The sequence below is a fragment of the Vidua macroura genome, chromosome 8, assembly GCF_024509145.1.
Source record: "Vidua macroura isolate BioBank_ID:100142 chromosome 8, ASM2450914v1, whole genome shotgun sequence".
NCBI lineage: Eukaryota > Metazoa > Chordata > Aves > Passeriformes > Viduidae > Vidua > Vidua macroura.
In genome coordinates, this window is record NC_071578.1 from 16,750,274 (window position 1) to 16,819,263 (window position 68,990).

At 38.1% G+C, this 68,990-nt stretch overlaps 1 protein-coding gene and 1 long non-coding RNA gene across 4 annotated transcripts; one reads left to right on the plus strand and one right to left on the minus strand.

The window, feature by feature from the left end:
• Positions 1–2,877: 2,877 nt before the first annotated feature.
• PCGF5 (polycomb group ring finger 5) lies at positions 2,878–60,666 on the minus strand. 3 transcript variants are annotated; one of them, XM_053983866.1, is made up of 12 exons: positions 60,584–60,666; positions 50,562–50,672; positions 45,464–45,535; positions 28,193–28,502; positions 18,371–18,467; positions 13,943–13,998; positions 13,764–13,823; positions 10,430–10,578; positions 9,230–9,328; positions 8,077–8,166; positions 6,149–6,208; positions 2,878–3,969 (listed from the first exon to the last, which is right to left on the minus strand). In XM_053983866.1, exons 4-12 carry the CDS (start codon positions 28,302–28,304, stop codon positions 3,922–3,924), a joined length of 771 nt encoding a protein of 256 aa, XP_053839841.1. In that variant the 5' UTR covers positions 28,305–28,502; positions 45,464–45,535; positions 50,562–50,672; positions 60,584–60,666; the 3' UTR covers positions 2,878–3,921. The 3 variants fall into 3 exon arrangements, with proteins under 3 accessions (XP_053839841.1, XP_053839843.1, XP_053839842.1); XM_053983868.1 differs by lacking the exons at positions 6,149–6,208; positions 60,584–60,666 and having other exon boundaries at positions 50,562–50,618; XM_053983867.1 differs by lacking the exons at positions 45,464–45,535; positions 50,562–50,672; positions 60,584–60,666 and adding an exon at positions 28,942–29,071.
• LOC128810754 (uncharacterized) lies at positions 29,263–51,091 on the plus strand. Its single transcript, XR_008438124.1, has 3 exons — positions 29,263–29,530; positions 50,615–50,813; positions 50,904–51,091. It is a non-coding gene; the product is annotated as an uncharacterized LOC128810754 (long non-coding RNA).
• Positions 60,667–68,990: the final 8,324 nt, after the last annotated feature.

The window sequence follows — 68,990 nt, forward strand, 5'->3', positions numbered from 1 at the left end:
AATTAAAGGGTTCCTCATGCAGAAAATGGAATATTTTCAACATAAAAGTACTTATTTTAATATAATTTCTACTGAGATAGGCTGGTTTTAATTTAAACTATCTAAAAGAACACATTTCTTTTTTTCCTTTTTTCCCATGAAAGCTTCTCATTACAGTATGCTTATGATATATTCTTTCTGAAAATATTAAGACCATAGATAAAATTCAGAAGCAAATATTACCCTGTCAAATGAAAATAATGGGCTTAAAAGGTATTCTGTATTAGTAATCAGGCACTTCACTTTGTGTAACACTTTCAGTAAAGTCAAGATAATACTTGTGTAACTTTTTTTGCGTAACAGCAAGCTAGCTGAGTATGCACAATATACTTGCACTGCAGACTCCTAGGACCCAAATCCCCAAAGCTTTCATGTGAACAATACCAACTATGGTGATGAGTCACTTCAGTTACTGTAGCAATCTTATTTGATATTTCATTTAGAAAATTCCTTCATAGGTCTAGGCCCTTAACTACCACACATCATGAAATATACATTTCTTGATTAATCATCTAATTTCATATTGTTTGAGATATTACAGGATCTTGTTCCTAAATTCTAGCTTACAGCTTGTTACTAGCTAAAAGCAGCAACCAACAAATGCCAACAAAAAGCTGTTTATGATTTTCATTAATGAGTTTTTCACTTCTTGGGAAAAAAATCCAAGCAGCACCAAATGTGCTAAATAAGGGACAGCAAGGTTAGGTAGTAGTGCGGATTTTTTTAGGTCCCTCTGCAGTTAGATACTGCTAATATGGAAAAGTCATAGAAACACAGTGGCAGCAACATTTATTTTGTATTCCTATGCTTTACAAGGATGCAGTGGTGACACCTTGTCATGGAAATGCTCAGAAAGTGTGACTTCATCCAGGCATCAGTTCTAGCATGGCATATGGTGCAGTCTGAAGGGAATGCCTAGGTACTCATTTCACTTTACCCCATCTTTGGCACACAGGAATCTGCACACGCATTTTCATATTCCTATGTGCTCAGATACTCTTAATTGGCACAAATGAATTAAATCTGCATATCTGTAGAGACATGGCACATATGTACTATATGAGTGAAAATATCCTGTAAAGAAGGCAGTGCCTGCGTTGCACAAGCTGCCCAGTTAAGAAATTTATTTCACTGGCACTTTACTTTTACAAAAACTATTAAACTATAGCAGCACTCAGGCACCATGCCATCAAATCAGAAATGCAGAAAGTGTAGGTGGTTAGTTCATATGCATTTAATGCTGCCATTGGCAGCTGGGAACGTCAGTTCAGATCTGTCAGTATTTTCCATGCTTAAAAGATTTGCCTCCTGTAATTTAGCTTTAACTACCAGGAATCAAAACCAATGTCTATCTCTGACTGAGAAAATCAATGAATTATGAATACAGGAAGTTATCAAACAGTCAAAGAAAGCTTCAATTAGTTGCCATTCCAAAGCCAAGGCAAAATAGTGCTATTCCAAGGGTCCTGTTAGATGGATGGATTAAAACTTGCGTGTTCCTATCTTTTTAAAACAAGTCTGTTCAAATTTTTTCAAAACAGCAAACACAATTGTTGAGAAAAAAATTGTGCCGTGAACCAAGCAGAAATTATGCTTAAGCATCCTAGCATTAGTTTTGTGATAAATTGAAACGGGTGTTTTATGTCAAGCAAATTTACAGTGAAAATTCTGGTATAAAAACACATGAAATATATAAAATTTGTAAGGTATAATTGGTATGTGCATGTAAATATTTACAAATAATATCCTATTTCTACTGTACAAAAAAACAACTGTATATACTAAAGAGGAGAATGATTTTCAATCAGAAAGCATGCTCTGCTCTTCCAAGCTGCTCCATGAGGTGGACTTCTATATACAAGAAGAATCTATTTTTCCCTAGAGACTCTGCAGAGAAGGGCCCTCCCCACAAGGAGCATCTTCTTTTTGTCAAGTAGCACATCACAGACTGGATGGGCAAAAGGATGCCTGCTCCCTGCAGCCAGCACGTCCCCCCTGCCTGCTTCTGGGCAAAGCAGTGCCTGTGCTGGCCAGCACACTGCAGAAGGGGCAGTGGCTTCTTCCTAGATGTTTTCCTTCCCCAGTTCCACTGGCATCTGCACAATATGTGTAACCTTGACCTGTAATGGCAGGGTTCCTTAACAGACTGCTATTGACAGCAGCTGGATTTCTGCATGTCATATGGGCTTTGGCGTGCAGTGGTAGGATTCAACCCAACTACATGTGATTCCTCGAGTCACCAATGTTAGAATGCCTAACAACATTAAAGGGGCCAGACTTAGTCCACAACATGCTTATTTCTCCTACAGAACATACTACTGTACATGAACATAAACTTACAAAGGAATTACAGCCTTACATCTATCTTTTGTATTTGATCCCAAGAAAGAATTTTCACTTTGTCTATCTAAGAATTATCAGTTCACTCTACAGTAGCTTGTGAAAAATTGATTTGGTTCCTTTTTGCTGTATGCAAAAGGCATAAAGAAAGTAAATAGCTATCTACAACAGTAGCAGGCATGTACTAAGTAGAAATTACATAACATGACTGAACTATGAAGTATCTCCAGAGAATCTGATCAGAAAAACTCAACTGACTTTTAAGCAAAGACAATGGAAGACAGAAAACACACACATTGCTATGCTCCCTGCAACATTACCAAAAACTCCAATGAACATCCCATACTAGAACCATTATGCTTGTAATACCTAAGGCAACAATCACTTTTTATCCAGCACTACCAGGTCTTAGGAAAAAAAGATGACCTGAACAATTATTTTGGTCAGACTGCTAATCTTCAGTATTGCATTACCTCTAATTTTATGGAAATAGTTTTATGATGTGACTTTAGCTAGTGAAAATTTCTGTAATGAATTCTAAACTCCAGATAGTCACAAGAGATACAGCATGTAATTAAAACTATATATATTTTTTTGTCTTACTATATTATAGACCTCTATTCAATCTTAAAAGGAAATGTTTATTATGAAAAGTAATAATTATGAAAAAAATTGCCTTGGTCATAATTTTGTAGCAGAATTAAGTTGTTCCATAGACATTAGTATTAATTTACCTTCATTTAATGGAGGTTTTATTAGAAGAAATGTAATCTGACCAGAAGCCATTTTTCCAAAAATAGCTAATATCCCAAATTCCAAACTTCAGGGAAACCATCAGAAAGTGCAATCACAAAGGCTAAAATGCTTTCAAGCTATATTAGCAATTTTAAGATTTAAAATTACTATTTTGAGTTATCATGTTCTACATCTCTTGTTCAGTGTAATTAATCTTCATTCACTGCAAAAGGACTGTTGCACACTCATGAGTGAGCTATACCTGGACCCATGAGAACCTTATCAAGGAAAAGATAGTGGCCTAATCACCACTTTTCTAAATATATTTTCTATACAAAATATTGTCAAGGTATAATCCTTAGTTATTTTTACAGTACTCTATGATTTAAACAACAATATTCAGTAAAATAGTAAGTGTGTGAAACTGCAACACCACATGAATGAGCACTCTGCCATTTTGCTAGTGTAATCAATATTAGGACCAGAAAAAATTTCTAACACGCAAGCAAAAATATTCCATAGGTTTTGAGTCTTGACTGTACACTTCATGATTTTGGCTATGATTTGCAGCACACTCTTAAGGTACACAAATATCTTATGCACATTTCAGTAGCAGAATGGCACTTGGCTTGCTCTAATAGAAACAACAGAGATGCAACTGACAATTTTAAGAGAGACAATGTCCTTATTTGCATGCTGAAATTCTGGCTGTGTCCCCCCAGTCCAGGCACATCCATTCATTGTGCAATCTGTCGATGGGTAAACAAATAGTGCAGGATTCATCTCAGTGGGATCTGGCCCTTTGGTCTAACCGAAGTCAATTCTAGGTCGATACTGAAGTACCATAGGGTAAGACTGAAAACAAGCAAGGGAAAAACAACAACAAAAACAGACAAGAAAACATGAAGACATGATTCATAAACAATACAAAGAAAATACAATTAAAGACCACCTTAAGAATAGCCAGATCTTATCTCTTAAGACAGATGTATATGACAATTTATATTAAATAATTCCATACATTTCAACATTAAATTTATCCCTGTACTTCAAATCTATTAACTATTTGTCACTGATATACAGTTTCTGGATCTGCTTTTATATATTTCAATATTTATGCTTTATTAGATTTATAGTTGTGAGTGCTCAAACAAGCCTTATTTCTGTGTTGCTGTGTTTGATAAAAAGCAATCTTGACATTTTATACTTTCTAAACCAAAGTATATTTACAGGTGATGTACTTGGAAATTTATACACAGGGGTTTCATAGTTAAACTATAAAAAAGGTCAAATTGCTGTCAGCTGGTTTTCTGAGAGATGATCTTCTTCCCAAATCCAAACTCCTTAGCCTCAAATCTAGTGATAAGTTTTTACTGCTTCCTACTGAAAAAAAAAACAAAACAAAACCAACTGACCAACAAAAAGCAAATCAGCTTCTTGGGTCCCTAAATTGGACAGAACTTGTGGAATGGAAGGCAAGAGTGGATGGGTTTCCCAAAAGGGCTGTAGAACATCTGGGCACTTGCTGCTCCAACTGTTATATTTTACTCAACCTCTTTTCAGTCTGTCAGCATTTCATTTGTCTCAAGTTTTCCTCTTAACTTCATTAGCATACTGGATATTTTCTATAAAACCCTGGCAAGTCTCATTGTCTCAGCAGCAGTATGGCCTTAAATACCTCTCTGCCATACAACAGAGAAACAAAGCTAATATAAGTTTTTTTAATTCCAAATTTGTAACTACAAAGAATTATTACAGAAGCTATCATTAAAACCAGAAACATTTTGCTTCATCCTTCAAATGCAACAGAGATGAAGAGAAAAAGGATATAGCTCCAGAGACCTACAGGGTTAATAAACTTTCATGCCATGGTAGTGAAATATCACCAGAAATAAATGTGATCACACTCGCAGGGGATTTACAAACTAGCGCTCAGAGAAACCACAAGGTAAACCCAGAGGTATTAACAGTACCAGGAGTATTTAGGAGAGAAGACAGGAAGCACCATGTGTAGTCTGCATGCGCAATTAACAAATATGTATGTGTGGTATCATAAATTACTTGGTCTCTGATTAGTTTTTTCTTTGCACGGGACATGACTACCATTTCATTTAAATGCTGTTTCACATTTTGACTTGCGCATATAAATTGTCTGTAAAAGTGTGCAGATCTAATTAGAAGTGCACACAGGCAGAAACAGAGCAATCACCACACTGAAATTGCCAAGTAAACCAGTGAGGCTCAGTGTTTTAGCAAACGAAATCACAAAACTGTACAAATCAAATGCACTTTGCTGGGACAATTCTAATTATTGAAGGAGGCATGAGTGCAGTAGTTCACTTCCATCACTAGTGGGGAGTGACCCTCTACCACTAGCTCTAATTTTTTACTCAAGACAAAAATAGTATTCCAAAGTTGCAAAGTAACTTTTAGAAATAGTTAAAATGAAAATTCTCAATGAGGAAACTGAAATACTGTTTCAAATAGTGTTGGGAACCAGATTGGTCAGTGAAACTTAAAAATCAGCTTCAGTTTGCAGGTTCTGGGTTTTGCTTCTAGAGATTATTTGATTTCTAATTTTAAAAATGTGAAAGGAACAGAGTTTAGAAAAATCTAACAATTTTTTACTCCATCAAAAAGAGATATGAGTTTCCATAAAGAGATGAAACCAGTGTAGTCTCTTAATTCACACTCTTCATTTTTGATCCCTTGCCAGTGACTGCCCAATGCTGCTTAGTCTGAGGAATGAGATAGCAAGAGGTAGATAATCCTTTGATGCTGATATGGATATCAACCTATAGAATAATACCTCTTAGAAAAATCACAAACAAAAACTGGCCTAAGGCAAAGTAAGACAAACTCCTAAATCCTTTGAATAAAGTTTGTTCTGCAGGAATGAAAATGCTCAGACCTTGCTCACAGAGTTTTAGCACTTTGTAGTGAGGAATTTTACAAACTCCACAAGCTGAATTACAATGGAGGTGCTGATGGGACCTTAATGACTGTAATATGTACAGTCGTGAGTGCCTCTTACCTGATACAAAGTGCCATCCTGTGAGCAGACTTGCGAAGATGAGCAGTTCTGACACCGAAACTGCGAAGGAGATGATTTTCTGATCAGATAAGAGGCATCCACAGCTGGACATACACATTTACCATTTATTGATTTAAAAAAAAAAACTTAAATGTAAAGGTTACAATCAATTTACTTATTTAAAAACAAGAAAGACTTGTTTAATGAATAAATGGATATTTTTCCCTTTTCTTGTCTATCTCATGTAAGGTCCACAGCTATGCAGTAAAAGCTCGTGGTCAATAGTACCAGAGACGAAGATAATGGATTCCCTTGATCTTCATTCAGAAGAAGAGACTGTTAATTAATTACCATTGCAACTTCATTGAGGAAAACAAAATCACAGAAGCCTAGATATTACTGGATTTATTATCAGAGGTTTTAATCATCTTTGACATCAGGGGAGTGATTTAAAACTACATGAAAGAGAAGATGAACACATACCTGGCTATGCTGTATGTATATGAATACACTTACAATCTTAACCAGGAGTTGTGAACTCTTGCATTCACTAAATGTTAAAAACTATAGTTCTGAGATTTTTGAAATATTTTAGTGGAAATTGTTTTTTATCAAGATCATAGTTTATTGTTGCCTCCAATTTCATGCAGCCACCAAAAGTCCATTTGTAGGCAAGGGCTGCAGGATGAAATGCCATGAAAAAATTCCATTATCACTGAAATTGTTGCCTCAGCACTTCCTAATAGGACAGCAAATGCTAAGAAAAATACAAGATGGCAAACCAAACAGACATCCGCTGGTTTCAAGGCAGCATTGGAAAAAATTCTAGTTAAAGCTCCCTTGGGAGCTTCAGCAATCACCAAATTTCAGCGCAATATTACTTTCAAATTTATCAAATACTTGCCTATATACATTGACCTCCCTATTCCTATCAAAATCTATCCTTCCCCCTCCAATTTCAGGTAAAACTTTAGGAAACTTGTGAATTTTTAACTCTACAGTATGTTCATTATGTGTTAATCTGTCTTCTCTGTCCATGCCCCAGCACTTTTTATTCTAAGCACTAGGAAGATTAAAACAAAAAAAGAATAGAAGTAGTTTGGAATTTTCTTCAGATCAGTACATTAAGGTATGTTAAATGCTTAGCCTTAGCTGCACTCCAATTTAGCCTCCACTAATAATGATAGACAAATTTGCACATACTATAAAGCAATAAATAGTGAAGACCAATCAACAGGCACACACAAACAAATGCATAAAAGAAAGAGAAGAAAAGGGGATATGACTTCTAATTAAAAAACAAATAAAATATACAAGGCAATACTAAACCAAACTGAATATCATTCCTGAAAAAAAAGTCTTAAAAAAAGTTAAATACTGCAATTCTAAAAGATATACATGCAGCAAGGAAAACCCATCTGGCTGTTATTTGGATGTTATTGTTATGCAGCATATCCAAAAAGAATAGATGTAGTATTAACAGAAACAGTAATAAAACAATTATATTTCACTAGTAATTTTTCAGTGACACTTTCAGTTTATTGACTGAATAAAGCAGGTTCTTACTGAAGAACTGTTGGATGCAGATTCCCCAGCTATATTAACTCAAATGGTCACCAAAAGCAAATTTGCTGAAAAAGAACAAGGGCTTGGGTTTTCAGTTACTTGACTTAAAACTCTGAGCAGAACTTGCATGTACACATCATACATCCACTATATTGAAGTTTCAGGATCTACACAATATATGTGCTGAAGGGTTTCGCCAATAGGGTTTTACATAAAAAATTCAGAAAACCTGCAGAAGGCATTTTTAAATAGGGGTTTTTTGAAGGGTCATAGATTCTATTCAGGCTAAGATGTGAAACTATGTATAGTCTCTATAATAAATATACCAAAACATCATTTATCAATAATGTAACAGCATTTACGTTTTCGCCTCTTAGTCTCCATCTTGTCATATAGATGAATTCCATAGTATGATCCTTCCCCATGATTTCTCCGTTGCATAGTACATCCAGCTTAAAATATAACAGAACAAAGAGTAAGACAAAGGGATGCAGAATTTTAATGTCTAAATGAACTTCTAAGCGAATCTCCAGAGTTAATCCCTCCACTCCTATCATTTATACAACAATTCCATCAGACACGTATATCAAACCTAGATGAAGACAGCATGCTCTATGTTATTTTGTACACTGGTACAATATGTTATTTTGTACACTGGTATTCAGCTGGTATTTTTTCACTTTTGTCTTTTTATTTGAAGTATGGACAGAAGGAAGTCTGCTACCAAGGTATGAAATCATCAGTAGACAAATATTCCCTATATTTAGCTACACTACACAATATCTATTTGAAGAGAAAGCCTTGTGCTGTATTTTGAAGGCCACCTTGCTATGCCTTTCAAACCCAAAGATATAAACCAGAAGTACAGTAATTTTCATTTAAAAAATAGATTGTAAAGAAACTTTTAAAATTAATTTAAAAATAATTATAAATTACAAGAAAAATGCACTTCAAAGTATACAGACATTCCTTAACTGAAAGGAAAAGACAGAGAAAAACAATTATCTCAGTGTGAAAAACGTATACTTTAAACTCTATTATAGCATCTTACTGCTGCTCGCCACTGCAAATATTTGACAGTATTTTCATTATTCGAGCTATAATGTTTTCTGGGTTTTAGACAAAAAAAAAAGTCAAAATTTTCAAGTAAGCAGATTCTTTGTAACACAAGCCATTAAGGTACCAGACAGATTAAAAACCAAATGACACCAAATAGGCTGGCCAGCACGTCATGACACCGTGACAAACTCCTGTGCAGAGTTATAACCTGTGCACCAAACCTAACTCAGCCCTACCCCTGACCAAAGCTGACAGGCTGCTGCTGCTAAAGACAGCCTGCCCTGCATGGAGCCTTTGGCTCCTGGAGGAGAACAGGCTGAAGAAATAGTCTGTGCTTCAGTCTAAATTCTTGTATCCCTGGAAAGAGGGAAAGCAGGTTCAAACATGATTAAATTCCATAGAAATGTATTATGTTGCAGGAAAATAAAAATACAAACATCTGTCATTCAAATGTACCTCATAGGAACTTGGAAGTTTTAATTTTAAGCTGAGAAACTTTTTGATAGTTCCCACGGTCACTCGAGTAGAACAGCGGATAAATTTCTTCATTAAGCCCTAAAGCAACAGCAACAAATCAGAAAAAGCATGTTAGAAATTCTGGAAAATGTGAGCAATCTTTACTGCAAGAACAGCTGTAACTGATAATTTTTCAACCAGTAATCAATTTTACTGCATTCTCTTCTAATTCATAATGACACCATAGGTTTGTTTTTGTTCACTTGATTTCAAAATTTAAAAGATGACAAACAAGTTCATTTGACCCATCTCTGGTTCTAAAGATATTTCTAAAAGATACAGAAGGGAGGAAAGAAAAAAACAAAACCCAGCTACCACCAAACCATCAAAACCTCCAGAAGAACTTAAATAATCAATGTGTTTGTGTTAGTAATGCTGGGGGTCAAATAAATGTTGCATTTCTTAGAAGTGTTAAGAACTTCCAAAGTTATACATGTAACATAACACACAGAAAATATAAGTAGTTTTATTAGAAAAGTTCTTAAATATATTTTTCCTTTTATTCTTCTATTTCTAATTTAATAAAACTTTGTTAAAATCTAAAGTGATGTCTAAAGACTTTCTTCTAGACTCAGTATTTTAGGTAATCCCCTTCAGGAACAGAAACCAAATATCCCTAATTCTTAAAACAGCAATTGGTAGGTATTACTCCACACATTTTGCAGACTGAAGTGATCTCCCCAAGGCCACAGACAATACATCAAGGTCAGAATCAGGAGATCTGAAACCCAGTCATTCAGGGCACCACATATTTGATAAGCAGGTTCATTCTGGCATGTTAAAACAGTAATTCTGAAGGTATGAGGCAGCTCACCTACAGCTAACTTTATAAATACCTCTGTGGTGTGCTGTAATCTGTTGTGTAATGCAGTTATATACCGTAAAGGCTGTAGACTACAAAACTATAATCCACACACAAACAAAAATTCCACTGCCACAGGTGGCTTTCTGTATAGAACTGTATTTTTCACAACATTCCAAAGATGCACTGAAATGCCTCAAAGCAAAGGACTAAATAAGCATGGAAGTGGGAACAGGTCACTACATTCAGGCTTATTTTTAATGGTTATAAAATGATTTTGTTCCTGTAAGATGCTACTGTGTCATCAGTAACTACAGCACAGCCTGCTTGCTACTCACTTTGACGACATTATCTCCTGACTGCCCATTGTTGCGTAAACAGTCGAGGCAGATTGCAATCTGTGGGTCACTCCTGTGATAGTCTTTATCTTCTTCATTTTCATCACACTCCTCATCTTCTTTGGGTTTATCAGCTTTTGGACTTTCATCTGTAAAATGTGAAGATCATATTATTTAAGTATAAAGTAATTAAAAACATATTAATTAAGGAAATAAGGCATCTTTATAAGCCATAATTTTTCTTCACATTAACTTTACAAAATTTTAATTCAGTGCATTCTTAAACTGACCAACTTAAAGACCTCTAGAAACAAATTTTTACTACTCAAATTTTAATGCAATATGCAAACAACAGATTTCTATGGAACAGAAAATAATTAGTTGATGGACTATATTGGGTACGGCTGTCTACTGCTGCTATGTCCAATAATTAAAACCCTGCAACTGTGCATGCATCACAATCACTCAGATATGCAAACCTACCATATAGTGTGGCAGTTCAGTGACAAAAATAATGTTTTAAAATAAACAATAGAATGACTAATCCCAACACTTATATATCAAAGTAACATGGCTAATCAATTAATATTAACTGTCACAATAATCCAGTGAAGACAAGTTCCTGAAATGTAATCACAAGGTAAGCTAAACTTAGATTTTGACCAAATCTAAATAGGTCACTGTAAGAACTCCCGGTGTTTTTCTCCAGAAGGATTTTACAACTAAATAGCCATATATTTACTTACTCCCTTTTAAAAGGAAAACGTGTAAGAGGAAAGGTCTGTGTGCATTTTTTAGCAGAGTTTATACAAACTACATAATCACATACAAAATGTAATTCCCTTGCACTCTGCTGTTAACATGTTCTATTGGTTCCTGGTTTAAAATTCTAACTCTTTGGAAAAGTATAATCTTGCATAGTTTAGAAAGGTTTAGCAAGTTGAGCACTCAAATGCTAAGACTAGCAAGACATCTAGATAAGGCTGCAATGTATGTAAATAATAACCATAAAATGGAGTAAGTTTTACAGATTTAGAGTACAGTATACAATAATCTTATTGTATACATTTGGGGTTTTTTTCTGTATCCCCAATTTACTTGTTTTAAAACAAAGGCTGCTCTCTATTGGAATAAAACATTATCACAATTAACTTGAATAAGCTGCTTTCATGTTTTTAAAAAAACTTTATGATCAAGTTCTGCTACTTTCCTACACTTACCAGATTCTAAAGGAATTTAGAAGAGTTCAGATGAGAAAATGGAATGTAAACTTTAATAAACACCAAGCCATGACTAAGTTTCTTGACACAGTAATTAGTTGCCTTTATTCAGTTTACATATTCAAGATGAGTTTTAAGCTATATTCATTACTTTTCTCTCTTACATCTTTAAAGTTTTCAATAATTATGAAAGATTTATCCCCAAGTCCCTATTAGCTATTGACACATTTAGTTGAATGTGTATCATACATACATTTTGTTCCTATTTGCTCCTATTTTCTCCTATGAGTAGAATTTACAGTATCAAACGACAACTTTTTTTTCTTTTTTTTTTTTCTGAAAGTCCAGGAGGCAAACTCTTTCAATCGAGCAGGTGCAGTCACAAGCATTTGTTCACTTCAGGCTGGAGAGTACCAATGAATATTTTTTCTCTGTACCATGGTATTTCATCATTCATCAATTCTTTCTGGTAACCACTCTCCTATAGGAGTCACCAATGCCTGAGATATGCTTTATTGTTTGGGGTTTTTTCCTTCTGATATGTAAAAATTTTAAGTCCTGGGATTTTTTTACAGCTCTTAGATGCTTAGGTTAGGAACTGTGCTGCAACCTGTGGCACAGGATATAACTGACAGACTCAAACTACAGTGAGAATCTGATTGCAGGGCATGGTAGTGACAACTGAAACAGTCTCTTCTAAATTAAATTCTCCTCAACAAATAATTTCTTCCCAGGGAAGATTCTAAACGCTTGTTTGTGGCAGAAAATAGCTCAAGTGCTCATAATTTGTATCAATGAGTTGTCATGACTTACAAATACTTTGTAGAGGCAAAGTTCCATAGCCCCAGGCTACAGTCTCTAATGGAGCTGGATACATCCGTAGCTACTCAAAAGGATAATTTGTGAGTTAGAGTCTAACTCTCATTCACAAAAACAATCCAAGCTCACACTACACTTACTAACTCATCTCCATTGGGTTTATCTTTAAATTAGGAGAGGAAGGTAAGAACCAGGAGAGTAAGTTGGTCAAAAGTAAGTCACATTCTACAAATTTGCAAATTATCTCTTGATTCTTTCTATGTATATAGCAGAAGACCATTTTGTAACAGTCAAGAAATATCTATATCTCACAAAAATATTTTCTAAGTATTTTTAAAACTGAACAGGTACACACTACATAGTGTACTGTAGTAAACTAATATAATTTCATCTAACCTGTTCTGCAGTCCATAATTTATTTATATAATGGAGAAAATAACATTGTCCCTTACAATGTATGCCAAAATGCAAATCAACAAAACTTGTGAGAAAGAAAATTAAATGATACAAAGTTGAAAAGAAGACATTATAAAGAAATGAATGCAGAAGAATATTATAAGATGTTTACTTGACAGTTACCCTTTACTGAAAATAGCTATTTTTTAACTTAGCAGAGTCTTTCAAAAGTTATTTAAAATCAAATCAAACAGGCTATGGTATTAAAAACTTGATGCCAAATTAAAGGGGCACAAAACCAGCTGGATGTAGTCCTTGCTTAGCACCTCAATACTGAGTTTCAAAGTTCATGGGTCAACTACAAAAAAAGGAAACAAAACAAAGCAAAAAAACAAACAAAAAAAAAACCCAACCAAAAAGAAATAAACAAACAAAAAAGCATTGTGGAATCTACAGAAAATAATTATTTAGCATGTGTGGAAAACTGTTTCACTGCTTGTCATAACTAATTCTTGACAACCTCCTACTTAACAGATGGTCAAATTTGGTAACAGAAAGTAATTTGTAAAAACTCTGTAAAAAAATCTGTGCCTTGCTCTATTAAGAAAATTAAGACTTCAGCTGGACAATTGTGAGAGCGTTGCGAGTGAGAGCCTAGGGTAATAAAATAATGGTAAATAATGGCAAATAAAAATAATGGTAAAAAGCTAGAGTTTGTTAACCAACTGGTTGATGGACAAGCAGTAGTACGTGAAGGTCCATACTTGCACAGATTCGCTACAAGTTTCTGTAATACCTTTGAATTCAGGAAGAACAAAATGTATTGTGTCAGTGAAGAAACTGGTCTTAATAAGCAGTGCTACTTAACACAGAGATGAGAAAGAGAAAAAAATCATCACCTTGTCCATTTTCTTGAGGTTTGTTTTTCTTCCAAAATTCGATCTCTCGCTGCAGTTCCTCTAGTTAACATCAAAGAACAGTAATGTGAATTTTTATATCAATACCAGGTATATAATTAGAAAGAGCCATATTCCCTCCACCAACCCAAGCAGTTCCCAAAACCAAATGAGAAACTTACGTTCTCGAAGTCCAGGCACCAACTTAAATATAATTTCCTCTAAGGTGTTATCCAGCCTTTCAGAGGGAAAAAATACATTTCACATTAAATGGATACTAACATTTCAAGTATTTTTAGTGTTTAAATAACAAAAGCTTTTGAATAATGAGTTGCACTTTTCTGGTAAATAATAAATCCTGTCAAAGCCAACTGATTTTAGCTTGAGAGACAATATGCATTAAAGCTTATCTCAACCACCTCCTAAATAGATTTATCATAGAAATACCTAAGGAATTAATTTTTTAACATATAAAGATAAGAATGAAACAAAATCTAAAAACATTATACTCCAAAATTTTTATTTTTTGAATCTGTACTACACACAAACAATAGTGTTACTAGAAGGAACAGACTGGAAAAGTAGTATCCAATTTTAAGGTCCAGCTCATGATTAGTAAGCATGAAAATTATAAACTCCATTATCATCCTAAGTGTTGAAGTGCTTTGGTAATAAGCCTGTTACAAGAAACTGAACAGACTATTCCCTATTTACCAAACCACAGACAAAGCAGTCTTGGCAGGATAAAGAAGACCACGGTGCATCCATGCTGCTCTGACTTGACAGTTCTCAATACCCAGCACAGTTAATTTGAACTATTTAAATCTGCCATGTGTTGTACACCAGGAGAGAGTACACAGCACAGGCATGTCCTCTGATACCCTGCTATTAGTGCCAAAACTAGTTATTACAGTCCCTTCCAGTGTACACACTGCAGTTAGCCTTGTTGCTGAAGCTAAAATATTTTTTGTTCCTTTTCTCTGAATTTAACCAACTCTTCGATCCATTTAGTTTATCATCTGCTTTCTAGTTCTACTTTCTCTCCTGGTCTCATCCTTCCGTTTCCTCTGGCTTTCATTCCATTTCCTTTTCCTTCCTCTCCATGACAAAATAAAATACTAAATAATATAGGGAAATTAAGGATCTTGACATTCAGTCAGAATCTGGCATACTTTAAATTGCCTTTTTTTTTCATCTCAATAACAATATATTTCTTCACATATATATTTGCAAATACACGTGCGTACACGGTATTAATAGTACACTATAGGCCTGTTAAAAAACCACAGCTGTTCTGTCATTTGTACACCAACAGTTGCAAAGTAGGAGTAAGACTGAATGTTTTTATTGTTGAGGAATGCCTACAATCCATATAAATTTATAAAAATTATCTTAAAATATAATATATGAGTATTCAAGGTTCTCCTTACAGAATTTCTATTGTACTTCAAAGTTTACAATTAGACCCATGACCCAACCATCAGGTTCTGAGACTAGATCCCTGTGGTATCCATCAGTAGATTCAGTCATACCACAGAAATATTCATGTTTCAGCTACAACCACAATCCATTTTTAATTGCCTCTTCTTAAGGGGACAACAACTACAAAAATTCTGCAAGTGAAACGTACCTCCCATAAAACAAAGCAGCACAGAGAGAGCACTTTCTCACAGATAAGAGGGAAATTAAAATTGTAGGATGTCTGAGTGCTTGATTTCTGATAGATGACAATGTAGGTCTACCTTCCCATGGTGTATCTTGTAGCCTCCTCTGTCAGTATCTGAGGGAACTACATGGTACTGCTTTCTGTGAGGTCCCCACAGCAGAGCACTGGGAACTTGGGAACATGGCTTAGAAACAGAATTCATTTCATACTGTAAGAAAGCTCCAACCTTCATAATTTACTCATTAAAAGAAATGAAATAAGGACTTCAAAAGAGAACATCACTACCTTAATTAAAAATCCCTCTGTTCTTGAGGATGGTATAATACATGCTGGTTTTCTTTCATTTATTTTTGAAAATTCTCATTTAGCACTTTCTAATTTACTTTCAATGGCCCAAAACAAAAGTCACTGGTAATGCTAAAATAGCAAAAAAATCCAGTATACTTTGCAAATTTACAATGCTAGAAGCAAGAAGTGGCTTCCCACTCTAGTCAATGACTTAATTTTTTTCCCAAATTCTAAACAAAAAAACCTTCTTTCTTTACAGAGGATAATTAGTAATCAATACTTGGACAAGGAGAAGGAAAAAAAAAGTCCAGTATGATCTTAAATGCAGGGAAACTAAAAGTTGAGGGAAAAATGAAATTATTACAAGATTCTCAATTTCAGATGCATCTTTCAGTGTTCCCATACTTCACACATATAAGCACTCTGACATAAAGATTTGTATTTTTGTGTCTCACATAAAACCCATTCCAAAATTAAACTACTTGAAAAAGGTGCTCTCAGTCATTTACTATGATACTTCCTGTTAATGCTGAAAAAAGAACATCGATATTTTACAGACATCTCTTTGCATTCCCACATCTAACTATCTCCTAATCTCCAAAGCAGAACATATAAAAAGAAGAACCAAGCATTTCTGTCAGCTTCGTATAGCTCCTTTTTTCACCCCCTCTACAACCCTGAATGAGTTACAAGAACAACACTCTCTGATAACTATCAGTAAATGTGAACCAAATGAAGGCTATTGCTCAGGAAAATCTGCATGCACAGGAGTATGATAGCAAGAGAAAAAGAAGTCTGCCTTCATGACATTATCAATACAGACTCTATTGAGTACTGATGATGCAGAATTCTGCTAAATCAGTAAAGAGAATTCTTAAAATGTAACAGTCTTCCTACATTTTCATTTTAGAGCTCAATGTTGAATTTCAGATTTAGTCTTGTAGTTACAAGAGACCCTAAGTGCTGCCAACTAAGAGATACGTGTCAAAAGCTCACATAGTTATGAAGTTACTCAGAACTGAGTTTAGAAGTCGTTTATAAAGCTTATCTGAGAGATCTTAGTTAAAACTCCTAAGTGGTGCTCAACACAATTTCTCAAAAAATGACTGCATTCTTTAGCAATGATGGGGCTGATCTCCATGGTCAGAGTGTAAGACTTGACCATCCAGGAAAGATAACACCCAGGGAAGATAACTCCATTGCAAGGCTCACATGCTCTTTTGATTATTAGTTTAGCAAATGTTTAAAGCTGGTTCATAAAATACAACCAGGAAACTACTAACTATATGCAGCTTCTTGGCAAAGAGACCAAAATGATTCTAAAAGGAATTTCAGGAAATAATTGCATAGAAAATAGCTCTTCCCACATTTCTGGCTTGTGCTCTCAACTTTCCACACCCATCTATAATTTCCTGCTCAAAGGACAATATTTGTTTACTAAACATCTACTACATGTTTCAGAAAATGCATTTCTCATCTCATATGAAGTGGCCCTATCAGAATAAAAGAAGTATTTCTAAATGCTTTTGTTTTCAGCTTATTAGTAGCCTATAGCATATTCTGTTATGACTCACACAGCACTTAAGAAACTGTCAGGAAATCAGAAAAATAATCTACACAAACCTGCTCAGCCCTACTCTTCCAAAAAATATTCAGATGACAAAGACTTAGGCCAATAATACCCTTTACAGTTGCTGAATTCAATCTCTCTCAGTTATGCTCTTGGTAGATAACTGGGAATGGCTGTGCACACATGGATCAGTCAAAAATCAAAGCAATGTATGACAAATTGTAACAAAACCAATGGCATTAGAATATTATACCAAGCCTAGCAAATTCCAGATGTAAATTTATATATTTACATTAATGTGAGTCCTTCTAAGTTCACAACAGTATTACAAAACAATAATACTGGGGAATGGGCTGCAGGTAGTGTTGGGAGTGAGGGCATGGAGTGCCCTCATCGCTCCAGGAAAACACGAAGTTCTTCCACTTATGATCACGTTTCCTAATTTTTCTATCTTAACAGATGCCTATCATCTTTGTTTCAACATAACATCACTAAAAGTGAATCCAGAATTCCATGAAAAATAATTGTTTTTTAAAAGGTGTGTTAATACAATATTAAAAAAATCTCAAAAAAGGGTATCTTTAATGTAAAAACTTCTTTTCATGAATATCTTTTCATTAATCTTACAGCATTTTTCAATTCAGATTGGTTGACTTATGCCCTGAAAAACATTGCTTTTAACATTATTCATTTTCTATATGTCGCTCTAAAAAGAAAAAGTTGCCATGAGGTTTGGAATTCCCTAAATAATTTGAAAAAACAACCCTCTAGAATTTAATTTCATGTAAAGAATAAAAGGTATCTGGTTCATTTATTTGTTTAATAGAGATACTAAAATTTTTTAAACTTATACAATAGAAGCACTTTTCTGTGTCTTTTTCTTCTGTTTCCTCCTTTTACTATATCTAAAAAAAATCAATTTAGAATGTAGTGGGAGCTGAGAAAATGACAACCTATATGGCTTAGAACAGTTAATATATGCATTCTACAAATAAACACAACAATTATTGCCCTTTCAGGATAAAGACAGTAAGATTTTTGTTGTTGTTCTTCCATTTCAGCAAATGCTGTGGAATAGATTCTTACCTTAACATTTCTAGTGGATTGGTCTCATGCACTTGGTTGCCACACCTGGGACAGTCATTGCTGTCTTCAAAGTGTTGAACGATACAAGTCTTACAAACTAAGATAGAGAAGGAAAAAAAAAAAACACTTAGACAAAATCTAAATAATATTGCTTGAGTATGACCTAATGATACCTAGTAGCTACTTCATACATGAGACATAAAAGAGTACTGTCTTAAAGTAAATAATAATAATGTATCTTATCCCCTCCTTGTTCCTCAAAGCCATAGTTAGTTCTGCTCCACTGAGACACCAAGGTCAGCAGCACAGGTTGGACAAGCACTTTAAATTATGAGATATTTTTGGTACTTAGAATTCTCCCAGCATCGTAACACATGAAAGCCATAGCCTGCACCTCCTTAAAGAACAGGTTCTCAGTGTGTGCTGGGGAACTTCAGCCAGCACAGCCCACCATCACCTCAGCTAATCTGAAAATGACTTACACACATCACTCCAGTTCCATGGTGTTTCTTGCAGCTGAAAATATTGGTTTAAATACTTATTGTAAGAGAAAAGGTCACAGAAATTGTACACAGGTTCAGAGTGTTTTCCTTTTGACCCAGTGCTTTCCAAAGCAATGACAGAATGTACACTCAACATTTAATATTTGAGCCTTATAATGAAAAATCAGGATCAGGACCATGGCAAGTATCAATAAACCCAAACAAACAACAATGTGAATATAAAAACCAATCAACTGAAAGTAAACTATACATGGTGCTATACTACTGTTGCTTTCAAATGATTAATTACAGACTGCAGATTTTAATGTCATTAATTATGAAAGCCAAGCTGATGAGAACAACTATGCCTGCTATTATTACGGCACAAAAATGCTCTGGATGGAGATAAACTCTATCCTCTTCTTATTATTAATTCACCTAGACTGAAATAAGAACTGCAAATTCATCAGGAAATGGACTGAAAAAATAAATGTACTGCTGTGACTGCAATATGCTTTCTGCTGAAACACTGTAATTTTTTTCATCAATTACTTAAAGAAGTATGAACATCTCTAAACAAGTTGGTAAATCCTAATTATAAGACAACTCTAGGAATCTTGAACATCCTTTAACAAACAAAGCCTTTATTTACCTTTGCCTTAGAATGCTCAGAAGGGTTATATCAAATCAGCTGATGCTGACAATGCACACACATTAAACCTCCATGTAGGTGTTTTTTCCAACTGTTTTAAATCACTAACTTAAAGACATTAACTTCACAGCCCAAAATTCTCAAGGAATTGTAAAATAACTCTTCTGCCAGTTAAACTTTTCAGCTGCAGCAACAGCTCCTAATCCTGGTACCTATACTGTGCTGAATTCACTGCTTCTGTCAGGAGAAGGTGTATGGGTTAGTGGTGGCTGATGACAATACTGATGAACCTCCAGGTTAAGAGTCACCACTGTCTCAGAAATGCCATTAGTTGGAAGCTTCAGTTTAAAGAATGTGCAGGGAAAAGGGCTGAGGAGCAAGTATGATGATGAAATTGTGAAGTCTAACACAGATGTAAAAAAATTCCAAATGTTACTATCATTTGGAAATTCAGCTAGAAGTCACTGAGGTAGATAACAGAAGAGTTTGGCTTACTCTAGACCTTTTCTAACTTGATTTCATAGAAACTGAACTTAAGGATAACTCTTTTTCAATGGAGTTTCATCTGCTAACTCCCATAACAAAGGACGGAGTTAGTCTTTATGTTTTGGTAAACCTTCTGTCTAGTATAAACAGTAGCATCTCTGTGGAGTCTTTCTAGCCTGACACCAAGTTAAAATGATAAAGAATAAACAAAGTGGAAACATTTGTAAAAATGTAATTACAACTGTTCAATATTAATTTTGGAATTGATAAGCTCAACCTCTAACCTTCTCTTGTTTGGAAAATGTCCAGGCTGGATGAGGCTCTGAGCAATTTGAACTAGTGGAAGGTGTCCCTGCTCATGGGAGGCGGGTCAGAACTAAGGGTCTGTTCCAGCCCAAACCATGGGCTGGAAATTCCATGAATTTTTTTTTTTTGCAACAGAGATTGTGAGAATTACCACAAAATTCTTCACAAGGAGAAGGGGCTTCATATCAATATCAGAGTGATTTGGTTCCTTTTCTGTAAGCAATATAACTAGCCTCCTTCTGAAAGAATTTCCTTGCATTTTAGAAAAACTTTCTGAAATTTTTAAGATAATTTAATTCCCTTCACTTGCTCTCAGGATTTCTGCTCCCGTCATGTTAGAGAAGTTCTTGAAGTTTATGATGAGATGACACTGTTCTTACTGCATTGAGTTGTTTTGTAAAGATATTGTACATTTGGGCTTCCTAGTTTTTTTGTTTGTTTTCCAAACTAAAGACAAATAGGGCCTATCTAAGCTATAGCTTTCATTTACATCTAGAAGAAATCTGAAATTATGACTATTTAAAAGAACTCCATGCCATGGGATCAATAACTAATACACTTATTTAAGTCAGATAATTGACTCCATAAAATCTCCCAAACACTAAACACTGCTAAAGATAAAGCATGCTAATATCCACAATAATGTAATTGGAAGAAATATTTATCATATAAACCAATCTGTGGAAAGGAACTGAATTCTTCAGTCCGAATATGTTTTTGTGCTCTCTTTTGTTTTCCAGAGGAGACAACACCCTTGGAAAGCATGCATGGTCCAAGAAAGGACCTAATGATTAATGAAGAGCTTCATTTCCAGTGTAGGAAAGATCTTTGAGTAGAACATATACAGAAAAGACATAATAAGGAACCAAGAACCTTATTCCAGACCTATTTGGATGTTTCTCTATGCCAATAGACACAGAGATCTGGATCATGTGTTTGTACAACCAGCTCAATACCATAAAAGCCCCCTTGAAACTGTAAATCAATACTGAAGTAATCTAAACCAACTTTTGCTTTTTCTTATGTAGATCTATGAGGATTTCCCAACCAAAACTAAATTTGACTTACCAACAGGAATATAAGGGTAAAAAATGCATATAAATTCTAGCATGCAAGAATAATGAACTGATACATGATACTCTTAGTGGGATCATCAACCAAATATTTTCCTGTATGATAGGTGTAATCATCCTCTGTTACTCTCAATGTAAAACACTGAACATTTTTCAAAGCCTCTTTGCAGTTTCAGAAAATAGGATGAAATCTAAATATTGGGTGAAAAAGGTAGGCAAAAAGGGAATCCTTAAACACAATTAAATGACAAATATCATTAATTCACCACCTCAGGGAAAAAAAAAACAAACTCTGAACCAAAACCCTTCAATGCTTCCAGTACAGATTAACACAATAATACGGTTTCATTTACTTAACTGTAGGTCATGGTAGGACAGCAAACAGGCAAAAGAAAACTGCTTAACCTAAATGTACAGTTTGCAGAATTCTGAGGTATATGCTACACATGCCAGTGAAATGAGAACTCGAATTTCATAGTCGTACAATGACATTTCAGATGAGACACAATATAAGTTAAACTCATGTAAGATGACTTTCTATGGCTGATAAAAGTACATGTGTGACATATGCTAATTGGCTGGCAACCATAACAATGCTGTTTTCCAGTACAGAGATATCTGGTTCACACATTCTTTCAGATCTTTGTAATCAGATGAAAAACACAGATACAAGTGCCAAGACTGTGCTGTATGTCACAAACAAACAAAAAAGAGTACATATCTTATGAATATCTACATACATATGTATCCATCCAGGTTACTGTTCAAATGTTGATTAATGAGCTACTGAAATAAAACTTCATATTGCATTTTTGAAATAAAGTATTCTACAAGATAACATTTAATTAGTTAATTATGGTGCAAATTCTTTGTCAGAACTCATCCTTTGAATTCTTCCAAGGATTTCCTCTCAAAGTTAATCACTCTGATTCAGTGAGCAAAGGAAGGGCACAGGATATGCACAGCTAGTGGAACATCAAACCCATCTAATGGAACATCAAACCCATCTCACTGATGGCACAGAGGTGCAACAAGTCATTTGGTAAGTTTACTGAAGTATTTAATTATCTACCTTAAGCCTGCTTTAAAAGCAGTACTTAGTTTTAGGGAAAGTGTTTGCTTAAAAACAGGACAGAAAACTTCACTTAACCACCCTTTTCAGAAACTATACAAGTGGTTATACTCCTCTCCTCACACTAGATTATCTTCTATTAAAAGGGAGAGAGAATTTCAGTATGTGATAACCAAGAATGACTTTTTGTGTTGAAAATTATTTTAAAATAACATTTAGGCCCTGCTACATGCCATTGACTAAAGTTTCTGCAGGAGAAGGAGTCTGAAGGCAGCTCAGCTTGCTTGTCTGAGGGTGAGAAATTTTGATGCAGTGAAGTTTTTTTGGGATCTTCTGTTGACAGCATAGATTTTTAGCAAAATCTGAAAACCACTCTGGTTGAAAGATTATTGGATATTGAAAATTATATCTCTGGTAAATTTCCTGCAGGGAAGGACAATTCTGAAAGTTCCTAGACTGCCTTGGCTGGCAATTTCTTAACACAAATATTAGAAAGACCAGCTAGGAGTAATGCACCTTTTGATCTCCTGTCCATAAACAGGGAAAAGCTGGTGATGAATAGAGCCAACAGCTACAGAGAGCAGCTTGCCTTGAGGTGAGTTGAGGATCTTTGAGAAAGGATACACACTTAAATAGCACAGTTAGGACTCTTGAACTTCAGGAGATGGAACTTTAGCTTGTTTAAGCAACTGCTCATCAGATTTCCCAAGGAGACTATCATTGGAAAGAGACTGAAGAGAGCTGGCTGAGCTATACAGTCCACTGTACGGGGAATTATGTCCAAAGAACTGCTTAGTGCACAAGAATTGCTTAGTGCATATGGTCTCTAATTAATATGCAAAAGTAGATCATATAGAAGTGCAAACAAGAATGGGAAACAAAAGGATATAAAATCAAGACTTTGTCACTTAGAGACAAAAGTAAAGCCAAGGAAGGCCAAGGCCCAGCCATAGCTAAAACTGATGAGAGACATAAGGGAATTGTGTAAGTATGTTAGTAGCTGAAGGAAGCTTAGACAAAATATGCCTGTTAATGAATGAGGAAAATAACTCAGGAATAGCTTATACAGAAAGTTTTGAAGTCCTTAGTATCTTTCTGCCTTGGTCTTCACAGGCAGTGCTTGATCCTCCCTGCATACTAGCTTGATTTGGGAAAGGGAGGGATGATCAACAGCCAAGGAGAAGCAGGCTAAAGCTTACTGAGAAAGACTGGATGTATTTAAATCTACAGGCCAGGTAGGACTCACTAAGACGAAAGCTCATCACCATGATCAGGGTGATTATGAGAGATTCCTGATGGCTAGAAAAGGGTGGTTTGTTATGCCCACCTGCAATAAAGAGGGGAAGGATGACCGAGGGAAGTACAGCTAAACAGCCTCCTCTAGCTCACTAGGAAGATGGCAGATTACATCATGTCCCTTGGAGTCAATTTCTAGCTATGTGAGGGACAAAAATGTAATCAGGAAGTGGCAAGAGCAATTTGCCAAAAGCAAATAATGCTATAGGCTGGCAGGTGATGTAATAATAGCTTGTACCATTTGAACAGCAGTTACAGGAGTGAGTGAGCCCATCTTCTGGGGAGTGGCAAATAGCATCACAAGCAATGGTCACATGTTGACATTTTGCAGGACATTCAGAAAAACTAGATAAAGACTGTAGCACTGGAAATGGTTATTAAGAGAGGCTGTGGAGACTCTGTGTTTAGAAATTCAAATGTCAACTACACAGAGACATGGCTTGACCTGCTAGAGTGCTGGCAACTAACCTGCCTCCTGCATGAAGTTAGCCTAGACAATCTCCAGATGTTTGTTGATGTTTTCAACCAACATTTCTATGATTGTGTAAATAGTCTGTTATTTTCTAAGATACTAAAGAATGTTCTTGAGGAAAGTTTATTTTGCAAATTTTGTAAGTGCACACTATACTAAACAATGGAGTGACTCAGGAGACAGATGATGGGACATGCCCTTTAGCTCACATCCAGCCTGCTTCCATCAGTAGTTCTTATCCTTGACAACTGTGTAAAAGACTGGAAAAAAAGGTCTCAGTCCATAAGACAAAACCATGCTGTTGAAAGTAGCAAAAAAGAAATGAAGTTCTGAATTTGCAGAATAAGTAATTTTGCACTAACATAACCGTTTCCTTTCCAACAGAGATAGGAAAGTTTGCACTTCTGGTACCCAAGCTGCACTTAGGTTTCCCAGCAAATAGTGGACTTTTCTGTCCAACATTTTCAAAAGCCCCAGCAGAAACATTTCTTATTGAAAAGGCACTAATTTCTCAGAGCAGGACTTAATATTTTCCAGCAATACAGAGTATGCAAGTCAACTGCTAATTCCCTGCTTTGGTTACTGCTGATCACATTAGTTCCCCTATGACCATTGGAGAACATCTATGTCAATACATGCTTTTCATCTTGTCCAAAGTAATATATTGTACTCCCAGTATCTAATAAATTTACCCTGCTTCTTCAACCATTAATACCTGCAGATTTTGATCATTTGTACAACACTGTTTTCAATTATGACAATTAGTAAGTACAAGACAAATACCAAAGCACAGTTAAAATCATTGTATTCTGTGGTATCTATTTGGACCATACTGAAGAATCATACCTGTATGGTACCATACCTGTATTTGGAAAAAAAACTTTAAAATATTAAATATTTTCTACAAGATAACTTTGCAGAGTACCTTCCTGAATTCTTCCATCACCTTTTCCTTTGCAGACATAAGATTTGCGTATCACCACTGTTTTCAAGTTTTAAATTTTCCTTTCCATCACTGTAATCTTTGTATTTTGGCAACTGAAACTAGACTTTGCTTTAAAGAACACCATCTTCTTTCCTGCATGTCTACTTAATGACCCAAACGTGTGGCAGTTTTTTGGTGAGAAGATCTGTGTAACTATATAGCAGTTCAGTGAAATTCATGTGCTCTAACCTGGTAACTAGGCAGTAACAGAGCTGGTTCAGTGAAAAGCTCACAAACTACAAAAGAACAAAAGGAGCAGATGCTGCTGAGAGGAGAATGCTCCTTCTGCCATTATTGTTTTGTAATAGGACCAAAAGTAAATAAAAAAATAAATTATGTAAACAAAAAGATACCACAATAAAAGCATTTTTTTCTTAAATCTGATTTCTGATGTAACTATTTTCCCCTAACCCCAACCTTTTAAAAGTTGTTAATGTTCATTAAACTTCAACCTTAAAAAATTAGCTATACTGGAATTTTTCAAGTTTCTTCAAAGGGAAAGAGAATTTAATAATATATTTACCTCTTTCTAATAAATTTACTTCTGTTAAGTACCTCAGTCTTTTCCTGATTCTTTGTCACTATTTCCCCCCTTTATCCAATGAAGGATGAAGATCTCCTTAGCATTCCTTTTCTTGATAATGTATTTATATAAACATTTTTAATTGTCTATTGCGGCAGTAGCCAGATTAAATTCTGGTTGGGCTTTGACCAATTTTCTCTCTTCATAACTTCATGGTGTCCCTGCAGTCCTTCTGGGTTTGACTGCCCCTTCTTCCAAACTCAGAAACTCTGCTTTTCTTACTAAGTTCCAGACAAGCCTTTCTGTACAGCCAGGCTGGTCACCTTCCCTGCCAGCTCATCTTTCTGCACATGGGGACAACCTGCTCCTGTGCCTTTAGGATTTTCTTCTTAAAGCACATACAGCCTTCCTGGATTCTTCAGCCCTTCAGGACTGCCTCCCAAAGGACTCCAACAACCAGGCTACAAAATCTGCCCTCCAGAAGTTCAGGGAAGTGGTTCTGCTAAATGCCCTCCTTCCTTTTCCAAGAATTGAAAACTATCTTTTTATGATTGCTGTGCCCAAAGACGTCCTCCAACTTTCACATCACCCACCAGTCCCTCTCTGTTCACAAACAGCAGGTCCAGCAGGGCCTCACTCACCAACTATAACAAGAAGTTATCCTCCACCCACTCCAGGAACCTCCTAGACTGTCTTCTCTCTGCTATTTCCAGTAGGCATCTGCTAAATTGAAGTATTCCTACAAATGCTAGTGACTTCCCTCAGCTGCTTCTCAAATGTTTAATCTACCTTTTCGTTCTGGTTAGGTCATCTGTAACAGACTCCCACCGTGGTACCTGCCTTGTTGGCCATTCCCCCAATTCTTACCCATGAACACTCAACTCTATCATCACCATCACTGAATTCTAGACACTCAAAACATTCCCTAACACACCGTGCTACCCCACCAGGTTTCCTTCCTTGCCTATCCCTTCTGGAGGGTTTCATAGCCATCCACGGCATCCCTCCAGTTGTGTGAGTTATCCTGCCATGTTCCTGTGCCATAATTTTCCTGCTGCACAGTGGCTTCCATTGTTTTAGTTCTCTGTGTGCTTCATATGGAAGGGATGTAACACCAAATTGAAAAAATTAACAGTGAAGACATTAACAACTGCAAGAACAACACTGCACAGCAACTAGAGGAAATGCCAAGACAATACTTTAACTGATATTTATTAAAGGTTAAAAAAGGGAAATCTGCCAAAAGATATATAATTCCCCTTACTCTTCTTTTAGAAGACTTCAAATGTTATTTGGAAAGATGTCAAATTCTAAAGGAGGTCCAGTGAAACTACTGCCTATTCAGAAATAAATGTAAAAAAAGCAAGCATGTAAATAAGCTTGTGAAAGTAAGTTTGACAGGACCATTCATATGTTGAACATAACTCATACATACCAATGTTTTATAGGTAGTAGGAGCAGGAGACAACTTAACTTTTCCTGAGACAGCTTCATTGAGAGAGATTTACTTCCTAAGTAAATATTTTGCCACCTTCAAGTATTTCGCTGCATTGTGCCATGGAACACATTAGAGGGATGTGGGCCACTACTGACCAAACTAGGGTATCCATCACACATACTGCCAACAGATACATTAATTTAAGTTTCAAGCATGGTTATATCATCAAAAGAGCACAGCTGACACAATGATCTCACCTGTGATCAGACAGGCCACAGAGATATAAGTTTGGTGTTAGAGCCAGCACAATCAGCACTAGCCTAGGGCAAACAAAAGGGTCTCTGTATTCTGCCCGGTGTCCAGCAGAGCTGACACACCCTCACAGAATGGGTCAGGCTGGAATGGACCCCAGCGGGTCACCTGCTCCAACCTCTCTGCTCAAGCAGGGTCATTCCAAAGCACATGGCACAGAATTGCATCCAGACTGCTCCTGAGTATCTCCAATGAGGGAGCCTCCACACCCTCTCTAGGCAATCTGTTTCAGTGCTTGGTCACCCATACAGTAAAGAAGTTTTTCCTCATGTTCAGGTGGAACTTCCTGTGTATCAGTTTCTGCCCATTGCCTCTTGTTCTATTGTTGGCACCACCAAGTAGAGCCTGGTTCCATCCTCTTAACATCCAGCCTAGATATTTACCCACCTTAATGAGGTCCCTCTCAGCCACCTCATCCTGAGCCTGAATAGGCCTAGCTACCTCAAACTTTCCTTGTAAGAGAGGTACTCCAGATCACTGATCAACTCTCTTTGGAGCTGCTCCAGGAACTCTGTATCTCTCTTGTACTGTGGAGCACAGAACTGCACAGTTCAAGATAACCAGACCAGCGTTTAGGAAACTTCAGAAGAGACTTAAATTCCAAGTATTTAATGTAAAAATTCAGTAAACAAAACCAAGCACAGTGGTCATATTAAACACATTAACACTTAAAAAAAACCCCCAAAACTTATGAGGGAGGGACTATTTTGCAAAGTATTACTTACAGGTATGGAGGCACTCCGTTACTGTAGTTGGCTTGATGAGATAGCCTTTACAGATATAGCAGGTGATATGAGGATTGAAATCTTTCACCAAGTGCTTCCTCTGAGTAGCCATTCGTGGAGCAGGAAATGCTGGCAGAGTGCTTGGGGCCAGAGAAGCAAGTCTGAGAGGCGTCGATATCCACACTTCACAAGAGCTGTGGCGCTGCTCTGTGCAACTGGACTTCTCCAGGCATTTGATCTTAATTCCTCAGGTCTCACTGAGACATGGCTCATAACTCCTGCTCCTGTGCCGGGCGAGTCATTTTCCTACCTGTAACACACGTGGAAAAGAAGAGCTGTGTGAACCTGGCCGAACAGCGGCGATGCCCCTGAGGACCAACGTCGCCATGAACTTGGCAGCGGCACGGGGCTGTAATTTACATAACAGCAGCCGCCGTGCGCCGGCAGCCGAGGTCCGAGGCCGCGCCCCCGCCCGCAGGGCTCCAGCCGCCGGCGGGACGGGCTCGGGCCCGCGGTGACAGGTGCAGGGGCCGCGGCCGCCCCAGCCCGCCCGGCACTGCCCGCCCCGCCCCGCCGGGCCCGCAGGCCGCGCCGGGCCCGCGGGGAGCAGCCCCCCCGCCGGCCCGGCCCCGCGGGACCGCGGCCGGAGAGGGCGGCGGCCGCCCGGCTCCGGCCCCGCTCGCCCGACTCCCGTCCCTCCCCTCCCGCACCTGCGGCGCCTCCCGTCCCCGCCGCGGCCCCGGCCGTACCTGGCGCAGCCCCGCGGCCTCGGGCGGGCGCCCGGCGAAAGAGAAAGGGAAACGCCGTGCGCCTCCCCCGCTCGGAGCGCTCCCTCCTCCCCGCCGGGCTGCCGCGGCCGGTCCCGGGGCGGGCGGGACGGGCGCGCAGGCGCTGCTCCCGGCCGAGCCCCGCTGCGCCACAGCCCGCAGCGCCGCTCGGGGCGGCAGCGGCCGGAGCCCTGCGCGGCCCCGCACCGCGGGCTGCCCGCGCACGGCCGGACGGCAGCGGGGCGGCGGCGCTGCCGGCACCAGGTAAGCGCAGCGGCGGCGCCCGGCCCGCGCCCTCGGCTCGGCACACACCCGCTGGGGCATCGGCGCCTTTTCTTAAAAATAACTTCAGCTTCTGCCCGTGGAAGGGTGGAAGTTAAACCTATTTCTCCAGCCCGCAAACGCAAACACTAAACACTGCACTAAGTTAGCCCGAATCCCGTGAAAATAAGTGTGCTTTCCTCGAACCGGGACCAACTAGCCAACGGCTTAGCACGAGTAAAAGCTGTCTCCGTGGCTCAGTGCATCTGCTTTTGGCCCGCCTAGTCACAGAAATCCATCATATTACCAGGTAATTACCCATAAAACTAATGCTGCCTCAATTTTCCAATTGTACTGTTTCTAGAAAATTTCTTCTAAACTGCATTTAACAATATTGACAGAAACATAAGGAGTATGTATCGGCTGCAATGCCACCACCTTACCTGCAACTGTTTTAAGTCCTTGCTCTTCTGTTCTGCGTTTTGAAATAACTGCCCATTTTGCAGTGGCCCTCCAGTGCACTCTTCCCTTTCATCCTTGTGTAAGTGCTACAACAGCTAAAGGCTTTAATAACTTTGGCCTGTTTTTGCCATCCAGTCCTACTGCTGTAATAGATCTCCATTAACATCAATTCAATGGCTAGTCTGAATCAGGTGCATCAAAAACTGTTACAGTTAAAGTTAGATTGCAATGATGAATGCATGATAAACCAGACAGAGCAATTCAACAGAATCTGAATTATTTTCCTGATAAAATGTTCTTCTTGTATGAGACTATTTCTCCACAACATGAACAAAAGTTTATATAGCTAAAAATCTTTTGAAGCAGCATAGAATCATAGAGTATCCTGAGTTGGAAGGAACCCACAAGAATTATGGAAGTCCAACTCTTGTTCCTGCACAGGAACATCCTTGAGTCACACCATGTGCCAGAAAGCATTGTCTAACTGCTTCTTCAACTCTGTCAGGCTTGGTGCTGTGACCATTTCCCTGGGGACCCTGTTCTATTGCCCAGCCACGCTCTTGGTGAAGAATCTTTTCCTAATATCCATCCTAAACCTCCCCTGACTCAGCTTCAGGCCATTTCCTCAGGTCCTGTCACTGGTCACGACACAGAAGAGATCAGTGTCTGCCCCCCTGCTTCCCCTCATGATGAAGCTGCAGACTCTATGAAGTCTCCCCTCATTCTCCTCCAGGCAGCACAAGCCAAGTGACCTAAGGCACCTGCTCCTCACAAGGCTTACCCTCTAGGTCCCCCACCATCTTTGTAGCCATCCTTTGGACATTCACTAACAGCTTTAGATCTTTCTTACACTGAGGTGGCCCCAAGTGCCCTGGCACTCAAGGTGAGGCTGCACCAGTGCAGAGGAGAAGGGATCAGCCACTTGCCCTGACTGGCAGGTGATGCTGTGCCTGATGCACCTAGGATTCAGTATACCTTTACAGAGTTGTGTTTTGATGGTTTAAACCCTCTACTGTTAACCATTGTTTGCAGTTTTATACCACAAAACACACGCTGACAAGTCACAGGCTAAAGAAAACTAAACAGAGAAAGAGACAACAAAAACTATATACATATCATGGGAATATTTTCATTAGTCACATTCAATCAGTTTAGTAGAATTTGACTTATTTCAGAATGTGCATAAGAGTGGCCCTGCTCAAATGTAGTTTGATCCAGCATTATTAAACTTATATACATGCATTTAAAACATGCAACTGCTGATGCTCTCCTGGCTGTTTCCAAACCACTGCATCTGGTAAGACTTTTTTTTAAAACTATACTGTATTCTAAGTGAGATTTTGTAGCTTAGTTTCTCAAGCATCCCATTTGAAAAAATAAATAACCCAACATTTTCTAAACGAATTAATCAGCTAGGCTCATGTTTACATGGTAATGGATGCACAGAATTCTATTCAAGCACATTAAAAACTCAGTTATGTCATTCATAATACTGTGTAGGCCATGCAGTGATGCTCACACAGCAGTTGGGATACTTGCAAACATACACAACTGGTATTGATCCCCATAAGTCATACTGAAGTCCCTCTTTTAAAGACAAGCAGTCCCATGCCAGGTAAGTGATAGTGTACATGACAAATTCTTGCCTCATCTCTCCACAGTGCAGGAACTCAGTCCTGCTGGTACTAAATTGATGCTGACTGAAGGTGATGAAAGTTGAGGCTCTCAGCACCCTTCCAGACCACAACATAAAGAGCAAATGAGAAGCAGCAAAGAAGCAGCTCTCATTTCATTATCAGAGGAAAGTAGATCCTTAAATACTTATGCTTTATGTCATCAGGAAGCAAATTATGTAAATAAATGCTTACAAATTAATTATGAATTCAAAGATAGTTAACTCCTAGCACTGCATGCAACAGGTTTATTTAAACATACAGGTCCATATACGTGATGTGAGCATTTTGATCTACTTATAGCAGTTCAAAGGTAACAAGAATAGTGTTTGAATCAAACAAGGCATTTATTTCATATTATGAAAGAGACAGAATTAAGAAGTGAACTGAGCTCATCAGAGTAAATGTGTCATTTATTAGTGACAGGAAATATGGTGTCCTGGTTCTCTTGCAAATATTTCCCCAGCTTATCTGGGTTCTGAATTTGTTCACGGGGAAAGTCCCAGGCTATTGGGTCAGAAAATTCCTTCAGGGTCTGGCCCATTTTCTCCCATTCCCCACACCATCCAGGATTTTCCATGCCTGGGTCAGATGTCTCCTCAACCCCTCTGGACATCTCAGTCCTCACTCTAGAAAAGCTGCAGACTGTATAGAGGAAGCTTACCAGATAAAATACCAGGAAAATGATCTCTCTAACATTCAGGGGAAACTGAATATTCAAAGATGACAATCAAAAGGTGGCATAACAGATTTAAAGGAGAAGAAGGAGAGGAAGGGCTGAGAAACCTCATCCCCTACTCTTCCTCTAACAAATTAGGTGCAGACACCAATAAATACCCCAAACAAGCTACGGAAGATAGGATGGATAAGCAACAGACCATACACATTTTGAACAAGCCCCAGTACCTTTGTTAAGTCTCTCTAAATCATAATTATCACACCTAGCAAAATAGCAATCCCAATCAGTGTCCTTCTTCTGTAAAAGCTACATGCTAGGGACAGTACTGAAGCTATCTGTGAGTAAGAAAACAAGCCTAGGGACCAGAAAGACATCAGTTCCTCAAGCCAGAGAGATGTTATAAATTTAAGTGGCATGGCTACTGACTGCTTTATCCCAACACAGGGTAAGTAAAGCCAAAATGCAATTAGAACAAGTTTTTTTCTACTTCCTCAAGCCTCATGCTGGGCACCAAAATATTTGTCCTGGTTTGAGACAAATTTGGGAGGAAACACCCAAAAGGTGTCTCCTCTGAAAAGGCAGATTCCAGCAACCCTTCTCCCAACCAGCTTGGGAGAAAATCTCCTTAAAGAAAATGGAAAAAAGCCATTTTTTTAACAAGCAAAGTATTCACAAACCTGGGAAAATGAATAATATTAAACAATAAAACCTCTCGCTTTTCTGAAGCGATGGCAAGTTCAGAGAGTCCTCTGGGTGTGTGCCTTGGCCCTTGTTCAGTCTCTCCAGGGCTCAGGCCCGGTGTCCAGGCTGCAGTGCAGCTTGAGGGTCCCCCGAGCAATTGTCCTGGTGTTCCGGACCAGAGGAAAGCTGAGCAGTTCCAGAAAAAAGCCACCATCCCAGGAAAAACTTTCTTGACTCAGCTCACAGGCGAGAAACTAGCTTGAAAAGCAAAGGAAAGCTGTCCTCCCTCTATCTGTGCTGCACACAACACACCAAGAGAAAGGAATCTGGGGGAGGAAGTGAAGCTTCTACAGACAAAACTGCGCACCATGGCTTCTCCCTCCCTTTGCTCTTGGATCTAGACTTAAGGCACAGAACTCAACATCCAGCATAAGCAGACTTTGGGGATACAATACAGTATCATAAAGTCACCCTAGGACACATGGTGTGACAGAGGTGGTGACTATAGCCCTCAAATGAGTGATGAAAATACAGCTGCTTTCATTTTTCTGTGTTTCTTCAACTTTTGACTTTCACATCAACTGACTTTTACTCAGCAGTCCTCCATGTTCTCTAACACAGTGCTTACTTTTTTTAAAAAGCCAAGTCCTTTTTCACATTTATGAGCTTTCCTAACACATAAAAAAATGCGTCTTTCTAAGCATTATCACCCTTGAGAAGTAGTTTCTTGAAATCCCTACAGAACTACTGTATCATTCTGATGTGAAACAGAGTAATTACTTACATTTAATATGAATGAAGTGTATCTTTTGAAAGGAACAGCCAGGACACTAAGAACTTATGAACTCCAAAAATTTCATTAAAGCAGTTCTAATACTTTTTGAAATATACCAATGTTTGATGTCAGCTCCCCCGTAAATTTTATAGGCAAAATAAACATTGGTCAATAAAGCCAAATTTTCAGTGAAATTTGAAATGAGCGAATAATTCTAACTTTGCAAGAAGATCCACAATGTTACATCCTTATCCAGCTCCTCTGGAGTCTGTTTCTAGGCAAGTCTCCAACTACCCTCTAGTTATCCTAAGAGTTACTTGTATTTTGTAGATGAAAGAATTACTGAAATACATCTAAACAAGGAAAATAACAAAACAAAAAATCCTTAGTTTTCTTGATAGAAATTGTGTAGCAATCTGAATGGCATTTAGAGAGAACCACAGCCTTCACCTTCACTGGATACTGATTCTCTAGACATCTAATGGAAATGCCATTCTACAGCTTTTAAAAACTTGAAACCTTCACAGAATTCCTGAGGTTGGGAAGACACCTCTTGAGATCATCTAATCCAACCTGTCTGCTCAAGCAGGGCCAGCTAAAGCAGGTTGTCCAGGACTGTATCCAGCTGGGTTTTGACTATCTCCACAGATGGGACTGTACACACTCTCTGGGTAATTTGTCCCAATTTTGATCAATTTCAGAGTGAAAAAAAAAAAAAAAAAAATTATTGTTATCAGATAGAATTTACTGTGTTTCAGTTTATACCTATTACCTCTTTTCCTGTCAGTGGGCACTACTGAGAACAGTTTGACTTCTTCATCTTCATTCCCTCCCTTCAAGGAATTATATATGCTGAAAAGATCCCCTTGAGACTTTTTTCCCCAGCTGAGCAGTCCCCAAACTCTCAACCTCTCCTTACATGAACCATTCTCCAATACCTCAAACATCTTTGGGGCTCTGAGACTTGCTTCATGTCATTCTTGTTCTAAGAACTGGACACAGCACTCCATATGTCACCTCATCAGTGCTGCACCACAGAGAGGAAAATCAACCTCCCTCAAACTGCAGGCAACCTACTTAAAACTACTGCATATTTACTCGGGTAGGAAGAAGAGTTCACATATAACCATCTGGGATCGCTTCTTTCCAGTGTTAAATTCCCAATCAAGCAGAATATCTAGAATATCTAGAATAGAACACTAATTGGGTTAGCAGCACTTTTGGACATCATCTGGTCTAATGTTTTTGCTCAAAGCAGGTCTAACGTTAAAGTTAATTCAGATTGCTCAGAGCTTCATCCAAAGAAAATCTGAATATATGTAAGGATGGCAATTATACAACCTCTGTAGGCAACTTATCTCAACCCCTTATCTCCTCATTGTGAATTAATTTATTTAGGTCCAGTCGGAATCTTCCTTGCTCCATCTTGTATACTTTCTCATATATGTGAGTAATTTACTAGCAGCAAGTAAACTTAACTCTTACTGCCATTATCCAAATATTTGTCATAATCTTGGAATCATGTGACATATTTCTTTGCTTTTTAGACAAAGAGTAGTAACATTGTTTACCATATAAAAATAGTAGTATGCTCAGTGTGAAAACTGCCTTTGATTTGATAGGAAACAATAGGAATCAGGCTACTCTTATCCCCATCAGTTACTCATGAAAATGATCAGCAATGAGATTTTGCATTTCTACCATGAGGTTTTTTCTTCATCCTTACTGAGCTCTCTATAAGAAGCCATATATTAGCACATAATAGCACTTCTGGGATATATATAGCATTTCTTAATGTTTACTCTTCTTTTATAGCCTAAAGTAAAGTAGCAAAGCAGGTTGCAAAATGCCAACATCTGTATTATTAGGCCATTGACAAATACATAAACAAGAAAAATGCATTCAAGAAACACTTCAAGAGAAAGGTAAAATTGTGTCACACAGTGTTCCAACTGTGTTGAATTAAATTCCAGGAACTTTTAAAAAGTAAGAGAAATTGTAAAGTAAGTTCCTACAGACTTTATAATAATTGGCTGCTAATAAAGAGGAGAGAATCCAACAAGTGACTCCAGCAAGGGGAAGATGAGCAGATTTGTACTGTTAAACATTTCCTTAGCGCACACTGTCTCTTCCCAGCTAGGGAACCAGAAAACAAGAAACAAGGTCATAGCAGTGGGTCAGGGAGATTACCAGTGCAAGAAAAAAAAAAAATCATAACTCTGAAACAAAATTGACTAGAAATTGTCACAAGAATGAAGGAGACAATTTAACTTCAGTCAATTGTATGCAGAGATTTAAGGGAAAAAATATCTGGTTTAGAACATATTATTAGCTGGCCATTAAACATATTGAGTGAAGATCTTGCGGCCAGTTTGACATACCTTCCTGGAAACAGCAAATTCAAGAACTGTGATTATAGTCTTCAGAGGTATTGCAAATATAAAAACAACACTCTATCTCAGCAGAATTCAAACTTTTCAGTTAAAGCAGCTGTAGATTTAAGTGTGATGGGCATAGTTTTAGAAGGTATTTTCCTTCTGTTTCCTTGATTATTTTGTCATTATTCTAGATTTTTATTTTGAAGAATATTTTGAATAGGCATGATTACATGTATCAGACACAAAAGCTATCCAGAAGCTTCCCAGAGGAAGTGAGACAAACTTAGAAAATTTTACAGACCAAATGGTCTGTTCAGTTACCCCAGTAGTCCAATGTGCAGACTGTGATCAGCTGCTGCTTTCTGGTTTGTTTGGGCTTTTTAAAGCACAGTGCAGGTATAGACAGCCATGTAGCCAAGCTGATTCTTCATGTGCAAATAACCTAACTGACATTACTTTGGCTTTAAAGGCAAAGATTCTTTGTTATACCATAAAAACTTGTATTGTGCCACAACAGTTGGGTTGCTTTTGGTTTTTTTGTTTGTTTGTTTGTTGTTTGGTTTTTTTTGGTTTTTTTTTTTTTTTTCCAGAGGTAATCGATTTTTGGTGAAGTGGGGTTAGCCTTTGAAGCATCAGAGACTGCTTACAGGGAGAGATGTAGTGGCAGGAAGTTTACAAGATACAAAACTAAGATGCTTCTGTGCCTCCATTTGCTTGTGTGCTTGGTTAAAAACCAGTGATCTGTGGTAGAGTTAGGATCTCTGGGCAACTAAAATACTGGTGGTATCCTCAAGCTCTTCTGGATTTATCTCATGGCACACTAACTTCCATGCACTTCGCTCTGCTGTGCTACACCTCCTTTGCCTTTTTATAGGGTATTGGAAAAAAATGTTTTGTGGTTCTTAGTATGTTCTGTAGGCTGCAATGGAGCAGGCATTATTTCAGTTGCCTGATTGTGGAGAACCACAGGACATGACCAAAGTACTCTTTTACAGTCCTATGCTTTATATAAATTTCTAGAAAGTCCGTGTAAGTAGAGCAAGTAATGATAGTGTGCTTTGGTAATATCTTAAAGAAGATACATAGTTTGAAACAATTACCTTGGTTCTTAATCAGGTGTTCTCCTTGCACCATGAAGATCTTGCATATCAGAATTACATTTTTGCTCTCCAGCCATTTACTTCACTTCTACTGAAGAGTTTATTAGACTGTCTCTGAATTAATGGAAATCCCACTTGTGTTGCCATTTCTATTATTATATAATCTCCAATACTTCTTAACTACTTTACCTATTGCTATCTGATTACATGCTTCTGCCAGTTCAGTTTCCTTTTACACTGCTCTCTACAATAGTATCACCTGCTTATTCTGAGGCTTCTCCAGAGAAAATTTGCTGTGCAATTAATGCTACTTCAAGTCTCCCTGCTACTCCACCATGGAAAAAATAAATCAATCAGTGATACTCAAGCTACATTATCAGAAAAATTCCACTGGTTCCTCATGCACAGAGCAGCCTGATACAGCTGTTGTCTGCATGGGCAAGTCTGTGTCTCCTCCATAGGCTTCCATGATTTGCAGGTCACAGAGCAAACACTTTGCCAATTTGATGTTTGTATCCTCCCAGGGGAAATGTATTTCTATAACAGTATGAACATAGGTTTCAAGTTTGCTAATCAAGTCACAACAGAGTCTATGCTTTTTCACAAGACATCTAATGGCTACTTGCTATAATTCTATTACTTTTTAAAAAATCCTTGCTTCTGTAAATAATATATATCCTCTTCCATTCTATACTGAATTGTATACATATATTATATAAAAATACCTATTATAGATAACATTTTTCCACTTTTTTTTCCCCTCAAATTATCAAAGCCACTTACATCAACATATACAGCTCAGCTAAAAAATAACATGAAGTCTTCAAATAGTTTTATAGAGTTTCATCTCTCAATTTCCATGAAATTAAAAGACAAATGAAAACAATGAAAACACACTGTAAGAAGCCTCCCGTGACTTCTACTAAAACTGTTACTAACAGATTTTGTTTCTTACAGTTGAAAACTGGCAGGAATGCAAATCAAATTGTATCACACATGTCAAACAGCTTCACAATTATGCAATCAACTTGCACTGCAAATTAAAAACAAGACTTGCTACTAGATCTTAAGTCAAAATAAATTTAAAACATCAATAAGCTCAGCAAAAGCAATCCTCAATAAATCTACTCATGAGTATTATGATGGCAGAACCAGAAAACAATCAGGCTTGAAAAGAGATAGAAAAGTAGCAACCAAATTGCCTCATCTTTTATAAGTCAAATTAATGACATTCACAATGTCATAGGGAGTCAACTACTCTATTTCAATCAATTTTCTACAGTTCTGTTTCCAGCTCTCTCAAGAATAAAACCTTTAAATTAGTAACACAATGTTGGGTGGACTCCATTTCATTTGAACTGCATGGGACTCATTCATGGGAACTGCCACTTTGTCAGTCCATTGAAACAGCTTTGTCAGAGAAAACCAGCACAGATACCTGTGAACTTAAACTGTAAAACAGAGAATGTTTCTTCCAGATAAACTAAGAGAAAATATGGGGCAGACCAAGATACCAAGCTTCACATCCTCCTATGATCTTTTTTGACAGTAATTTAACATATATATGTATATAGAGAGTCAAGGTCTGTGCAGCAACATGTTCCATGTGATCCTATCTATCCAATCATATGACTATAGTCACTGTGGAATTTGGCCTACTGAGTTAGATAAAAACCTTCCATAAGAAAAAAAAAAAGCTCTTTAGGTATTTTAGATGTTTTTAACAGTTCACATTAACAAATGAGAGTCACTGCATGTAATATTTCACTGAAAGCATCATTTTGAAATTCTAATAATTTTTATCCACTATACTAATGATAACATTAAGCAAAACAGATACATTTAGTTGATTCTTCATGTGAATAATGTGCTAGCTTTGAGGAGAGACAAACTCAGGATTCTAGCCAGAACCTATTCTCAAGTGAGCAATTAGCCCATAAATTGCCATCATCTGCCAGCTCTGCAGTGACATTAGCTTAGGAAGTTGACTGCTGGTTTGCCCAAACTTAGTTCCACGACTGCATGAAAGCAAAGAAGTTTGCGTAAATGGTGTCAGCATGTGACATTATCATCACGGAGTTTTGTAAAGAAAAGATGTATAAAACAATTCTCAAGTATGCAAAATAACCTTGATATTGTTTTTGCAGTTACAAAATCCTGGCCTTCAGACTCTGCCTGCAAGTAAACAGCATATTCTTGGTTTATGTGCATTTAATTAGAATGAACACAAAATCAACCAAAAACTGTGAGACCACGTTTACCATCCCTGCATCTTGAAGTTCCTCTTGTACTTGGATTTAGTGCAGTGCTAATGAGATCAAGTGGCTTTTAGCTGACTAGGCTGTGGCAGTTTGGACTCCCTGATTTTATGGTTCTCAACAGAGCAGGGCTGAGTCTTTCTCAGAATACAAGGAATGTACACAATCCTGCTTTTACAAAAATTGTACTGCCTGCTGAAGCTCATTTGCACATTTTGAACTTGTCCAGTCTCATCAACTAGACATGATTGTGGACTACTTTGCTACAAAATTCTGTAGGAAAAAAAAATATTGGTGAGAAATGTAGCTAATACTTTAGGAGATTACAAGCTTTTGAGTCTAAAAAGAACTCCTAAGCATACCAGTACAGGCAAAGCCCTTCTAGAAATCAAGATGTTTGAATACAACAAAATAATACCTGTTTTGGTCCTTAAATGTATAATGGCACTTAATGGAAACATCTAACAAATGTGCAAATTGGATTGTTGTATCAAGAATCTTGTTTTGTACATAGAAAAACAGATCTTAATTTCCTCCTCACAGAGAATCACAATCTTACTAAAATCACTACATTCCCCTGCAGGGATATCTATACTTATATGGCAGGTTAACTATATTTATGTTACCTCTTTAGGCCTGGACTGTATAAACATTACTATCTTGCTTCACTATGCATGCCCAGAGTCAATGCAAGCCTACAGTGCTCATTAAAATCGTGACTATCAGCTTTCATCAAGTTTTAGTCTGGAAGACCATGCAGGAATGCACAGATATATGTAACAGTCACCTCCTTATAGCTTAAAAAGTTGTGTAAAGTCAGCAGAGGGAATGCATCATTCTTTTCTTTTGTTTCATACCTTGCTGCTATTTCTAATCTGTATTGCAAGGGTCCCAATTTCTATAGTGACTGTCAAACGAAGAGATTCTATGAGATGAGATTTATCACAGATATAATAGCTCAGCTTCAGATTGCCAGCTGCCTTTTCACTGCATCATCACACTTGACAAAGCACAAACATACCCTAAACATTTTTACTTGCAAAATGTTTCACATTTTGCAATGAACTGAGCTCCCATAAATGTTAAATACATTTCAAGAATGGTTTTTTAAAGCAAATGATAAACTATGCTAAAGATATCCAATTTCTGACCTTTCTACATTACTACAATCTGTATGCATTTTACTGAAATTTTTTAGATGTGACTATTTTCTTCAGTGCTGTAATAACTTCAGGTTCTAGAGGCATGAAGCTAGAAGGTTTTACCTATTAATTTATATGGCAAATCTCACTCAATTCTCTAATCTAATATCCTTGGGAAGCTTTTAAGAATAAAAGGCGTAATACTCTTAAAATTATTTCCCTTTACCACAAATGCATAGATGGGAATATGAAATTTTGACAAGGAATTTGGCTTATGAGAACTTGTTGATACATGTAACACATCGTTTGCTCCTATCATCATCATGCTGTCTATTTAATAATTCACATTTAAATACAAGACCTCAGTTGCCACAGCTCAGTAGGAATAAAATTAAGGCGATTTACATTTTTCCTACTGAGAAATAAGGAATTTTGTCTAATGTTTTATCCTGTGTCTTTTAAACTTGTCAGAAACACTGGTGCCATCATAATCCTCTGTCAGTCAGGAACTAAAATATGTATTTGGGAGCTGTGTTTTCCATTATGCATCAACTTACCAAATTCCTGACAGAAACCATTGTTATAAAATATATCTAAAATAGATAATTTCAAACACAGACTAGCAATTCACAGTTTTACCAGATATATTTAAAATCTATTGTACAATTTTCTTCATTGCATCTCTTTTTCTTAACATTTGTACCAGTGAAGCAATACCTTTACCCTGCATTTTTCTTTATATATCAGTGAATAGTACAAAAAACTCAAGAACAGTTGAAAACTGTTAAGATGAGGTACTGAAATTGCTTTCTTATAATCCTATTTTATGTTAATGTCCCTCAGCCAATAAGGAAAAGCTAATGAATTTCAGTAGAGAGACTCAAAAATACTCCTGAAAACTAATTCTTTTGGTACAATTAATGCGGTGCTAACAAAACCACCTAACAAAGATAGCCATAACAAAGAGAAATGGAGTTTGTTGAAGATAGATTGCATCCAGTCACTTTTTTAAAGAAGGAAGAAGTAACTCCATAGTTTGTCTGGATTTTAGAAACACCTGTCCAAATCTTTACATACCTGTCCAAATCTTTACATACAATTTTTACTCAGTAAAAAAGTAAATTTTACTGTTTGTTAGAGCAAACATCCTTGCTATGAACCTGACCTCTCAGTGGTGTTATTTTCCAAACCACTATCACTGATGTACACAGGAGCCAATTTAAATGGCACTTAGTGGCCAAAGAATAAACTTGTAACTGTGGGAAATAGTAAAGGTAAGTGGAGCTTCCATCACTGAAAACTTTCAAAACCAATCTGGACAAGGTCATGAGCAATCTCATCTATTGATCCCACTTCCAGTAGGGGACATGGAATAGATGAGCTCCAGAGATCCTTTCCAACCTCAGTGATTCAGGGATTCTGTGAAATCAGAATTATCTAATTCTAATTCTAATAATCAGAATTATTCAATAGGTCAGGAATATGTTCACTTCATGCAGTGTTAGGCTACCTGCAAACAAAAAGTATTTAAGGTGTTAGTCACCCCAGCTGAGTCTGACCCATTTCAGAGGTGAATGCCATGGTGAGTGCTGGGGTCTGGTCTCACACCATGACATTGGTCTCTCCTGAGACCAGTGGTTCCTAGGGATACACCCTAGTATCACCTCCTTGTCTACATTACCCATTGGGATCCACTATGCAGAGCACCATAATGTCAGCTAAACAGAAGCCCTGGGTTCTCCTAAAGATCAGTACAGATTGGTATCAGACTGCACAGCAGTTTTGTGTCCATTCCCATTTGCTCCATGACATGTCTAAAAATTTAAATTACGAAAAAGGTACTATTTACTAATTTAAGGACAAAGCTACCCTTATACTAAGCTTCCTGGAATAGTGCATAACAGCAAAATACACAGTCCTGTTAAACTGGGTTAATGGTTGCTTTGCATGACCCAACTTCCCTCATTTTCCCCTTTATTCAAATTTTTCTATTTCTCATCTCCTTTCTTCATTCTCCTGCTTCTGTGAGTTGCTCCATTTCTTAGAGGCACTAGATTTCAAAATCTGATGAACAAATTTAGCTTCCTGAGAAATAATTGTCTTTTCAAAATAATATAGCTCTAGGGTAGAGATGTTATTCCATGTTATTTATGTAACAGGAGTCTAAATTCTTGAAGAGGAAAACTCAACCACCTCAAATTGCAGATGTCCTTTTACAGTACAGAACTCTACTCAATCAACTAAGTTTTATATTCAGTTCACTACTTGACTTCAGAACACCTAGAACCCAACTGCCCTAGAGGAGACTGCCATTTCAGAAGTGGGTAATTCAGGCTGGAAACAGGCTCTCTGTTAGGTGTGGCTCAGGATGAGAATGAGGGTAGCCAAATTTAGGGTCCAGTCTGTGTATTATCACAATCCAGCTCTAGGGAAATCTGGGCAAAACTCTATCAACTCAAGCTTTAATTAAGTGCTTTTCTGAAAGCACCAAGGAAATCATACACCTTGGGAATTCTGGAGCAACTGTCAACTAGAACTCCCCAGTAAAAGTGCTCAGTTGAGCAAAACAGTCACAGAGGTGTGCTTTTTGGTCTTGAGTGCATAAAGAAAGAGCCTGTGTATTTTGGGGCAGAGAGGGCCAAGGGAAGACAGAGGATGGAAAGCTGTTGCCTCTACAAGAAAATAAATCAGAAGAAAATCTAAAGGTTGACTGCAGTATTTAGTGAAGGAGGAAGAAAAAAGCTGTTAAAAAGAAAACAACTTGTTTTTTGAAAGGGAAAAGCAGATCCATTCTTTGAACTAGCTGACCCTATTAATAACAGATATATCAGCATAATATGGTCACACAAAGTCCAGGGCAAGTTGGGTCCCATTTACTGAAACATCTGAAAGTATTTTTATTGGTATTTATCAAAACTGGCTAGATTACATTTAGGGCAAATATATCCAAATATATCCATTCAGCTAATACCTTCAGCTGCAGTGGAAACATACCCTTTTGAGAGTCCATATGCTCTCCAATATAAACTGTGTTAAGAAAAGGATGCATTAATGAGCCTGTTTTACACAAAGACTAAAATATTTCTAGCTGTTTCCTAATAAATTTTTGATGTCAGCAACACAGGAAGACATGACTGCCTAGGAATTAAACCTCCAACTCTCAAATTCCAATACAATGTGTTAATCACAACATTAGTCTTCATCTGAATGTTAATTTGACATGCATTTAAACCAGACAGCTAATCTCTGAGGTGAGATATTTCATTTAAAAAATAGCCATACTGAATATGTAGCCTATATTTTGCCTCATACTGCTATTGATACCAGCTCCTGAAAATAGTCAAGATATTGGCAGATAGTTTTAGAACAGGATTGGTAAAAAAATTAAGAGTTAAGTCTCAAATTTTCAGCATATGGAGGCAAGTAAAACATTTTGCAAGATGCAATATTTGAAGATAAAAAGCTGGATTCTTCAGAACTTCATGCCTTATATAGTGTGTATCTGTGTATTTATAGATACAAAATTTTATACACTTGCAACTGAATCAGAACTTCTTGTTTTTATTGCATTTTTGAATTTGGTTTTAAGCAAGAGCAAATGATCACTTAAGATAGCTAAGATTCAGACCCATCAACTCATCTTTTTCATATTAACAAACATCTCATGAACATGAATATTGCTGTTTACACAGCCTAATCCCACACAATACCATCATGACTTCCTGAAACAAGTTATTTTTATGTCTCTATGATGTATTTAAATGTACTTTTACCTCTGCCGTGGTGAAGAGATTGTTTGTTAATGCACATCTAGAGCTGATATAGTGTTTTACAGCTATACATAACTTACTAAAAAGGAAATAAAAATGCACAGTTATGCTCATTTACAAAGCAGCAGTTAATATTAATAATCACTGAAATAGGAATACTGTCTCATTTTATGTTTGTAATTAACTGAAAGTATTTTTGGTTGGAAATAGAAGAATGCTGTTACAGTGAGGTTTAAATATAATATCTCCATCATTGCACTGTTTGCAGAATGGTTAGAAATGTGCTTGTAAACTAGTCCCATTCCACACACATGCAAGTACCACAATCTCCCAATAACGAGGGGTGAAGACATCAAATAAAGAATACTACCAGTGTCCACAGTGCACTGATAACTGTGAGAACAAAGTGTAATTCTTATGTGAGAAAATTCCAGTGCATTATCTAATACAAGTGTGCTAGAAGCCTGTGGACTATTCAGAATCAAACAGGTCCTCTGGTCTACTGCTCTGTTGCACTTCTCAGTCCTAAAGCCACCAGGATGCCATTGTAGTCCCAAGGGTGTTTTGTTACGTTTGCTTAGGTTGTGATCACTGCACAAGCAGAAACTGCTCATTTGAGACTGCCAAATTTGTGCTCTTTTTCTAGTCCCCTCCTCACACCTCCCAAATCCAGGATGGTTAGACACTGTAAGTATCTTCTATTCTGCCTAAAGTACTTCCAATATTTCATAAGCTCTCAAGCAAACTCTCTACTTCACAGTGGAGTCAGGGACTCACTTCACTAGCATGTGAGCAGAGATGAGGAAAGAATAAAGAATAAAGTTTTCACACAATATTCAAACATTGTCACATAAAGAAAACTACTCACATGAGGAATGCTAGACTGCTTATATCCCTATGGACTCTGTGTCAACAAAAATAACAGTAACCTTTTTTCTCTCTATTCCCAAAACAGCACTGAGAGTAAACCTGCAAAACTCGGTAGATTCCAGCAAAAAATTCAGTTCCACCAGACTAATGACAAATATGATCTTTCAGATCTCATTTCTCTAAAAAAGGAATGCATTCTGTTAGACAGGAGTAGGCACAAACATAAGACATTTAGTCAAAACATCCAAAAGGCTCCTGCACAAGAAAATTGATAGTCTAGTTAGAGAAAGTTGAGGATTATGTAATGCACACAACTGCTTAAGTAGTCCATCTTCCGCAGTGAAAGGAATGAAACAGAGTACCTACTGACCTAAATACAAACTTTTGTCCAAGACAAACATAAATTCTTATTTTTCAACTCTTGAGCAACTTCAATGGGACACACAAATACGTACCTTGAATATCCTTTATGTGTGGATTTCCTTTTCAATCTGAGTTAGAAATATTCATCTCCCGCACCATGTGACCTATGGAATGTGTTCAAAAGCACCAAGGTTATCTATAAAATACTGTGTTCCTCCTTCCTAAAAAAATGTTTTGTTATTCAGATGTTCTCTATGGCTTTTTATAGCTTAAGTCTCAAATGCTTCATAAGTCCTCCTGCTAAATAAATAACTGTACTGGGCCTGGCTAGGACAGAATTAACTTTCTTCCCAGCAGCTCACATGGTCTTTTAGTTACCTGCCCAAAACAGTACTGACAGCACACTAAGGTTCTACCTATTGCTGAGCAGTGCTTGGCCAGCACCCAGGCCTTCTCTCTTTCTTCACTCCCACCACAGTGAAGACTGTTGGGGCTGTAATACACTGGGAGAGGATGCAACCAGGCAGAAGATCTGAACTAACCAAGGAGATATTCCATGCCACGTGACACCACATTCAGTCATGATAAGGAATAACAGGAATAACAGGGGGGCTTAGGGATGTTAGCTGCCATTTCCTTGGAACTGGCTGTTCATCAGTTTTTCTGCAGGATGTGGACAGTAACTGCCTTTGCCCCACTTGTTTTCTTTCCTTTCATCTTTCATCTATCCTTCATTTTATAAACTTTTAAACATTTTTTTTTTACCTCAACCCCCAGATTTTCTTACTTTTTTCTCTTCCCTCATCTCACAGGGGCTTGGGGTGAGCAAGTGAGCAATTTGTGGTGCTTAGCTGCCCACTGGGCTTAATCCACAAAAATAACATAATAAACAAAATCAGTGATTTCCCACCTTTCTGTTGTGCTGCCTGGTGATGTATGAGTAGGTACTGGGTGTTTATGCACATTATGACTAAGCCTGTATTTGTGTTACAAGCAGATACAGGCTGTACCATTTCTCCATGGCCAGATGCAGATGTGCATGGTATGACATGACCAGCATCTCTGAGGGATGGAAAGAATGCAGGAGTGGGCTGGGTGCCAGATGAAGTACTTACCCAGGCATCATCCAGCTCAGTTTCTAGTTTGCCTACAGATCAATTAGCATAATCAGAATAATTTTGTGTAACACCATACATTGATTATGAGTTGTCAACATAAATGCTTTCAACGGACTTGCCCCAAACTAAACACAAAAATTCTACCAAAACATAGCCATGACCTGCACATGCTTCTCACCCAGGGGAGAGGATGTGTGAAAAGATTTGTGACAGATGATAGGGATATTGTTTACTATGCTGCAGGAAGATGTTTCATTTCTATGGTAATAAATACTTTATAAGAAGCCATACAGATTTATGGCATAATCTCAGACAGATATTTATATCAAGCTATTACATATTTTTAAGACTGGGAATATACTAGATACAAATGATAGTATTTTTGGGTCATCTCACTAAATACTTGTTGCTTTTAGTGCAATTCATAGAAAGGTACCATTTGTATTACTGAATATTCTTAATGTCCTCTCACTGAGCACTAAAATGCTGTATTACATCAAAAATAAAAAACACAGCATTAAATTTTCATACATAAATTTTATGGGTAAAATAGAAATCAAATGTAGAGTCTAAGTTAGAAGTCATTGCAAGCAATTTTCCCTACTGACTTTAAGGAGATTTGAACCTGTGGCTTTTGACTCTTAAAATAAACACTGTATTACTGTCACATATGAAAAATATTATGAATAGTGAAGAACTAGTTTAATCTACTTCTTGGAGCAAACTGAGAATCTCCTAAAGGGGCTTAAAGATTACTGTACATCTGAAGTAAAGCTCTATCTTGCATACTACTGAAATATTGTACAAAGATGGCTTAAAGAACGTGGTTATTAACAGGGATATTTATTGATCATAACAAAATATTTATTTTTTGTCAGTGGTCTGAAAAAATTTGCCACAATGAAGAGAAGGAGCCTTAAAGATAGGAATCCTGGTTTCTTATGGTTCCTAAGCATATGCTAGTTTTATTTACACAACATACACCCCTGTGTTACTTTAGGGAAGCTGGGCATACAATTCCACACAATATTTATTTTCTCTAACCTTATTTTAAAAATAAATATGAGCCATTCAATCGAGTCTGATTTTCTTCCTTCTGAAAGAATTCTGGAACGCTGATCTTGGACCATTCTGCACCTTAGCTGGTTTGTTTTTATTAATGGTTAAAACAACACACCTTTTCTAGGTTTATTTTTAAATAACATAAAAGTATAAATGGAGAAGGGTTTAATACAGAACAAACAGAGAACAGTATTTTTACAGAAAACTTAATGGCTAAGCAGATGTCTAACCTACTTTGAGACCAATATGTTATGCAAATACAGTACACAGCTCTCCCTTGTATCCCAGGGCTATCTTTTGCAGACTAGCTGTTGCTTTACTTTCCACATACTTTTTGAATACTACTCCTCGAAAAAGAAGATAAAAGGCTATTTAAAACTTAAATAGTCAGGTATTTTACAAGAGACCCTATCATGCCTTTATAAAGTGCTGACAAGCCACCCTAGATGTGTTGTACTGTGAAAATGTCTCACCTGATTAATGCCATTCTGATGTCTTTTTCTTATAGATGTCCCTCTGTTCTGCTTTTTCTGAAATAGCAATCTGAATTCTGGACAATTTCAGGTAATTGCACAAAGAATTCTCTGCCAGGACTGTGTGCAATTAAACTTCCAAAAATTACAGCAAAGACTGACTGCAGAACCTTTACTGTAATACATATCAAGTAAAAAAAGGCCAATCATCTAATCTGAGTTGCATTAAAAATATTAAATTTCTCCTGAAGTTCAACAGATTATTTTGATTAAAGCATCCTTCTTAATTTTCTCTTCTAAAGAGTGATCTACAAAAATCATAACTATTTTCAAATGTTATAAAAAATAAAAATACTTAATAGTCGTCTGAATTAGTCTGGTTTTTATTACTTCATTTGCTAAGATACAGTAATTTGATTTTCTTTTAATCAGCTAGACTGAATAATCTGGTTTTGAATACAACTTACTTTATCTCAAATGTTTCCATTTAGTTCATGCAAGATAATATCAATAATCAATACCTTGATTACTGTCTGGAAGTGCCACCTTAGCTTTACTTTTACTAAGCTGTGCCTCCAGCCATCCATGATAAAGCATGTGTGCCAAGAACTCTCTCATTCTTTTAGGCTTTCTCTATACAACTTTCAAGATTTTTGCATCCCTCTTGATGTGCAATTGCCTGAATCAAGTTCAGAATGAATGTTGATCACAGCATTAAAAACCACTGAATCAATGTAATTCAACAACTGTTTGCCCATTCATCTAAGAGTACCTTAATTCTTTTGTGTCCCCTTGACACTGGCAGCTGATTATACCATGACCCTTCAAAACTCCTTTAGAAGTCTGTGCTTTGTGAGGGAAGAATGAGGCACTCTGTAAATGGAACCTACAAATAGTTTCTACATAGTGATTTCTCTTTTGCTATCTATCCTATTCTTCTATTTTATTATCTTAGATCTTAGCTCTGGAATATGCACATGGAAGTGTATAAGACTTCTATTTGAACTTGTCTAATGTCAGGAAGCTTAATTACATTTATATGGAATATATCAATTTTAGAATTACTCCCATGTGGTATTTTCTGCTGTTTCCCTCATGAATAACTGAACACTGCAGACTTATTTCTGCAGTTTTATGTGTGGAAGGAGTTGGTAGGACATGAATGCTTAGCCTTCCCCATTTACATTTTTGTAAATGTTTTGCTTTCACCTCCTTTATGATGCTTTTCTGATTCATAATTAAGCTGACTCTAACATCTGAATCAAATGCCTATAATAGAGAAATCATTATATTACTATAAGAAAAGTGCCACATTATGTCTCCATTTCATTTTTACCAAAGCACTGGTTATTACTCAAGTGTTTGTGTCATCTTGTTTAACTAATTTTTTCATGAGTTTCTCCTCTCCCTGCTCCCTGTTCTTTCTTCTGGCTGCCCTGAACACAGAACTAACAAACTTCTGAGAGCAGCACTTTACACCAGCTGTAGATGGCACTTAGAAACAGTGAGATCATGGCTTGAATTGCAGTGCAGTGGATACTGAACAGGTGTTTTTATGACAGAGCACCTAGGAGATGGGCCTGGAAAACATGCATAGAGACCTTCCAGTCTTCTGTCTTGCAATTTCAAAGACAAAGGTTTTGAAATTGTACCAGAAAGTTCATCTACATAAGATTAAAAAAAAATAAATCAAGCCATTTCTCTGGGATTGGGTGACTGATTCCACTCAGTAAACTTTTGGCCTGACAAGTCTTTACATAGCACAATTCTGGAGATAATTAGAAGTAAAAAAAATACGTAATTTTGGTTCTACAGAAATGAAAAAAGAGCAATTAAGGTTTTCTAAATTTAAACAAAGTTTATTGGGTTTTAACCATCTGATTTTAAATGAAAGACCCTTTTTCTTGCTTTGTGCAAGTGCGCAGATTTAAACTTAGAGCTTCTGCAAGAAGTATAAAGGATTCAAATTGTGGGCCCTTAAATTAGCAGGAATGCTTGCTAGTGCCTTCAATGAAAATAGTCAGAAATAGACCAAGGTATTTTCTAGGTGAATAATGATACAGCATTAGTTAAATGTGTGCAGTATTTCAACCTTTTCAATGTTAAAAAATGAATTGTCTTTTGATTATATATTGTGGAGATTGAAGAATGCAACTCAAGTAATATTTACAAATGGTTTTCCTTCCTACATCTTAAGGAAGAAAAAAATCATACTCAAAAAAATTTTAATAGTGGCAAAAAATCTAGCACTAGAAAGTTGACCTGACTTTTTGGCTAGTTTCCACATTAAAAAAAAAATTCTTACATATAAGATACTTCAATGGTTAAAGGATGAAACATATCTTAGTGGATACCATGTACAACAGAGTAGGAGCTATGCTAGTCAGAACCCATTTAAACATAGTTTTTCTAGTAAAAAGTAATCTTTACCTCGCTCAATGGAATTATTTTACATGCTATAATCTATGCTAAGCAAGGTTTGTCTTGAAGAGCAGACAGTGACCTGAATTCCAAGGAAAGTATTTAGAATTTCATACCAGAACTTGAACTCTAGATTCTTCTCAACAATCCTTCTGTGATTTCTTTTCAGCATACACAGGTTTCTTCTTATTCCAAAATTTACCTTCTACTTGGATTTTGATCAGTTCCTTGTGTTTGTGAAACAAGAAGGCACATGCAAAGAAAAGAAAAAGAGACAATGAAAAAACACATCTCTGAATAGAAAGCCTTGCTAACTCAGAAGTGTTGCAGAGAAAAGCACAAGCATGAGACCCAAAAAACAAATGACTGTAAGCAAATGTTTACATAGACAGCAACTACAGCCCCTGCCTCCCTTCCCATCCCCAAAATGAAAATATTTAGCACCTATTTGCTTACAGGAATACAACTCTGAAGAAGACTCTTAATAAGTCCAGTAATGTCTGGTGCAGGCAATTGCAATGCAGTTCACTCCTGCAGGGACATCCTAACTATGAAGGTACTGCAAAGATCTCATCTACTGCCTTTCCTCTAGAGAAGGAATACAGCCTAAACATCTCCTCCTGCATCTAAGCATGTTCTGAACAAATAAAAGCACAAGTTGTAAAAGCGATTTTTTTCAAAGGTTTTTTCCTATGTTTGGACCACTCAAAAAAGTTCTGGGGTTCCTGGTCATATTACACTGATTAATTTTGGTACATAGTACAAGAGCAGCAACTGCACAGTCAGCAGTTGGATTTCCATGCCCTGTTTAACTTAAATGGAATCACTGCTTTCCTTGTATTTGGTGTAGGTCCAGAGACTGAGGCCTGCAGAGCTGGTGACTTCCAAGGGAATGGTGCTCACAGTAACATGATAAAATGAGAAACAACAGAGCATCAGGTTTTGAGTCACTATTTAAAACCTTTGCAGCCCACAAAATACTTAGAAAAAAAGTGATCAGAAAGAAGTGACTATAGTTTAGCAGCTATATATATATATATATATATATATATATATATAGTTTAGCAGATGCAATGTAACACTTCATGCAACACCACTGTCCAGTATCTGAAAAAATGGTCACAATCACTAATGCCAATGTTCTATCACTCTTACAGCAACACCACACTGAGCTGTCAGAGCTACTCTAAGCTACAAAGAGCTCATGCAAAACAAACTTCTGAGGCTTTACTCGATAGAGGATGCTCAGCTATCTTTATGCTTTTCTTACTGATAGGAAAGTACAGGAATCAACACTTAACTGTCAATTGCCACTTTCAAGGAATGTGAGGGTTTATTGCTGTGAACAATATAAATTTCACCTACTCCAATAAACACAATCAATAACATCCCACACTCTGATGAATAAGAGAAGGTTCTGCACTGTCCAGGTTCAAGTATTGTGGGCTTCTTCTATTGTCCTAAACTTACATTAGTTCTTCCCTAAACTCTGCCTTTCGTCATGCAAATTCCATATTCAGAACTCATCCACAGGATCACTAGCACAGCTTCCTAAAGAACGCTTTCTTTAATAAAGTACTTTTAATGAATCTTGTTTGTTTTAAAGGAAAGAAAAGTTGCAAGATGGTTCTACTAGCAGCAAGATGTGTCTGTGTTGGAAGCTGACTAGAAACCATATTCTAGTCAGGGTTCTGTTCAGGGTAACACCTAATGGTGTTACCATGGCACTGAGCCGCAGCTAATATACTCTGTCTTTATATTACACTAAACATAAGCAGAAATCTTCTCAGTTTCTTCAAGCTTGGGCAGCAGGAGCTTACATCTGCTTAAAAATTACACAGATGCACCTCAATGCATAATTCCTTTAAGAAATAAAATAGCACCTTTGTACTTCCAAGCAGCACACTCAAGCATGTTATAGAAAAATCTACCTGTATGACTAATGTCTCTCCCTGAACTCAATTTGTTCATTATATTCCTTTAGACAAACTCAACAGAATTCCATCCCTAAATGGGCCTGCTGAGATCATTATAACTTCAGTAAAAATTACATACTTCAAAAGAATTGCAGAGAAAAAAATCTGTGCCTTTGCACATATGTGAACTGCAGCACTGGTTTTAATATAGTGTTTACTACCAAACAAATTAGTATAAAAGACAGTTATGCCTTTTTTTCATATTTTACTCCCAGGTGTTTGATATCACACACAGCTATACCCACTCATTCCTCCAGTATTTCAGTACTTCCCAAATAGTAATAAAAGAATTGTCTCCACACCCTATTCAACAAGACAACACCATAAGCCATAATTTACAGATACAGAAAAGGGAGACACAGAAGTCTAGGTCCAAACTGTTTCAAGTACTCTTTATTTCCATATACCTGATGTTCAAAGGTTTAACTTTTCAGGACACTCAGGACTGAGTAAGCAGCTCTGTTCCACACAATTTTGATTGCACTGATGATGTCAAAACAAGGGCAAATTTGGCTGCATGTATCTCACAACTGTTAAAAATGAAAGGCCATCTGTGAACCCTTGACCTATATTACCTACCCAGTAAAAAATAGTAATTTAGTATCCAAGACAGGCACATACTAGTCCTCCAAGGCAATATTCAACTTCCCTGAGCTGACTATCCTTTGTCTTCCTGCAACATTCCTCTTGTGCCCATTCTACACTCGCCCGCAGGTGATAAGGGGATGCTGGGGAGAAAGCCTTTTAAGAACAGAAGTGAGGAGCACTACAATGGATAAATTACAGTCACACCAACAACCTAAAATAAGAAATGTCCTAACATCTTGCCCCTTTAGCTATATTAGAACAGTTTAATTTTTATACTTAACCATTCCCAAAATACAGGAATTATCCTGCTGAGTTACTATGGCTCCATGCAGACTAAACTGTCAGCAGTTTGACTTCTGCACCTGTCAAACAGATTTCACCTTTGTGAATAAACAGAATCAATACCAAGCCAGAAAGCACTGAAGTGAAGAGAGGTTCTTTGCTTGTTCTCTCTGCTTTTCAAGGAGGAACAAAGAAAGGGAAAGTTCTACTCAACGACTTGGCTGCAGATACTGTCTTTGGAAAATGTAATGGGCAAACTCTCACCAACCTCACCTAAGAACACATATAAACATAGATTATTTTTTTCAAAGGCTTATACTTAGATCAAATGCGTCTGTTTTCACAAGGACAGGAAAAAATACATCTAGAATACAAGGGCAATAATTAAATCAAATTTGAGATCCTGGCTTAATAAAAAGGTTACCAAAAACATTTTTACACTTGGCAAAATTACAACTTCTCCCTAATCTTGCTCTTGGAATTATTTAATTGACAATTTTATAAGCAATGCGAGGCAAGGTCTATGGTAACTTAACTGAAGTTACTACAAGGAGTACTTGTGGTTACTCTGTCTACAGGCATATTCAGTACTGGCATAAAGTCAAGCAGATAAACTGAAGCTTAAGTTACAGCAGTTTCCATCAGCTAAAGATAACGTTTCAAACTATTTGTATTTTTATGGATTCCCCCTTTGATTCATGAGAGTCAAGACACTTCCACTGAAAACATCTAGCAAAAATTACATGGTAAGTAGCTATCATCCCTTATAAGAAATTTCAGTCAGCAAATTAGCTGTCAGGGTTGTCTCGTATTACCCACTCACTCCAAAAGATGGAAACTGTAAATCCAGAAGTCCAATGTTTGGCAGATGTTTGCAAATGTTCTTTATTTATCAGATATGCTTGAGAAATCTAGGTGTAAGACAGCAAGATGGGAGGAGTGGAGAGGGTTCTCTTCTGCCAAGAAAGAAGTCAGATGCAGAGTTTGTATCTCATAGTCCAGAACCACAAAACACCAAACTTGCTCCAGCAACTTTTGTCCATGTGACCCAAACACACTGCTAGTGCAGCAGCCTAGCAAGCAACCAAGAAAGGAAGACAAGAGATTACCTTCAGTAAATACTAGAGAACTGTTTTCTTCATCTATGTTGTTCTATTTATGCTATTCTGTCAATGTTACACACATATTAGCAAGACTTTCAGTGTCAGAATGAATCCCCCACTTCTTAGTCCTGATCACCAAGTCAAATGTGGAAATGAGGGTTCACAGATCTTCTGCATAGCAAAAATAATAGACTTAACTGGAGATACTGTCTCTAGTGTGTGGTGACACTAGGCTAAGGCCTCCAGTGTTCTAGTGGGAACTGTTTTCTTTCTGCCCAGGACAGAGCACTACCTCAGAATTTCTAACCATACTAATATCCCCCTTTTTTTTTATAGGTGATAGTGGCAACCACACTTTTCATCAAATGAGCTATTTCATTGCCATAACTGAAATAAACTTACAGCAACTGTTCCAAATTTGGCCTAAACCTACGGTTAGATGAACAGCTAACCAACCAGCTGCACCAAAAAGAAGGGAAGCACCACTCTGGAGCTTGTCAATCCATCTGTAAGTCCATTTAACGCTCTAGAGCAGCAGAAAACTTTTCCCTAGTTTCTTGGTGGCTTAGTTAACCCTAATTTATTTGGATATTTAATGACTGTCAGGGCTCAGAGAGCATAAGCCATAGCAGCAGCACTTCCTTTGTTCTAAGCAGAGACTGTAGATGTCTTCTGGAACTGCAGCCCTAGTTCATTGTTTGCTGCTATTATTCAAAACCTGAAGAAGGGCTTGTATGCCCAGCAGTTTGTGTGGTTTTCCCTATTGTACCAGTGCATGTACTAAGAGCTATTACACCTGGAGAAGCCAGGTGTTAAAGTAAAGCTCCTCTGTTACAAGTCTCACTGGTTTCACCCAGCTTCACAATAAATAAACTGAAAGAGCTTCTCTACAATTAATGGTAATTTTGATTTGGAGACTAATCCCATGTAAATTTACATTTTAAATTTTCAGCAATAACTACACAAGAGTTACACATCAATAGTAGATTTTAAACACTCTGGCTCTGTAAGGCACCAACTGTCACTGAGTATATCATTTCAAGTAAATCTATTTGCATTCTCTGATCACAATCCATACCAAAAAAAAAAACAAAACTTGTACTTTTGGTAAATATGTATTTGGGATGAAAGCATAAAAATTTACTTTATCTATGATATATCAAAAGAGTTAAGATGGAAAGCTGCAAAATATTGGTTTGATTAAGCAGCTCTTCAAAATCACTTTGTATGCAGGGAAATTCTACAACGAGAATCAACAAGAATACTTACTCAAAATATCATTTATATCATATAAAGGATCTTCTGTCTCTGCCACTAGTACTGATGATTCTTCAAAAAAGTAAACAACAATTTTATAAAACCATGGAAGAAAGAAACATCTTTAACTTCATTCAATACATACATTGGCTATTTAAGAGATGATCTTTCATCTGAAAGAAGAACTGTGTTTTCATTATGAAATTAATCAAGAGTCTGGTTTCTTACACATTCCACTCTTCTTCTTAAGGAAGGAAATAAATATAATTACATTTGCTATAATCAGTGGTGACACTTCTCTAAGAATCACTCAAGACTTTTATCTCAAGATCTACTACTTTTTTTGTGGCATAGAGAATTTCTCTCTCTGTCTGATCTGATTAGTAGTAACCAGCACTGAAATCTATCTCCAGAATACTTAAAATTTAGATTCCCTTGCTTTAAGATGCTTTGTTTATACACAAAGACTTTAATGGATATAACAAAATGCAAAAAGCCAGACTGAATTACAAGGCGTTCCCCAAGAGCTTGTTTTTAAAAAACTAAGCTGCAATAACAGGTGAGCAAAACAAGTGTGTAGGGTGGAGTTTGAAAGATGGGAATAACAAACTGGATGTGAGTGATTTTACAGCAATTATGAACTAGGACTCTCCCTGCTGGTATCAGACTGTACTTGCAGATTCAGCTGACAGAAAGTAATTATGTAACACTGCCATCAATATCATACATGTAATGAGAATCATAGCCACGAATCAGGAAAATATCACTGTTCACAATTTAGGTCTCACTGCTATTCCTTGCTACCTCTCCACTGGTATGTTGTATGTGGGAAGGGTTCTTTCTGATAAGAATTACCACGGAACACAAAGTGGTTTTCCTCCTTGTGTAAGAACTTATACTGAAGCTGAGCAAAGGAGCCACCAAAGGCATCCCCTGTCTGCAGTGTGGATACCTGTTCTTCAGCACTCATTGCTCCATCTCCATGTGTGCCCTCTTTAAAACAACGAGCACCAACTCAACTGCCAGTGAAGACTCGCTGTGGGAAGGCAGTTCTTGAACCATTAGAGACCACAGCAATGAAGCTCTCTGGGATGAACCAGTCACTGACACGACAGTATCTCAAGGAAGTGAAGATCCTCCCAATAACTCTTATTCTCATCTTTGACCTCTTCTGGGAAAGTAACTTTTCTTGTCTTTTCCTGGTCAGATGTTTCATGAAAATAGGAGTATTATAGCAAATCGCCAGGCTACTTTCTTAATTCCTTTCAAATGTCAAAACATACATAAACCAATGGCAAACAAAATTATTCCATTACAGGAATGAAATTACCAATGCACAGTAATAAATTAAGAGTTTGGTTAGCTGTTAGGAAAGCTACTGACATATGCATGTATTTCAGTATTAATAATTGAATAAATGGTTTCAGCTTTAGGTAACCAGTCAAAATTATTCGTTTCACAAGTAAGAACTAATAGTGACAGCTATTGAGACCATAGTGCTCAAATAAAACTACATATCTTTCATTCCAGAAGTGGCCCACACTTGATAATTAACAATTTTTGTTTTATAAGCAATCATCCAGATGAGGACAGCAACACTTGATTTTCCCATGGGCACACATTGAGACAAGACACTGTCTTGTCACAGCCTGATGGAACTGGCTGCCAGTGCTACACCTGCTCTGCTCATTACAGGCTTCAGTCTCAAAGCATGCCAAGCTGTTACTTTTCACGGCACTACATCTACTGGAAAAGCTTAAAGATAAAACTACAATAATCAGGAAAATATGCTTTATTTTAAGAAATGTTTAAGGCACTACCCACCATCACTCAAAAGAGATAGCTACAACACTGATACAGAATCAACTTTGTTTCTTAATCTTTCAAATATTTAGTCTAATATTAGAAATAAAACTTTTTCCCAGATAACTGCAATGAATGTTTTTTTAACTGAGGATTTGGGGAACAAACAACCCCAAATTAAGGTGTACTTGGTGCAAAGTTTTCAATAGTTGAAGAAAGGATTCCCCTTTTCAAAACCAGCAGTATGTCTTTCTACAGGAAATGATCAAAACTTTGCTTGGGACCATTGCACTGGTCTAAAAAGGGTCTTTACAGCCAAAACTGCAAAACGGAAATAATCTTTTGGGATTTTTCTTTTTTTCCCCACTGGGATGTTCTAATTGAGATAGCTGGAAGAACATATGAAGATGCTGTTGGCACCAGTCTTTCAAAGTACAGAAAGATTATAACTTGATAGCTTTTTTGTAAAAAAGGTAGTGTAAATTATATATATATATATATAATTTATATATATATATATCCATCAGTAGGTAATGATAGGAACAATCCCTATGTATCCCCAACCTGGCAAAAATCAAGATACAAAATTCAGACACTTCACTTTTATCTGCACTGCCCTCCACTCTTCTCTAAGTTCTTCTGTGCATCCCACAGTAACTTGCTTATCAGTCCTAAAAATGGAGCTGCAGAGGAGCAACTTTAAACCAATACATTTTATCTCACTTTATTTTGCATATTCTGCAGGCTTAGAAGTGAAACATAGAATTTTTCATTTCCACTTTAAATCCCAGAGTGCTCCCAGAGCAGGGAAAACCAGTTAGAGCAGAGTGGCAACTCCACTGCCAGTATTATCTCCTTTACTGCTTTCAGCTGAGGTCTGGGCACATAGAATGCCACTCACAGTGTATGTTTTTATCTTCTTTTCAAGGAAATTGGATAAATAAGGATGAATGCTATTTGATTGTTGAATGAAATGCACAACTAAACCAGTATTTTTCCTGATTGTTAACTTGACCACCCAGCATATCTAAGAGATTGTCTCTTGAAGTGCTTTCACTGTCATGTGCAGTCTTAACTTGGTTAACACTCCAGAATTTCTGAGAGGGAGATGTTAAAATCCACGCAATGAACCCTGAAGTAATACACTTTTCCCACACTAATCCTCTAATTAATACTGTGAGGTGCCAGTGCATAGTTCTAGACAAACAAAAATGGTAACATGTCCTTTTGTCCCAACAGTGACAAACACCCAAAGTAAACCCTTCCGTTCCCACGTGGAGAATGATGAGAGGTACAAACACAGGCACAAAACACAGATAAGGGACACCTGATGCCACAGGAAACAATCGTTTGCTAGCAGGACACACAAAGACCTTCACACAGTTTATACTGTAAATCCAGGTGGCTGGACATGTGAAGCACTACCTCCCTGCTAGAAACAGTGACTTTGTTTCTTCACAGCGGCAGGTATGGCGAGAAAAAAAAAAAAAAGAAAAATCAATCTTGTAAAATTCATAGTTCTGCCTCTGTACAGGAAGACAAGAATGTATCCCAAAGCCATGGAGGATGAGAAATCCACTTTGGAAGCAAGCTGGCATTAAAGGACAACTATATATAGGATCCAGACTCTATCCCATTTTAAACACCAACAGGCAAGAAGACCAGGAACAGAAGTCTATCTAGGTACAACTCCAACATGTTTATTAAATCAACTGGCTTAGCTTTTAAAAATACATATTTATGTATTTTTTACTTCAACAGAGACTATTTTTGATTAAAAAAACTAAGCAAAACAAAACCCAGATTAAAAGCATCTGGGATCTGTCTCTGGCTTCAGGGTACAGACTTAGTGCAATGCTACTTTTAGGTATTATTATTTAAATTTTATTTTAAATTAATACACTTTGAATAACACAGTTACTTAATTCTTACCACTTACACCCCCCCCCCCCCTTTTACCTATTTGGCTAAAATAATGGGTAACAAGTTGATAACCGAAAGAGGTTACCATTTAACCACTGAGCCAGAAAAACTGCAATTGAATGGTGCAAAACTTTCACAGTTCACAAACCAGCCGCAGGAAACTGCTGGGCGTCTGAGCTTGTCTATACTTCTGACATCCCATTGCGTGTCAGAAACTGACACCAACCTTCCACTATCTACGGAACCAACTATGCTCCCTCACAGTTGTGCGCGTGTGTATGTGAGATGATTCACTTGCTTTTATTTCAGGGAACTGATGATTCATTCAATCGTCTCCAGATCATATTAATCTACCAAATATGCACATAAAGGAAGCAAAAATCAAGTTCTTAAACTTTTTTATGCTCACATGTTTATTTTTTTCTTTGAGAGAGAAGAGAAGCAATTAAACATGGGAGACGAACCAGGACAGGTTACGTTTCTGCTCAAAGGCAAGGTTTGGAGAACACACCCAACCCACGTGTAAAACGAGCAGCCGTATTCCAGCGGCGGACTGCGAGGGCAGGGGAGCTCCCGTCCCCTCCGGGCCGGGGCTGCTCCCTCTGCTCCGGTACCTGGGGCGGGCAAGGCGGGGCGGACCGGTGCGTTCCCCCCTCCGCCACACCGAGGGCTTGTGCCTCTCCTCCTCCGGTGACATCTTACATAATAAGCCGAGCTAATCACGCCGGAAGCGAGCCAAACCGCCACGGAGCATCAGCGGGGATAACTACCCGTGAGAGGAGATGCTCGGACCGGCACCCGCTCCTCGCTCACTGCCCGCCCTGGCGCCTTGCTAGAAAAATCCTCGCCGGGGCGGCAGCGGCTCCCGCAGCAGGCGCCAGACGCGGAGCCCTCGCTCGTCCCCCGCCGCGCTGCGCGCCGTCTCCCCAGGAAGCCGCAAGCATCGCGAACGGCAGCAGCTTCTCCCGAGCGCGTTCCGCGCTCCCAGCCCCGCCGGCTCCAGCCCCGCCGCCCTGCCCGGCCGCCGCCGGCTCCCTCCTCAGCGCCGAATTGGAGGAGAAAGTTACTCGGCGGCGGCCCGGCGTCCGCTGCCGCCGCAGTTCAAGAGCAATGTCACGTTCAACAACTTGTTATGACACATGATCCCCCCCGCACGCATCCGCACCTCGCCGCCGCCTGCCCGGCGGCCCCCGGCGGGCCCCTTACCTTCCCCTGCAGAGGCCACGGGCACCCGCGGGCGTGTGCGGGAGTGGGTGCGTGTGGCAGCGCGGGCGGCGCCGGCTGGGCGGGCGGGCGGGGGAGGGGAGGGCGGTGGAGCGGCGGGAACGCGCCTCGCCGGACTTGTCAGCGGGCGGGGGCGGCTGCGGGGCGGCGCGGGGAGCGGCGCGGAGGGGAGCGCGGGGGGCGGAGGAGTTCCCGGGGCTTGTTTACGCATTGCCGCCCGCCCGGTGCAGGCGCTGCACTCTCTGATTGGACACAAACTGGGGCACAGCCCGGCTCGGGCGCTGCCGCCCCAGGGGCCCCCGGCGCCGCTCGGCCGCCGGTGGAGCCCCCGCCGGGCTGCGGGACTCGGGGCCGCCGGTGCCCCGCGGGCTCCGCCAGCACCCGCCGCCCGGCCGCCCTCAGACGCTGCCCGGCCGCCACCCCCGCGCATGCCCGGCGCGCGGGCGGGCCCGGGAGGCGCATGCGTCCTGCTCGTGCCCGCTGAGGCGGAGGGGCCGGCGCGGAGCCGCTGCCCGGTCGGTGCCAGCGGGAGCGCGGCCGCGGCGCTCCGCGTTGTTCTCCGGCGGGGCGGGGGCAGGACCGGCGGGGCCGCCCCGCAGGCGCTGGTTATGTAACCGGGGGTATCTCTGGCGGCCCCGCGCCACCGCCGCTGTCAGCGGTAGCGCCTCGGGAGGAGGGGCTGCCGCTCGGTACTCCCGTGGCTGCGTTTCCCGAGCTGGGATGTGGATGTGCTCCCTCCGCCCCAGGGACGGGTCTCCGCCGAGTAGCGGCAGCAGCCGCTGCGCTTTTCTACCCCTTCCCCGGACAGGTGCGGCCCCATCCTGGGGCCGGGCAAGAGCACATCACCGGTCAGACCCTTCTCCTTCGCCGGCTCCTAGCGCATCGCACCCGAAAACTTCAAAGTTTGGGCAGTACGCGGTGTCCGCGCCTCGGTGCGGAGCGAACAGCCCCAGACAGCGAGAGCTGCTGTGTGTGGGCAGCAGTGCCTCAGAAACACGCGCTGTTCCCTCGGTGTACGCAAAAGGCCATCCCAGCAATGGGCATTTTCTCCTTGATTTATTTCTTCTGGGGTGGGTGCGACCCGTATCTTATCCTTGGTAATTTCCATTGAAATAAACAGTTTTAAACCAAGGAAACAAGCAGAACATAACACAGTTGTATGACATGACTCATATACTCCTTATTTCTAAATAAGCAGCTCCTTAATGCTCCTTTTACTCCCATCCCTCAGTCAGCAAATGACAATAAATGTAATAGCGAAATATAAGCCATGAGAGCTCTTTGCAATAGGAATCCCCACTATGCACTCTCAGTACCCACCACAGGAACTTCCCTGACTCATTTGCAGATGAGTAAGCTTCTCAATCAAGTTTTCCTGGCATTTGATGGTAAAGCACTCGACTTCCTCATACTGACAGCAGAATCAATAGTCCCTGTTACCTGTTCCATGTTGCCTCTTGCACAAAGTTTGGAATAAGGGCCCTGGCTAGAACCATCTCCTTGCAAGCCGCTAGAGTGGTCAGCCAGCAGTCAGGACTGCTGATACTTACTTAGAGCTGAGCACTCACCTGCAAATTTGGCAAATTGGCAGCTTTCCTGACTTCACCTTTCATTCTTAGATGGAAAGCAGGAGTGCAGTTTTGAAAGATTAATTTTAATATATCCATGATGCTTTCCAAGTAGCATTGCATTAAAAAAAATCTAGAGAAGAGTTCTCTTGTGCCTGCCTATTTAGACTTCTTCCTTTTAATCACTTCCTGGGACAAATTACCAGGATATCTGAAGTAAAGATGCTTTAACATCATTTGAATCAGATCACATGAACACATTTATTTAGACAGCACTGAACCCTGTCAATAAATAGATATTCTGAGGCTTTCCTGGTCAGAGTAGTGTTGATCTTGACTGTCAGGTCAGCTGTTGGTTACAATTGTATTTTTGATAATAAGCCAGATTGGTTTTATCAGAGCAATGCATTTAACTCCATAGAGTTTATAGTCAATGGGTGTCACACAATGTAGAGTATTTTTAGAGATTAAAAGACCCTTCACTGAAAAGACACTAACCTGTCTATACTTCAGACTATCATATCAAGCTCACTGAAAACTGAGACTTGGGTCCTATCATTAAAAGTTGTGGAGAGACTTTTGTAGGGTTTTGTTTTAGGGGGGTTAATTATAAGTTTTTATTTGTAAAAAAAAAAAAAAAAAAAAAAAAAAAAAAAAAAAAAAAAAAAAAAGAAATTCTGAATCATGAAAGAACAGTTCCAGAGAGAGCAAGTAGTTCTTTATCTGGAAAAAAAGGTCAGAAAGAGAAGAGAACAAATTCCTTCCTGTGCATCAAAGTACTTGAGCACTCATTGATTTTACTGGAACTGATGCCAACACTAAAATCACAGGAAAAAAACATACCAGAAGATGAAATTATTCAAGGTATTGTTACAAGGTGGAAATGTAGCTACCAATGATGGTCTAGACATGGCAGGACAGAGCTCAGAGCAGATTAACTTTCTTTACTAAGAGAGCAAGGAAAACACATAAAGCCTCCAATGCAAAACATACTTCAGTACTGACAGTTCTCTCACCAAATGTTTTGAGTCTGCCTAAATGATGGATACAGATTTCCCTTTTCAAGGGTTTCTTCACAGCCAAGAGGGCCATATATTTAAATATAAGTACTTACATATGTAACTGTAAGTTTAGATGAAAGTTCATCTGCTCACGTGTTTTCTTGGCTCCTAAGAGACTCCAAATAGCAAGAGACTAATAACTGAAGCACAAGAGTTGGCACTACTCATTTTGTGTGTAGCAATGTAAAGGCCAAAAGATCTAAATCCATTAAGTGGCTGTGAAAACCTGAACTATATATTCTATTTTTATTTTATATCTTACACGATACTGAATTTTTAGTGTAAATAGATTTTGCAGTTTCATGGTAGATTTTGCATACAGGAGAAAAAGTTTTGCCGGGTTCATGACTCAGTTCTCTAATTATCTTTCTTTCACTTCCTTTGCTGATTTTATTTCTAGTAGAGTGAGAAGCCTTAAACTGGTCCCTGGAGCTTCCTTCTTGATCCCAAGCTTTGTAAAATGTAGATGTTTCCTTAAGATGATGCCTTTATAAGCTGTCAGTTAATTGTGATTAGAGCAACAGCCACATTTGGAACTCCTCTTCTGCTAATGCATCTTTGGAGAACTGGCATGAAAATTGTACTCAAGTGTAAAATATGTGGTTAAGAAATATTTTCTAAAACTAAAAATAAGCAAAATTAAATTTGTTTAATTGATTTTCAGCAGTTGCTACATGTAGGTTGTGGGGTAACTTTCAATTAATTAGTAGATTTTGCCTGTCAAATAAGCTCACAAAATTTCCAGTGAAGGGCAAGCCACAACCTTTTGGTATATCAGGGATCTTTAGGATCCCTGGCTCTTGATTTATGACCTAATATACATAAGTCTCAGTGGGTGCCCTCCCTACCTTGTCAGAAATATTGCCAAGGTACATTTTTCCTTTTCCAAAGATTACATAGAAATTGAAAATTATAGCCTTAAAATGTCTAGCATTAATTATGCATCTTTCTTATGACTTCTTGCCAGTGAGTGATAAATTCCTCTCTCCCTTTCATCCAGAATTTGACTACTTTAGCAGAGTACTAGGGCACTCTAAAACTACTTCCATTTGAAAAGAGAGTATCACTCCTAACTCCCTATTTAGAATCATGATGCTATTTTAAATACTATTTTACACTATGATTTTCCATTCTGTTTGTGTTACTAATTAACTTGCTGTCCAAGCAAGGTTATCAATTGTTTATTGGTCAGCAAAAGGCACTCTTGAGTTTTACTGAGCACAGCTTAGTGTTGCTATAATTACAGAGTATCTCATACCAACAGTGAGACTAAATTGTGAATTCTGCTTTTTGGTGGATATTTTCAACTTGAGCATTGTTTTATTTCTATTCTATAAATACTGAAACACCCTGACATATTAATTATTAAGTAGAAGAGAGTGCTCTCTTGACTTTGGACTAGACTGGGGGTTTTCTTTCAGTTGCAGAGGGGAAGAGCTGTAAAGTACCTGCTCAGCCTGGCTTCAGCTCCAGCAGGAGTAAGAATTGCCAAATATCTACTGTCAGCTGGAATAGCTGCCTATTTACAAAGTTGGTATAGAGCCTACCACAAGAAAATCTGAGTTTACTTTCTCCTCGTGACAGAAGCTGTTGAGATCCTTGGGTAAACAGCACATTTAATAATCTATTGGTGCATTACAAATATGTACGTAAAAGAAAAATATCTTCTGTGTTGGAGCACAGCTAGAGCAACATCAGGGTTAGACCCTCAGCAGGGAATTCTCTACTCCTGCAAAGGTATCAGGAGTCTCCACAGACCTGCTCCTGTGCTTTAAGGCAGGTAATATTTCATCTCCAGTTGCACTATTCCAAAAACTTTCTCTAGTTCCTTCCATTTCACTACTTTTTAACTCAACTATGCTCTATATTGTAGTATTATTATGAAGCATTTTGGTTATAATATCAGAGAAAGGTGTTTCCCAGTTTGATTTTCATCCTTTTATGTAATATGTACTAAGGTATAATTACACCATATAAGAGATATACATGATAAACATAATGATAACATAAATGACATAACAAGATGTCATTTCACAGGCAGGCTAAAATATCTGTCAATGACTATGGGCAATCTTCCTCCAAAATGGAGAAGGGCACATAGAAAGGTCGTCTCACAGAAATGAGCTGTATTTCACACTGGGGAGTTCTGCTCATAGAGAATTACAAGAATAGATTTTAACAGACTAACCACTAACATGATTTGAGTGGGATGGCAGGATAAGACGGATACCTGTGCTCAGTAATCACAGCAGCTCTTTGAGAAACTCACCCTCCTGGCAGCGAGGAAACAATCCCTTACCAAGGAATTCAGAGCATAATTACTGAATGGTGTCTTTTCACAGCCCAGAGAACACACTAGACAATCACTTTTACACTGCCAAATGGAATGAACGCAGGAAAGCAGGATGGAATAGCAAAGTCTTCAGGGAGACTTTTGCTCTTTATAGATGAGGACAAGACTAGTCTTCTGCACTACCCTTTGCAATACCCCTGCCTGTGGGGTGCAAAACAGCTCACAAGGCAATTGAGAGAAGTAGCTGCTCACGAGGAGGAGGTGAACCTAGATATGTATACCCTACTATGTAAGCATTTTTAGATCATCCTAAAGGAAAATATTTCCTGAATTGAATGTATTTCTTTTTGTTAATGTTGATTTGAACCACTGTTGAAATGAAAGAAAGTAGGATGACACTACTTTTTTTTTTTTTTTTTTTTTTTTTTTTTTTTTTTTTTTTCTAAGTTGCCTAGAAATCAGGGTTTTTCCAAGTTTCTAGTGTTTCAACTAAAATACTTGCAGTAATCCTTGCTGGCAACTTGAACAATTAGAATGAATTATAACCCAGTCGAGTTCTTGTATTACACCGATTTCTAAATTAGAATTCAGAGTCATTAAGGTGACAAGTGTTTAATCTGCTATAATTTGTCCTTGCCAGGGCATATGAACACCTTTGTACTTAAAGGTGTTTTAAGTTTTTTAGGTTTTTTTCTAAGTTTTTATTTGCATGTCAACTAGAATGTACGAGTAAAGATTTTCAAAAGGTAGAAAGGAAAATAAAGTTCCTCTTACACAGTATTAATTTTCAGTCTAGTCTCTGGTTGTTGAAACCAAACTATTTTTAAGGGGTTTATATATTCAGGGAAACGTGGTTGAGGTCTGGATGTAGATAACTAGAGCTGCAGATACTGGAGTTGCAATGGGATGCAACAATACACAGAGAAGAAGGAAGAGAAAGATTTGTGTGACAAATCCATTCCACAGTTCAGAGATCTTCCTTGAATTTCTTTGAAAAGAAGCAAACAAGACACAATAGAGCACTGATGGATTGAAGAGTTCCTATGTAAGAGGGAGATTTTCTAATCTTCAAAGATCAACCTGTCCACTACCAAATACTTAGGATAACACAACATGGACATATTTACAAAAATTCCATTTTTAGCACATAATAAAATGCACAGTATAAATTCAGGGGTTTTTCCTGCCCCATAGTGTTAACATATTTTATACATTTTTTATCCCCTCTGCATGTACCTGATGGTACTGTCACTGAGAACACAGTAATCTTCCTTATAAACTTCCTGGCAAACAGCAGTGATCCAGCAGTTTTTAATCCTGGATTATTTGTAAAACTACTGTAAAAGCACACATGAGCAGTCTGAACAGCTATTGAGACCTTAAATTATCATCAGGCAATACATATACATATATATTTATCGTGAAAGTGAGTCAGTGGATGATTTACTTATCAGGTGTTAGTAGTATATTTTCTTGGCAAACATAGAAAAGATTTTGAACCAAGAGATAAGGAGGGAGAATTTGAAAGACTGTTCTTTATACTTCTAATCAGAACAGTTACCAAGATATTTTTGTTTATCAAATGCATGAAAATTCTCCCTATTCTCACTATGTGAGAATTTTTTAATAAAACATGAAGAGTCTATAGCTGCAAATCCATGCAGAAGAAATACAGTGCTTTCATAATTTTATTTTTCACAATGCTAATTTTATGCATAGATATGTCAGTAATGCCTGTGACCCCTTCCTGTGTCTCGCCATGTGCCAACTGTGCTCTTGCTGCTTCTGGTCACAGGGCTTGATTATTCCTTTCTGGCTTCCTCTGCTCAGCCCTCTCCTCTGATTGGCTGGTTTCTAATCAACAAATCACTGAAGATCCTTCTCTTCTCAATGTTTATGGTGTCCAAATCCCAGAGGAAAACAAATTGACTCTGGATTTTATTTTAGGTATATGCAGCCATGACTAAGGCCAGGGAGAAAAACAGATGATAACAGAATGATCCTGCATGAAGTTCCAATTCTTCAGGCAGTAGAACTTTAGTGGGACAAACCCTTGTGCTGAACAGAAAGAAGGATGAAACAGGATAAATCCATTTGCTTATGTCCCAGCAGGGCTGGTAGCAAACAATGACCAAAACACAAACAGCTCACCTTCTAGGGTACAAATGGCAGCATGTGACATATGGCTTTGTACCGTGTGTGTGGACCAAAATGTGTATTTAGAGGGCCTAATATGGCCCCTAGAAACACCCATGTGGAAGGGGTGTTTTAACCAAACCTACACAGAAGGATTTGGTTTGAAACATCTACCACCCATGATCCTGATTAAAAATACCCCAGTACCCAAAGATAGAGCAGGCAGGTTTAATCTCTCACTGTAAATTACACTGTACTTTTCCAGGAGCTTTATGTCCTCCAAGTATCTCTCTCAAAATACAGCTGGGACTTGTCAGTAAGCTGAACATCACTAGGAAAGGGAAGCCAGAAGATGGACAAACTGTAAGACTATGGATCATACTTCCTTCAAAAACCCAGCTGAACTCCATTTAGATGTGGACTTCAGAAACTTAATACTAACCAAACAATTTCCTATAATACTGGTTAAAAGTCCAAACTGTGTTTTCTGTAAGCTGATGATAAACATTGTGGTGGATATAATTGAAAGCCAAGGTTTTGAGAAAGAGCTTTAAGCAACGAAATTTACAGACATCCTTAGTGACAAATCAGTGGAAGCCGGTGGACATCTAAGCTTAACATTTTATCTGTTTTCACACAGTCAAAGCTGTAAATAGGAAGACTCTACAAGAGGAATTTGTGAAACTAAAAAAAATTTACGCCCCCAAATTTTATGTAATGAAACTTTCAATATCTCATCTAAATTCCTGCCAGATTCAGGATCCATATGCACTGCTATAGAGTTAATTTGAATTTTGACTTTAAGGTGTTACTTCTTTACTGGTATATAGCATATTTGATAAAGACTGATTTATAGTTGAAGAGATGAAATGAGGAAGAACAGCAGAGCATGAGGAAACACACTGGAAAAATAAAAGCCATAGAAAGAGATTTCACTCAGATGTCTGTGTAAGTTGTCAGCTGCCCTGGCAGCTGCTCTGCCCACCAGAGGGTTAACTGCAGGCACCATGACAGTGTCAGGCTTTTGCACCTGCATTGGGGTTTTCATTCACAAAATCTGCAGGGGGAAGAGGCAATGCCACTTTTTTCCCATCTCATTGCCCACAAGATCACGTGAATGAAATATGCCAATGATGTTAATGCCTCACCAGGCTGGATGACTGTAATCACTGCAATTTTGTTCTTCCTCTCTCAGTGTTCAGGTTATATTTTCTCAGCTACAACCTGCCCAGCCCCACACATCCATAGTTACTGATAGAGGTCGCTAATTTTAAATATACTAAGTAAATGCATTAGAGACTTGTGTAGGCCAACCGAAGGGGAAGAGAAGA

What these genes read in the sequence shown, in the direction of transcription:
- PCGF5 (XM_053983866.1), bottom strand. Translation starts at nt 28,304, where the DNA reads ATGGCTACTCAGAGGAAGCACTTGGTGAAAGATTTCAATCCTCATATC. An exon ending in AACGGAGTGCCTCCATACCT is followed by an intron (nt 18,468 to 28,192) that starts GTAAGTAATACT and finishes TCTCTATCTTAG; the next exon opens with TTTGTAAGACTTGTATCGTT. An exon ending in AGGATGGCACTTTGTATCAG is followed by an intron (nt 3,970 to 6,148) that starts GTAAGAGGCACT and finishes GCTTGTTTTCAG; the next exon opens with TCTTACCCTATGGTACTTCA.